Source organism: Miscanthus floridulus, chromosome 2, assembly GCF_019320115.1.
Source record: "Miscanthus floridulus cultivar M001 chromosome 2, ASM1932011v1, whole genome shotgun sequence".
Lineage (NCBI taxonomy): Eukaryota > Viridiplantae > Streptophyta > Magnoliopsida > Poales > Poaceae > Miscanthus > Miscanthus floridulus.
Window position 1 is genome coordinate 159,128,668 of NC_089581.1, and position 72,089 is coordinate 159,200,756.

A 72,089-nucleotide genomic window follows, 5' to 3' on the forward strand; every position below is an offset into this window, starting at 1 on the left:
AGGGTGAATGCAAGGTATCGAATGATGATGATAGTAGTGGTGATGAACATGCTAGTAATGATGATAGCGATAGTGATGATGATGAATATGAATCACCTTCTTATGATGATCTAGCTAGATTGCTAAAATAATACACTAAGATCATTATAAAGACTAGAGCTAAGAATGAAAAGCTAGAAGCTAAGAATGATTCACTTTTAGCAAAATGTGATATGGCGGAAAAGGCTAGTATTGAGCTTAGAGAAGCAAATCATGCTATATCATCCAAACTCAAAGAGCTCAAATCTTCTAAAAAAGAGCTTAAAGATAAACATGATAAACTTGAGGGGATGCACAAAGAGATCATCACTAGCCACAACAAGCTAAAAGAAGAATACACTACTCTTAAGATTAATCATGATAATCTTGTCATTGCTCAAGAATTTCTATCCAATGAGCCACATGATGCTACTAACAATGTTGTTAAGATTGATATAGCTACATCATGTGATGATTTGATCATTGAGAGCATTAAGCAAAGTTCTAGTAGCAAGGGCAAACAAGTGGTTGAGGCCGATAATTATGATGAGTTTGTCAAGCTCAAGAATGACAATGAAAAGCTCAAGAAAGATCTTGAAGAAATCAAAAGCCACAACACTATTGTGCTAGAAACTCTTAATCATGATGGTGATTTGATGCTTGAGAATGAGAAGCTAAAAGAAAAGAACAAGAAGCTCAAGGAAGAGAAAAACAATGATGCTCTCAAGAAAGAGAATAAGAAGCTCAAGTTAGAGAAAGAGCATCTCAAGATTGGTTTGAGCAAGTTCACAAGAGGCAAGCATCTTCAAAGTGAGCTACTAATGAATACCATTATGAAGATGGATAGAAGTGGCATTGGGTACTTGGCAAACCAAGAGAAGAAGGCTTAAGCTCAACAATAACACAAATCAAAGCTGAAGCCAAAGAGATGCTTTGAGCGTGGACAAGAAGGTCACTTTGCCCATGAGTGCCAAACTCCACCACCACAACCCTTTCCCAAGCATGCTAGACCTTTTACCTTCAATGCTCATTACATGCTTAGAAAGGATTCTAGTGGGAAGATAAAAGTCATGTTCTTAGGACCTCCCAACAAGAATAGGCCTAAGAAAATTTAGGTAGCAAAGTCACTTGTTGAGAAGGTGAAGGGCCGTCAACAAGTTTGGGTTCCTAAAGCTTGATCTCTTGTGTGTAGGTGAACTATAAGACCGGTGAAAGTCATTGGGTTATTGATAGTGGTTGCACACAACACATGGCCAGTGATCCTCGTATGTTCACCTCACTAGATGAAGAAGTAGATGGACAAGAAAGAATCACATTTGGAGATAATTCAAAGGGCAAGGTTAAAGGATTGGGCAAAGTGGCAATATCAAATTATCATTCTATCTTAAATGTGCTATATGTTGCTTCATTTTGCTATCTGTTGGACAATTGTGTGATCTTGGCTTTCAATGCTTGTTCAACGAGAAGGAAGTTGTTGTATCTAAGAATGATGATGATCAAGTGATATTCAAAGGATTTAGATACAACAACCTATATCTAGTGGACTTCACCTCCGAAGATGCTAATTTGAAGACTTGCCTATTCACCAAAACAACACTTGGGTGGCTATGGCATAGAAGACTTGCTCATGTTGGGATGAGCTCACTCAAGAAGCTAATGAAGAATGATTTGGTGAGAGGGTTGAAGGATGTGAAGTTTGAGAAGGACAAGCTTTATAGTACATGTCAAGCCGACAAGCAAGTTGCAAATACTCATCCAACAAAAGCTTTCATGTCAACCACAAGAGTGCTAGAACTCCTTCATATGGACTTATTTGGACCAATAACGTACAAGAGTTTGGAAGGAAATCTTTATTGTCTTGTGATTGTTGATGACTATTGAAGATACACATGGGTATTCTTCCTTCATGACAAATCCAAAGTTGCATCTTGCTTCAAGAAGTTTACCAAGAGAGCACAAAATGAATTTAAAGTGAAGCTCAAGAAGATTAGAAGTGACAATGGCAAAGAATTTAACAACACAAATATTGAAGCCTATTGTGATGAAGTTGGGATCAAGCATGAGGTCTCTGCAATATATACTCCTCAACAAAATGGTGTAGTTGAGAGAAAGAACCATACATTGATCACTCTTGCAAGAACAATGCTAGATGAGTACAACACCCCTCGAAGCTCTATGGGTGGAAGCTATCAATACCGCATGCTATGCATCCAACCGCCTATTCCTTCAAAAGTTCCTTGGCAAGACACCTTATGAGTTGCTTAATGGGAAGAAGCCGGACGTCTCCTTCTTTAGGGTGTTTGGTTGCAAATGCTACATCTACAAGAAGCGGCAACACCTAGGGAAGTTTCAAAGACGTTGTGATATTGGTTTTCTTATTGGTTACTCATCAAAATCCAAAACATATAGAGTATTTAATCATGCCACCGTCTTGGTTGAAGAAACATATGATGTGGAATTTGATGAATCTAACTGCTCCCAAGGAGCACATGAGAATCTTGATGATGTAGGTGATGAACCATTGAGGGAGGCTATGAAGAACATTCCGGTTGGAGACATCAAGCCTAAAGATGATGAAGATGATGTACAAGTGATTGATCCACCTTCTCCATCAAATATGCCACAAGATGTTGATAAAGATGGGAGAGTAGAAAATGAAGACACATATGTCTCTCATGATCAAATAGTGGTACAAGTACAAGATGTTGATGCTCCACAACCTCCTCCTCAAGTGGTTAATAGAAGAAATATACCTCTACAATAAGATCATCCATAAGATCTCATCATAGGAAGTCCATCAAAGGGTATAATGACTCGTTCACAAAAACTTGCTTTATTTATTGCTCATCACTCTTTTGTCTCTTCCTTTGAGCATACTAAGGTAGAAGAAGCTCTTCAAGATCCGGATTGGATAAATGCCATGCATGAAGAGTTGAACAACTTCACCCATAATGAAGTTTGGACTCTTGAAGAGTGGCCAAAAGGTGCAAGAGTCATTGGAACAAAGTGGGTGTTCCGCAACAAGCAAGATGATCAAGGCATTATTGTGAGAAATAAGGCAAGACTAGTTGCAAAGGGGTTCTCTCAAGTTGAAGGTTTGGATTTTGGAGAGACCTTTGCACCGGTTGCAAGACTAGAAGCCATTCGTATCCTCCTTGCATATGCATCACATCATGACATGAAACTATATCAAATGGATGTGAAAAGTGCATTCTTAAAAGGCTTTATTAATGAACTATTCTATGTTGATCAACCTCCCGAGTTTGAAGACCCTAGATATCCTAAACATGTTTATAGGTTGTCCAAGGCGTTATATGGGCTTAAGCAAGCCCCAAGAGCTTGGTATGAGCGCCTTCGGGACTTCCTTATTGAGAAAGGCTTTACCATTGGGAAGGTCGACACCACACTATTCACCAAGAAACTTGATGGGCATATCTTCATTTGTCAAGTGTATGTTGATGATATCATCTTTGGATCATCAAATGAAGATTCTTGCAAAGAGTTTGGTGAATTGATGTCGAAGGAGTTTGAGATGTCAATGATTGGAGAGCTTACATTCTTTCTTGGTTTTTAAGTCAAGCAAATGAGAGAAGGGATTTTCATCTCTCAAGAGAAATATACAAATTATCTTCTCAAGAGATTCAAGATGAATGAATGTAAGCCAATCAAGACACCAATGCCAACTAATGGACATCTCGACCTAGATGAGGGAGGTAACACGGTTGATTAAACTCTCTACCACTCTATGGTTGGTAGCTTGTTATATTTAACTGCATCTAGGCCCGACATCATGTTTAGTGTGTGTATGTGTGCTAGATTTCAAGTTAATCCTAAGGAAACTCATTTGATTGCCGTTAAAAGAATCCTTAGGTATCTTAAGCACACACCAAGCATTGGCCTTTGGTATCCCAAAGGAGCTATATTTGAATTAGTTGGCTATTCTGATTTGGATTATGCTGGTAGCAAAGTTGATAGAAAAAGCACATCTAGAGGGTGCCATTTGCTTGATAGATCACTTGTGTCTTGGTCATCCAAGAAACAAAATAGTGTGGTTTTGTCCACCGCTGAAGCGTAATACATTGCCGTGGTGCTTGTTGTGCACAAATTCTTTACATGAAACAAACTTTGCTAGACTATGGTGTAGTTCTAAAAAAAGTACCTCTTTTGTGCGACAATGAAAGTGCGGTAAAACTTGCAAATAATCTAGTTCAACACTCTCGCACCAAGCACATAGATATCCGTCATCACTTTCTTAGAGATCATGTTGCAAAGAATGATATTTCATTAGAAGGTGTAAGGACCTAGGATCAATTGGCGGATATCTTCACTAAACCGCTAAATGAGGTGACTTTTTGTCGATTGTGGAATGAGCTCAATGTTCTTGATTTTAGTAACTTCTCTAGAAAATGAGCTTGTATTGTCCCTTACATTGCATTGTAATATACAACATGTTTACTTTATGGCAGTGCACATAGGGCTTGTCTAACATGGTTAAGATAACCATCGAAAAGCGTGTGAAGAAGCTTAACATTGGATCAAACTTGACAAGCAACTAGATTTAATTTCAAGTATTGCATTGCATATGCATGAATGTTGCTTTGTCGTTTATCTTCAATTGCCCTCTTATTGCCTATTTCCTTAAAAAGAATTACACCCTAAGGGAAAATATTTTGAAAATTTTGAGGGTTTGAGAGAGGTCACTCACATCAGTCATAATTAGTGTTTATTTGGATCTTATTGGAGTCGGGGCTTGATTGAGAACAGACAACACGAAGGACTTTAAAGATTTGCTAAAAAAGAGTGACCGGACGCTGCACCAAACTCTGAAGTTCAGCGTCCGATTAGTTCACAGGAGGTGAACTGCTGCTGAGAAGGAGTGACTGGACGCTGAAACAGTGCTTTCCTAGTGTTCGGTCAGATGGTGATCCAGCGTCCGGTCGATCGAAGACGATGAAGACAGCTTGCACCGGACTCTGGCTGTGTCTAGTCGGGGTTCACCGGACACATCCGGTCACGATTCTAGGGGTTTTGGACCTCTCTAGAATCGACCAGACGCTGGGTGGTAGTGTCCGGTCGCTGCCATCAGAGCGTCCGGTCAGTAGAAAATGTGCGGGAATCTAACTCTTTTCTCCGTTTCCTTTTCTAATCTGCTAGGGGCCACCTCAAATCGCCGCGCATGTTTGACCTAATCCTATTCTGACGTCTCTAGCGCCACCTTCCATGCCCGCGCTATCGCCTCCAAAGTCGCCATCCGTAGTGCCCGCGCTCTCAAGCCTTAGCCCGCAGCAAGCTCTGCTGTGCCATCCTCTGCCGCTCGCCGCGTGCCACCACGCTTGCCGCCCTGCTCGTGCCGCCGCGCCTCTACGCCACCGTGCCTCTACTCTGCGCTGCCTGCCCATAGTTGCACCGCCGCTGCCCGCGCCTCTACACCGCGCCCTGCCAGCACCACCACCGTGCTATCTTCTCCTACGCCGCCGCTTGTGCCTCCTCTGCCTGACCTCGCCGTCGTTCCCTAGGTCACCAAGACCATGCCTCTGCTCCCTACACTTAAGCTACATTGCTCACTATCAGCACCGCCAGCTTCATCCAGTGTCGTGTTGCGATCTTGGAACCCTAATTGCTGACCCGGTGGTTCCCTGATCCGTTCCTATTCTCGTCATTTCACCGGTTCATCAGGTAGCAAGCCCTCATTTCCAATTTCATTCCTAATTGCTTCTTCCTATGATTTCGTATCTTTAGATATATTGTATTTATTTGTATATCCTATCTATTCTATCATGCAGCGAGTCGGTGCCGTTGTGGTCCTATTTGCAGTTGTCAGTTAACTTGGGGCCAAGCTTGCGAGTATGGATCGAGGCCAAGCCTCGGAAGTGACAGTTGACAGTTGATCTTTGTCAGCGGCATTTGTTCTTTTTAGCTCCATCAGATGGCTCATGTCAAGAACGCCGAAGGTGGTCCAAGTGATGAGGATCCGAGGCATCCACCTCGCTTGCCTACTGATCCAAAAGGCAAGGCAACGAAGAAGCTTGCAACAAAGAAGCGGAAGTATCTAGATGCAGATACAGCTAGAGCAGCCACAGTTGCAGCAGCAGCAGCAGAGCGTGCAGAGGCAGGAGGTGCTAGGAGTGGAGTCTAGATCGTAGATTAGCTCTCTCCATCTACGAGGGCTGCACTAGAGCAGGTTGAGCACCATCATGGTGGTCTAGCTGGGACTGTCATGGTTGAAAGATGATGTATGGCAATTGATGAGAGTCAGCCTTAGGAGGAGTCATAGCAGGAACCACAGCCAGTAGAGCAAACTCAGGAGGGAGAGCAGGCCAAGGAGACAGAGTAGGCACCTTAGCCACAGCTTCGCTGCTCTAGTCGTACCCATGCTCCAGTCACACCGAGGTCAGAGACACAGTGGAGGGGTTCTCATCCGCCTCCTAGACCACAGGATCTGCCGCTAGTGGCTCATCTAGATTTGAGGGCCGCCATGGCCAAGCAGGTTCAGCAGCTCAGATTTGTGGACTTTGAGAAATGGTTTCCACTGAGGTGGGATGAGCGTACTTTAGAGGGCTTCTACACACCACAACAGGAAGACTTCTATAATATATATCTTAACAGTGGGCACTATTTAGGTCACAGAGGGTGTGCAACATTGAGTCCATAGTAGCAGCAGTTGGAGAGCATATTCGCCCCTACCTAGCATATCTACCAGGGCTAACATATTTACTTAGATGGATAGGATTATATGTTCCATCTTGGGTCCGTCAGTTCTATGCTACACTCTGGATTGACCCGTAGCATAGATTCATTCACTTTGCTTTCAGAGGCAGAGATTACAGGCTGATGAGCACTAGGGTCAGGGAGATTCTCAGGCTTCAGGAGCAGCCTGTTAGGCTACATGAGATTTGCTATGGATAGACAGCGCCTCCTAGACGCCCTCATGGCGGTTTGGTACCTCCTATAGATCTAGTATGCCACTGCTTTAGAGAGCCTTTTGGTGAGGGGTCGAGCAAGACTCCAAGTGATCTCACTCCTACAGCTAGAGTGCTAGATGCTATTATGAGGAGGACCATGATTCCAAGGATGGGGTATCACGAGGGCTTAACTCGCATTCAGTTATGGCTTCTAAACTCTCTGATGTAGCAGTCTATGTTTGACATTTGGGATCTTCTTCTATCAGAGATGGAGGATACTATTGCTGAGGGGTTCAGAGGTCACCGTTAGTTGCCCTATGCTCATTAGATCACATTTCTTATTCATAGGGCAGTTACAGTGAGACCACCTAAGATGCTAGTAGAGTACAATGGTGCTACTATAGAGTTTCCTGCATACAACCTGACTTAGATGATCCGCCATAGTACACCGAGTGCACCTAGCCAGCCGCGCCGTCGTCTAGAGGTGCCAGAGGCTACAACCTAGTAGGATGATACTATTAGGGGCATAGCAGCTATAGAGGAGGAGGAGGAGCTTGATGCTCAGTAGGAGGGGATGGTCGAGAGCGACCCCAGCGACAGCTCAGATGAGGACTACCGCGATATCCCTCATATGCCTCCACGTCGACACGACCATGAGGCCGGTAGCTCTAGTTTAGCTCCACCTGCACTGTAGATAGACCCTGCTCTACTTGCCATACTTGAGTGGATGAGGCAGGATCAGGCTCGCCAGGCTCAGGAGACCGCTGCTACTTTTGCACAGTTTTAGACTCGGCAGGATGAGTTTCAGTGGCAGCAGCAGGCCATACAGTAGCAGCAGCAGGCCATGCATCAGCAGTAGCTACTTGGGTTTATGCAGCATGTTGTGACAGCTATTGGGGTTCCACCGCCATAGCCTTCACCCCAACTTGGTTAGACTACCACCACTTTTATGACTCTAGCTTTACAGCCTAGTGGGCTTCAGAGTCAGAGATAGCCACCAGCATAGTTTGCTTTACCTATAGAGTAGGTGTCCTAGTGGTTTGCCTTGTCGGTGTTAGCCCCGCAGTTCACACCTCTTCAGACGGGCTTCACACCGGTTCAGACTTCCTTGCTGCTAGTGCTAGATACCTCAGTCTCTAGGAGTCTTGGAGCGACTTTCAATGAGTTGATAGGGCAGCCTACTCCACCATATTTGCATGTCCCAGGACCTTCTATAGTTGCACCTATTACCGGGACTACAGAGATGCTCCCTTCATCAGTTGCATCATCAGAACAGGCAGCGCCAGTTATTGATCTGATCCAGACCGCTTCAGCATCGCTTCCACATACAGAGGGTCAGACTGCTTAGAGCTCTGGTTCAGATGATGATGGCACATAGTTCCAACACGCTCCTCGTACCTCAGCGGCCGACTTGTCCGCTGTAGCCCTGCCGACCGACCCTTAGGTTTTGGTGTTTGACGCCAAAGGGGGAGAGGGATCGAGTATGTTAGACTTAGGGGAAGCGACTTAGGGGGAGCTTAGTATTCTATCATATTTGGTTTTTATGTGTGATACACTATTATGCTTTCATGTGTTTACATTTTTGTGATAGTGATATCTACGTGATCGTGATATTTAACATGTGTGCTCTCTACTTTGAATCTTTTATATGTCATATCACTAGTGTTATATGCTCATTTGCTTTGCTTCCATGTTTTTACTCTGATGCAAATGAGCTTTATTACTTGTACTCATGCTTATTTCATATCTTTTGAGTACATTATGTTGGCTTGGGTCATATAAGCTTGCCTAGCTCTTTTGTTCTTATTGTCAAAAGCTTATATGAATCAAGCATGTTAAAAACATCATCTCTTTTATATACTCGAGGTGGTATTGTCATCAATCACCAAAAAGGGGGGGATTGAAAGCATCTAGGCCCCTAGTTGGGTTTCGGTGATTATTGACAACACATGATTACTGTGACTAATGTGTGTTTTGTAGAGGTAAATTAAGTTAGGTCACGGTAATGGAGATCGATTGGGCTACCATGGTGGTCATACCCCTATGATAGAAATCATTTTGGTTTTCAAATGATGGACAACAAGGTTAAGGATGGACTAATTCTAAGGGTCGATTGGAGTTGAAGAGACACTTAGAGTAGTTGAGGAGATTGTTTTTCCTTTGGTCATACTATTAAGGGGGGTATAGACGGGTAGCTTGACGTAGGTAAGTCTAGTGGGTTAGGTGTGATGCACACTTGCTAAACCTAGCACTAGGTAGCTCCTAAAAAGCCCTTAGATCCATTGGAGCAAACTTTATTCACGTATGATTGAGAGTTGGAAGTGAATGGAGGGTCAAATACTGATCGAACGCTGGCTTCAGCGTGATCGGACGCTAGCATAGAGTCTGGTCAGTTCATTTGGTCAAGGTGAAGTCATCTGGAAGTGACCAGACGCTGAGAGGTGAGTGACCAGACGCTGAGAGCCAGCGTCCGGTCGACTCCAGTAAGGTTCCAGAGAGGAAAAATCATGATCGGACGTGTCCGGTTAGTGCTGACCGGACGCTGTTCAATGTTTGGTCACCACTTGATCATTGGAGTTTGGGGTGAACTGATCAGAGTGTCCGGTCAACATACAGGAGCGTCCGGTCACCCCGCAGAGGCACATAACGGTTTGTTTTTCAGCCGGTGTTATAAATACTTCCTCCATTCATGTGTGGGGGTACTTTTGCTCATTCCAACAGCTGAGAAACACCTTTGTGAGTGCCAAGAAGAGCAAGGTCCTAATGAGGTGGTTGACATTTGAGAATCCCAAAGAGAGCCCTCATTAGTGAGATCAAGAGTAGAAAAGTGTGCATCCACCCTTCTCATTAGGTTGGTCATGGTCAAGTGAGAGTTCGTGCTTGTTACTTTTGGTGATCACCATCACCAAGATGGCTTGGTGGTGATTGGGAGCTTGGTGATCATCTGGCGGAGCTTGTGGATGACCCAACTCAAGTTGTGAGTGGTTGTGGGTGATTCACCGTGATGGAGTGTCAAAGAATCAACCCATAGAGAGCACTTGATCCTTGCGCGGATCAAGGGGGAGCTACACCCTTGCGCGGGTGCTCCAACGAGGACTAGTGGGGAGTGTCGACTCTCCGATACCTTGGCAAAACATCACCATGTTCCTCCTTCTCTCTTTACTTTGAGCATTTACTTTGATCAATTTAATTCTTGTCATTTACATTCATAGAATTGCCATACTAGAGTAGGATTGGAACTTAGGTTGCAAGACTCTTTGTGCGATAGATCAATAGAAACACTTTCTAGGCACAAGGGGTTAATTGGGCTAACCATAGGATTTAATTATTGCAAAGAAATTTAGAATTAGCCCAATTCACCCCCTCCCCTCTTGGGCATCTTGATCCTTTCAACCTGAATTGGCAATTTCAGCCGATTCGCCTAAGCATCCACATATATAGCGTGTCTTTCAGAAAGCCTATCAATGTATAGATGGTTTTATGGATTCTTTGGTTTTGGTTTATTATTATCATCATAATTGCCATCGATCCGGTTGAACCTCACTGTTGATGGTAATAGATTAGTTTCAGAGCGTTCGTAGATCCAGTTGTACTAAACAGTCGATTTGTTCGCATGCTATATCCTTTCTCATTAGATTCATTGGCTCAATGCTTTACACTGGCAATACTCACCTAGCTGATAATTTTACTTACATCTGCGTGCATTATACTTGTCAATATAAAATCAATTGCGACCCACGAGCTTCACGGTCCGTAAACAGCCGATTTCTTCGCGTATCGGCTGTTTAGTCGTTTTTTCTCGTCTGGCTGCTCCTGAAGCGGCACACTTAGAATTGTCTGGGCGAAGACCGGCATGTTCCACCTTAAATTATTGACAAACTTTCTCTCCTTATCAATTGTAGGTCAAATTGACTGGCATGCCTTGGGAGGAATTCGCAGGATCGGGTAGCCCTGCGTTGAAGCCAAGCGGATCTCCAGCCTTGCTCCATCAAGCAGATCCTTCTGGCTTGCTGTGTGCCCGGCGCATTGACACATTTTTTGCACCAACAGCCTTACTTGGCGATGTGGATACATAGACTTGTATGTTAGTCATTAAAGCTAGCTCGTTAGCTTGCAGAGCGTAATTGTATTTTAGAGTTGTAGTTGATGTTGATTATTTACATCTCTGCGTTGCATCCACGTATATCATAATAGGAACAATGATGGATCATGAAGTCAACTGAAGTAGCGGAAAAGATGGTGCCTTGATGATCATGTCACCATAATGGAATGCTAACTTTTGGTTATATCTTACCCAGGCAAGCCCCCGTAGAAGTCGAGTGATTACCTGTCACTCGCGAGAGATAGAAAAGACATTATTGTTGTTATTATATTACTGTCACATGGAATATATATGAATGATAATTGGAGACCGGGTGGAATGGTACTTTGGATCTAGACTTGGTTAGGTATTCGAGTGAGGCTCGGATTGCACTTGTTCTGCCTGTGTCGATTGAGGACCATCCGTTGCTGTGGATTGTAGTTAGGTCACAGGCTTATTATCCTGAGTACATACTTGCTTATGGGAGTAGGAAGGCTCGTTACGCTCTTGTCATGGGTTCCGGCTCTTTCCAGACCGACTGATTGTAGGCGGGGAAAGATGGAGGTCTAAGCACCATACTGAGACCGGGTCTCAAGTGTGGGGGCTTGGAGTCCAAGTTTGGACGGGGACCTAGACCCTGTGATAGGAGTGGAATTGGTTGGTCTTGTTTGTGCCTAGGGTACAAACGGGGCATGTGTTTTGGGGTACCCAACTAGGATATATTGGTTTGTGAATTGCCATTTCTGTGAGACAGTACGTGTAACACCCAAAAAAATTTGCAACATTTTAAAAATAGGTGAATTGGATTTATTTATGCATTACTATGTGCATGCAACATAGAAAAACAATAAATTTTATCAAATTAAAATCAAATATAAGGTCTACATACATGCTTGTGCATATATGCTGCTGCATATTTATTTTTGGTGCTGAGTGGATTGATTCAAAATTCAAAAGGAATTCAAAATCCAATTCAAAATTGCTTTGGAAATTTAGAAAAGAAAATGAAAAGGGAAAACTCTCTCCCTCTCCCCTTTCGGCCTGTTGGCCCAGCTCGCTCAGCCTCGCTCCCTTCCTCACAGGCCCAGCAAGCCGCTAGCCTGCTTCCTCCCCTTCCGTTCTTCCTCGTGGCCCGCCTCTTTTCTTCGCCCACGTGGCCCGCTTAGCAGGCGACCCAGCTGAAGCCGTAGTGGTTCGCCCTCTCTCTCCTTGGTCTCACTGACACCCCAGGCCCACACATCAGAGCCTTCCTCTTCCTCCGCTCATGTTCGAGTCGGACACCTGCAGGATTACTACGACCAATGAGGATACCTAAGTGGAAGTGGGAAGAAGTTGGTATGGATTTTATTGTGGGGTTACCACACACTCAGAGAGGTTATGATTCAATTTGGGTGATAGTGGATCGATTAACTAAAGTTGCTCACTTCTTATCGGTCAAGACTACCTATACTAGACCCCAATTGGCTGCATTATATATGGAAAGAATAGTATGTCTACATGGTGTTCCAAAGAAGATCATGTCTGACAGAGGTACTCAATTCATGTCACACTTTGGTAAACAGTACATACCTCATTGGGAACAAAGTTGAATTTCAGTACAGCGTATCACCCACAGACCGATGGGCAAACTAAAAGGATTAATCAGATATTAGAGGATATGTTGAGAGCTTATGCATTGCAGTATGGTACAAGTTGGGACAAGAGCTTGCCTTATGCAGAGTTTTCATATAACAACAGTTATCAGAAGAGTCTCAAGATGGCACCTTTCGAGGCTTTGTATGGACAAAAGTGTAGAACCCCGTTGTTTTAGAATCAAACGGGAGAAATCCAAGTGTTCGGATCAGATGTTTTAAGAGACACAAAAGAGCAAGTAAGGATAATTAGGGATAACTTGATAATAGCACAGTCTCGACAGAAGAGTTATGCTGACACTCGGAGGAGAGAATTGGGTTTCGAAGTCAGAGATTATGTTTACCTGAAGGTGTCACCTATGAGAGGTGTGAGAAGGTTTAACATGAAAGGAAAGTTAGTACCAAGGTATATTGGGCCTTTTAAGATTTTAGAGAGACATGGTGAAGTAGCTTATCAGTTGGAATTGCCTGAGAGTTTGTCAGGTGTATATGATGTGTTCCATATGTCTCAATTAAACAAGTGTCTGTGTGTACCTAAGGAGCAGATACCGTTAGAGGAACCTATAGTTAAGGAAGATCTTACATATGAGGAATCTTCGGTAAGGATTTTGGAGATGGCAGAAAGGGTTACGAGGAGCCAAGTTATAAAGATGTGCAAGGTTCAGTGGAGTCAGTATACAGAAGATGAGGCTACCTGGAAAAGAGAGGAGGATCTAAGAAAAACCTACCCATAGCTTTTTGAGTAAGCATCGTCTGAATCTTAAGGATGAGATTTATTTTAAGGGGGGTAGAATTGTAACACCCAAAAAAATTTGCAACATTTTAAAAATAGGTGAATTTGATTTATTTATGCATTAGTGTGTGCATGCAACATAGAAAAACAATAAAATTTATCAAATTAAAATCAAATATAAGGTCTACATACATGCTTGTGCATACATGCTGCTGCATATTTATTTTTGGTTCTGAGTGGATTGATTCAAAATTCAAAAGGAATTCAAAATCCAATTCAAAACTGCTTTGGAAATTTAGAAAAGAAAATGAAAAGGGAAAACTCTCTCCCTCTCCCCTTTCGGCCTGTTGGCCCAGCTCGCTCGGCCTCACTCCCTTCCACGTAGGCCTAGCAAGCCACTGGCCCGCTTCCTCCCCTTTCATTCTTCCCCACGGTCCGCCTCTTTTCTTTGCCCGCGTGGCCCGCTTAGCAGGCGACCCAGCTGAAGCCATAGTGGTTTGCCCTCTCTCTCTCCTTGGTTCCGCTAACACCCTAGTCCCGTACGTCAGGGCCTTCCTCTTCCTCTGCTCGTGTCTGAGTCGGACATCGCACCTAGCGATGAGTCCGCCTTCACCCCAACTCTGCCATGCCTGGCTTGACCCGCAGGTTGAGGCCCTCATAAATAGCGCCCCCTGCATCCGCCACCTCCATCTAGCCGCTCCGAAGCTACCCCGTGCCCTAAAGTCACCGCCGCTGGGTGATTCGTCGAGCCACCGCTTTCACGTCAACCAGAGCCATCCACCGGTCTTTGGAATCTGGTAAGAGTGCTCATGGTGCCCCATGCTTGCTTCCTCCTGCTTTCTATCATTCACGCGACCTCACCGAAGTAACCGAGTCACCAACTCAAGCGTGGCGCTGCCACCGTGCCATCGTGGCCCTCTCCAATCCCCTAGTATGGCTCGCCGTGCGCCCCTCTATGTCCCTAAGCTTTTCCCGTGTCCAACGGTGGCCGGAGTCACCGATTTGACGAACTCCGGTGAGGTCTAGCCGAGTCTGGTAATGGCGTCGCCATAGGCTACAGTGCCGGTGACATCTTCCCCTCCCTCTTTTAATCCCGACCGCCCAAATCAGATCCAATGGATCATATCACTTCATACCCCTTCGCATGTTACATTTGCTAAAGAACCCCTCAGGTTTTTTATTATCGCACCCCCAGTCCAAAGTGTATTCATAGAATACGTTTTCTTCTTTTGAAAACGTAGTTTCTTTTGGATTAGATTCAAAATATGTTATCATTTATTTATAGTTTTACCACTAGTTTTCTTTAGGCCATAACTTTCACGTTTTAGCTCTGATTTGACCCATTCAACTTATGTTAGGTTTGTAATTCTACAATCTACATGTTCATACTATTATTAGATATGTTTTCAACTTTTAAAATTCGAGGTTAGATTTAATCTATTATTTTATAAAAGGAAATCTTGTTTAATTCATAACTTCTTCGTTTTAGCTCCGATTTTTATGATCTTCGTGTTTGTGGGTTCGTAGTGAGACGTAGATTCGTTTTACAAACTTTTTGTCTTGATTCTATAGTATTGGTGTACTATTCTAATCGATAGCCTTTGTTTGCTATGCATGATTGCTTCTGGATGCTTGTATGTTGCTGTGATTATCTAGTATAGACGGCGAGCAATTTGTGGGTGAATAAGAGTACTACTTTGACGAGCAGGATTAGTAGGAGCACTTTGTTCATGGTAAGTATAGCATGGGATTATCCTTGTTTCCTATCAACTTTAATACATTTAATTCATGTTACATGTGTCACCTTGATAGGGATTCCCTAGAAATTAAACTTATACCTTGTCTCCTATGGGATATGCATTGGGTAGCTTTGTTAGTGCTCAACTAAACCATGATTTTGTAACTTGACTAATGGTATATGTAATAAACATTAAAACATGACTTTTTAGCAACTTGAAAACAGGGGGCTGGAGTGTTTAGCTACTTTCTAAATGCTTCAGATTCCTCTCTCTAAGGACTTATTTGTAAGTGATCACCTGAGACTTATAGTACAGCTGTGAGGGCTACATGGCTCTGGCTTTAGCTCAGTATGAGGACCTTTTCTAGCTTGTTAGTGGTTACCTTTATTGATATAAGAATGGCTTGCCGAATTGAGTATAGTGCGGCCTCTATCCCTATGTGTATAGGCTGCACGTCAATGTGCCATTGGGAAGGGGGGCTCCATATCTGTTTACCGAGTGAATCTAATGGCCCTAACTTGTTAGATGAACCTTTAAAAGGCTTCATAGTGAACCCTGCCTGCTCACCTTAAAAGTGTTTTGGGAGTTATAAACCTGGGCATATGGGTATCACGACTCATAGTGAAAGTGTACAACCTCTACAGAGTGTAAAACTGGTATATCAGCCGAGCTCAATGTCACGAGCGGCTTTGGAACATTTATGGAATAGATGATCACTAAGAATTATCCGTTTATGCTATTCATTATTCATGTTTACATTGATCATGTATTTTACTTTGGGATTGAAACAACTTGGTGCTACTCTTATGCTAAAATTGTAATAACTAAAAGCTGAATGCTGTTAAACCTATGTCAAGCCATTTTAGCCTCATGAACCCCATATTACACTTGTTGAGTACGACACGTACTTACGCTTGTTTATTTTTATTATTTGGATAAAAATCCTAGATGGGTAACAGATGGCTATGGTAATGACGACTTTTCTGAGGATTACTAGACTTGTGGTCAACCAGTTGACGTCCCTATGAAATGGAGCTTCCGCGAGAGATTTTTCTTTATACTTCCGCTACATTTATATGAAGACTCTATCTTATTATTTATGATGTAATAAACACTTGTGATGATGCTATTTATAATTTGTCGGCTTATGTGTGTGACTGATCTCTGAGCGCATATAAGATTATGCATCCCATTTTATCCTTAAAATCGGATGTGACAGTATGACTTGGCTATAGTCTAGCACCGTAGTAAGAACTAAAACTTAAAAGGTGATAAAATGCTTCTGAATGCTTACAACCTGCTTGAAAGTACCATATGTGCTTACATGGAATGGTTAGTTAATGAACTAATGATGATCGCTAATAAAATTTAATATAAGAACGCACATTTAGTAATGCTTTCGTAGATGCAATAACCCACAAGCCAAATAAGCCTTGCATATCCTTGAAGTCTTTTACTTTCTTTCTGTCGGGTAAGTCTTGCTGAGTACAATCAAGTACTCAGGGTTTTATTCCCTCTGTTGCAGGTGATCGGAGGATACATAGAGCTGACCCTTATGTGTGGAAACCTCCTGGTGGGCTCAGAGAGGATTCCTTTCATGCTACGACCGTAGTGTTTATTTATAACCCTCACTAATGGTTTTTATAAGAAAAGATGTAAAATCTGCTAGCATCTCTTGTATAAAAATGTCTACTATGTTAATGCTCCACCATGTTATTAAATTAATCTTTGTTTCCTCTGTAACTTTGATAACATTGTTATATTCCACTATTATAAACAATTCAGGTAATATTCTACTACTGTAATAAAGTGATGTAAGAAATGACTTAAGAATGTTGTAAGCTTTATTCTCTCATTATGATCCTGATGGAAAAATGTGGATTTTTTAGTTTTTCTTAGGGTGTGCTTGTCGGAACTGCGTAGTTTAGTGTCCTCTCTTGAGTACTTACTGTCTAATGAAAGATAAGTGCTCCTGAGAGGCATTAGATTAGGCGGTTCTGCCATAGTGTATATGCAATATAGTTAGTTAGTGAGGTTGAATTGTTGTGTAGTAGTTAGTTTATTGATGTACTTAGGATGGTAATGTGATAACCTATTTAGTTTAATTAGTTGGTGATCTAGAAATTAGGTGATAACCTAGTTAGACTATTTACTTAGTTATGATAACCTATTTAGTTTAATTAGTTGGTGATATAGTGATAAGGTGATAACCTAGTTGTTGGACATGTATAGAGCTAGTTACTATATTATTTGTGAAGCTAGCAGTTACCTAGTATGTAGTTGTTGGCATGTAATTTGGACTAAACGAAATGTGTTTGGATTTGTGTATGAAATAGATGGACAACCTAGTGAGCATATATCATGGAGGCATCGTGGAAAAAGATCGCTATGGATATGTTGAGTTTGTTGACATGCAAAGCGTGCCTGTGTTATTCAATGAGAAGCCTTTATTTTGTTAGTTGGTTGCAAGGGCTCGAGAGGAGCTACATAGCCATGATGATGATGGCATCGCAGTTGAGGGTGTACTTCACCTTGGTTTCTCTCCCAACATCCTAAAAAAGATGATCTCAATTGGGTGTGTGGATCAGTAGGAGAACTATGTGAGATCGGCTATGAAGAGCCAGTTCCAAAATTTGGACATGGTTGTGTGTCGGGTGTTAGTTGATCTCGTCCCTCATGGGTTTTCCCCACCAATATGTCAGCATGCACACTATGATCCTCCCGTCCCGGAATCAGATATGGATGTGGAGGTTGCACCTACGGTTCCCGATGCTCCGATGTTGTTTTCGCTCGGCGTGCACGCTCAAGTTTCTTCTACCTCTCCTCCCTGTACGTAGCATCATGTCTTCTTTCGTCCTCTTTCTTGTGCTCCTTTTCTACAGCCTCCTCTCCATCATCTCTTTATCCCCTGCCTCCCACTGCAATAATTTCTGCATCCATTTCTTGTCTTCAGGCTTGATCTCAGTGTCGATCCACTGCTCAAATCACAGAGCGGTAGAGGGGTCTGCAACAAATGCAATTGTTACAAAACAAAAAAATCATGCAAGATTTCATATGACACAAAATAATTATTACACGACATCAGTTCATCACCATCTTGTTAATGTGGCGCTGACGAAGTGTAGGCTCAAATGTAAAATTAGAACGCATCCAATACATCTGCCTATACGTGTTCTCTTCATCGGACTTGGCTACCTTGCAAGGATCGCCGCAAAAACACATGGGCACTAGAACACCACTAGGCAGAGGCAATGGGTCGAAGGCATTTTTGTTCATCCGACCATAACTATAATTTAACCAATGTTGTTATAAGAACCGAAAGCAGTTAACATTAAATCCTAAACCTAGGGTTTCCTATTTGATCCACAACAATGAACCCATAATATAACAACATGCGCTGAGGTTACCTTGGTTTGCTAGCTTTTGCACGCCTTACCATCCTACGGTTGTATAATACAAATATTAAAAATTGCATGAAACCCTAAATAATGACGATTCTTTGGTTGAAAAATCCGACTAATATATACCGAATCGATACGAAAAAACTAGGAGGGGAGCGAGGATACCTTGCTCTTGAAGATCTACGGATCAAATCAAAGTTTTGAAGGTCCAATATACCGATTCGTGAGGTAGGACGAAGTGGGAAGAAAAAAAACGAGAGGGAGGAGAAAGAAGAGGAAGAAACCTCGGCTAGAAGGTTAGGCGCTAGGTTAAAACACCACATCGGCGCCATAGATCTTGACGTCAAGCTCGACGCCAACCTCGGCGCCAATGACCCCGGCGGCGAGGTGGCTGTCATGTTACTGCCATGTCTGCGTCGATGCCGATGTGGCCAAGAATGCTCGGCACTAAATGCTCTGACGCCGTGACGTGTAATCTCGACGCCAGTTACTGCGGTGCCGAGCTGAGGGTGTAGATTTTGAAAGCATACTAGGCATATTTAGGCATATTTATGACAAACTTTGAAAAAAAGGGCCAGAAAAGGAAAAAAAATCGTTCGTCCACCTTCCGGCTCGGCGCCTCCTCTTCACTCTTGGTTCGCCTTCTCCTTGCGCAGTTCCGCTACCGTTGGTTAACTCCCCTGGAGTCTGGTGATGCCTACGTACCCCTAGTAACACGGCGAGACCTTTTCACGGCAACGGATCGGGATCCAGAGCGGCGGCATCAGCATGTGCCGCCCGTCCACCCGTGCGGTTTCTGTCGGTCAGGCACTCAGGTGGCTGTAAAGTGTACGTAGTGGGGCCAAGAAAATTCCCTAGCACCTGGACGAGGACGAGCGCCTCAACAGCTGTGAGACGGCAGCCTTTTAGTCTGTCACAGCTCACGGAAATCGCGATCGCGCCAATGATCGCAACCATTTGTCAGGTCCTTAACAACGTGGACTGAGCAGAAAACCAGAAAGTTCAATTTGTTAGTAACGTGTGATCTCCTGGCCCGTCGCGTCGCGTGATTCTTGCCGTCCAAAATGTTTTTACTGTCAGTGTCAGCCAGACATCCACCTTTCGCCGCCGCTGTAGTTTGCGCAAATTTGCCGGGTGAGCCGAGCTGTAGCGGCGGATCCAGAACGGGGCTGCGCCTCGAACTGAGCTGCTGATTTATGTTCAAATAGTCTCATTTTACTTCCTAAGCCTCCTTTTATCTAATTAAGAAAATAGTTTTTTAGGCTAAACACCATATATGTTAAAGAGGCTACGTGGACTCGCCCCGCGGACAACCCGGGCCCTGGATCCGCCCCTGCTGAGCTGTGAATCTGTGAGCCGAGAATCGAACAATTAATTGCAAGAGGACACACGACAACGACATGGACATGGTTGTTGAGCGAACGGATCGGGCACGCTTGATTGCTGGAGCTCAGTTGGTCGTAGTACTATCTTCTTGAGAGAGAACTTTGTTTTGAGCAGACCATTATTGGTCCGCTCGTTTCGCTGAAAAAATAAATTGAAATATTGTTCCGGCTAATTTGTTGTGAAAGAAAAATACTGGTCTGACTGAAAAGATAAGCCGAAAAGTACGGATTATAAAACAAGCGAACATGGCCTATTTGGTTTCAGAAATGCTATACAACACACGTGTTTTCGAAAAAAAAACAAATGAATTTTTTTTATCTCTCTTCCTCTCTCTTTCTCACCGGTGACCACCAGCGCCTGCGACGGCGACGGCGACCGGCGAGTTCGCCCCGGCGCCCGCGCCCGCGCCGGCCATGGCAGTGACGGTGGCGGCGGCGGTGGTGCCCGCGCCCGCGCCGACCATGGCAGCGACAGTTGCGGCGTCGGTGGATCTGTGATTTATCTTTTTATAAAAAAAATGTGATCCGTGATCTGTAGAGGCTCGAGGTAGAAGAAGGGCGAAGGCTGTTGGATCTTAATTCTATGGTGAAAAAAATTCATGTGTTGAAACTACATAAAACATATGATTGTGTAGTAGACAGACTCTTAGTTTTGGTTAGCAACTTAGCATCGTCCTGTTCAGATGGACTTGTCTGAGCAGATTATTAGCATATGGGCCGAGATTAGCGTTCCGGTAATCCGGTGTTGTTGTTTACACAGCAAGATATTGCTTCCACGGTCGATGCTAATTGTCGCTCTAAAATAAAGGACAGGCTCGAGATGTATAGGATTTTTGGCCGCATAGGCTCTTGCCACGTAGCCCTACATTTGCAATCAGGCAGCAAAATGCTTGGGAGAGAATATCTGGCGCTCGTACTGTAGATTGTCTGTAATCATAGCTGCAAGCGTGCATTCATCATTGCATACGTACCATTTATTTCCCCATAAATAGTAATCAGGAACCAGTAGGTCCGGTTCGTCTCCTTGATCCATAATGCATTAGGCTCTGTTTGGTTCCTTTAGTCCGTGGAGTAAAGTTTAGTCTCTGGTCTAAAGTTTAGTTTGGACTCTATTTGATTTCAGGGGCTAAAGTTCATTAATGTAGTTGTATAAAGACAATATTACCCCTGTTGAGATAAAGATATTATAGCTGCTGGCCACGGGTGGGATGGAGAGTAACGAGGGGCATGAGTGTCTCCAGAACACTTTAGTCCAGTTTAGTTACCCCCTCGTGGACTAGAGGACTAAACCCTTTAGTTCAAATTTTAGTCCATGTGTTTAGCATTTTATGGATTAAAAGTGGGCATTTTAGTCCACATTTTAGTTTAGTCCATGGAAACAAACATGTCCTTAATCTAGAATAATCAGTCCAAGAAAAAATAATCTAGAACTAGATTGTTGCTGTTTTATTCCTCAAAAATGGATTTCGGATTACCAGAGGCAAGTAGCCATAGTTTCCCGTGATGCATCAGCTTAATCTTGAACAGCTGTGCGAATTGTCTTTTTTTTTTCAAACAGTTGTGCGAGTTGCCTACTAAGTTGTTCTTTGCGACTTGTGAGTACTGTCGTTATCAGCCACTGCTGGGTTAGTTTAAACCAAAATATAGTTTGACTGGACAGATAAACTCAACTTGAAGTAGTTTATATATGCTCTTGCTCACGAAGAGCCGTACCCGTAACTACTCCCATATTCTATCGACTGAAACTGCCCAATAAAATATACTCCTACTACTCTGTACCAAAATAAATGCTTATTTCGTATTTTAAGAAGTCAACTAATTTTAAATTTAACTAGATTATTAAAAAATTATATTAACTTCTGTATTTTTAACTAGTTTATTATGTAAAAATATAATATGATATTTAGTATAATGAATATTATTATTATTTATATATTTGATCAAACTTAATATTATTTAACTTATTAGGATGTGAGATGTGCACCTCCGGTAAAGAATATAGTTCTAAAACAAGTAGTCGCTATAGAAAGGAGTGTAACTCTAAAATACTAACAATGGTTAAATCATCTTAAGTTTGACAAATCATAAATTTTGATACACTTCTATTGGGTCGTTCGGCTGGTGTGAATTTCAGCTGGAATTCATTGTTCACAGCTGAAAATTACTGTTCACTCTTTCACAGATTCTTCAAATTCCTCTAAGCGAACAGGGTCTATATAGATTTAGTTAAACTTTTATGTAAATTTGGCTAGCTAAACACATAATTGAATTCCATTACTTTTAGGGCAGTACTTTTATTGTAACTGTATAACAGCACCCATAACAGTGTGGGCTAGTTACTAACTCTAAAATAACTTCTTGATATTAGCTTTTAGAAAATAGTAGCTCTAGTCTCATACGATACTCTTATATAATCTTAAAATAGATACGTAGATTAGCTCTTAATTAAAAGATGGATTTTTTTATTAAATATAAAATAATATACTTAGAGCTGGAGAGGCGCCCAAGAGGCCAAGCGTTTAGCGCCTTTCGTGCTGGCTTGCTACAACTCGCGTCGTCAGACCTCCACGTCCAGGCTCACGTATTTTGTCCATGTGGCGTCACTTCAGTTCATACCATGAAAAATTGAAAAGACGGTCGGTTCGGTGCGGTGCGATGGTCAGTGCCTCACTGTTCAGTCGCGTTACCCACGTAGCTCCAGTTAGCAGCTAGCACCTGCATTCTGACTACTTTCGTTGCTGTCCACGTCGACAGTTGGACCAGGTCAATCGCACGTTCGCGTGAGCACGAAATAGGCGCGCAATAGGCCAGCAGCGGCGTGGAGTCGCACGTTCCCGTGAGCACGACCAGACGCGCATTAGGTAGTGTTTGGTCCTGGAGATGGGCTGGGATGGGGATAGGATGGATCCGTTTTTTTGGCTGTTTAGTTGGAAGTCTTTAGGAATTGAGATATATAGGATATCTATGGAATATTCGGTAAAATCGGGACCGAGCCTATCCTAGAAAAAAAACACGGGCGGGAACGTCCTCTTGCGACGGTGTGGGAAGGCGTTAGCATCTCCAGATGATGGCGAACGGGCGCGCGGCCTCCTCCGGCGCGAGCGACCTCTGGTCGGGCGCCCGCGGGCCACCTCCGGGCTCCGACGCGGCCCCAGCTCGTGGAGCTCCGGTGCGGCAAGGCACGGCACGGCCCAGCTTGCGGAGCTCCAGTGCGGCCCCAGCTCCGGCGCGGCGCGGCCCCAGCTCATGGAGCTCCGGCGCGTGGGCGAGTCCGACGAGCAGCAGTCATGGAGCGTATGAGCGTGGGGGAGTCCGACGAGCAGCAGCAGCCATAGCGCGTGCGAGCATGGGGGAAGCCATGGCCTAGGCGAGCGTGGAAGAGACCCATCAAGCGGCGGCCGTGGCCCTTGCGTGCGAGCGGCGGGAGGCTATCACGGGGAAGAATCACGCCTGAAAAGAAGATAAGGGAGAATAAGAAATAAAAAATTAAAAAGATTATGACAAGTGGGTCCCACTAAACAGTAGCTGATGGCATCAAATTCACCCTCATCTCATTCCTATTTATCCCTTCAACCAAACGCAAAATGGATTGATCCCGTCCTTATCAACCAATTAGAAAATAGAGTCATTATGTTCTTGTCCCGTCCTATAAATCAGAGACAGAATCGTCCTACTTTACTTTAACTCCCAACCAAACGCTACCCTAGAGTCTGCGCTTGTAGTTGTCGCGAGAAACCATGTGGAAGCAGGCAACCAGAAAACCAGAACCGGTGCCACGAGCAGGTACACGAGCTCTGCGACACCACCGTGCTAAAAATGTTAGAACGCAACTGCGGACCAACGGCCACGACCATCATCACCACAGCGCGTCCGCGGCATGTCTGTCTCCGCAGCAAAGGCGCCGTGACCGTGAGGGCCCATCACCAGCCTGCCAGCCCGTCCGACGTGGCCCACCGCGTCCGGTCCAACGACCCGGTCTCACGACTGACTGGCTGGTTGCTGATCCTAAAACCCACCCTCCCCCGCGCGCGCTCCTCGATCCTCATCCCGTGCTGGCCAAGGGACGAAACCGAAGACGGCAACGCCACAGACCACAGCAGTCAGCACGCCGGCCACACCAAAGCCAAGCAAGCAGCTTAGGAACCCACGCGCCCGGCGCCTCCCATCCCTTTTGCCTTGCTAGGCGTGCGGCGGTTCGTTAGTGGCGGGATTTTTCCTTGCATTTCCGCGCCGCCGTCTTCGCACCTCGGCCCCTCGGCGCCGTTCCAACGCCGCGGAGCAGCGGGAGCTAGCCCCCGATTTAAAGCTCAGTTCGTGGGGGTTGAGGCATCGGGCCCTGCCGATTGCCCAGACGCCCGCTCTCCGCCCAAAATTTGCCTGCGTCCTCGCCGCAAATCGCTTCCCGTGATCCCGAGGCGCGCGTGGTGCGACGAGGATGGGGGAGGGGGCGAAGGCGATGCTGGCGAAACCCATCCAGCTCGCGGACCAGGTGGCGCAGCAGGCGGGGTATCAGTGCCTCCGGACGGACTGCACGGAGCTGCGGTCCCGCGCCAAGAAGCTCGCCGAGCTCCTGCGGCAGGCGGCGCGGGCCGAGCTGTACGAGCGCCCCGCCGCGCGCGTCATGGCCGACACGGAGCGGGCGCTCCACAAGGCCGCGGGCATGGCCGCGCGCTGCTTCCAGAGCCACTCCCGCCTCCGCCGCTTCTTCACGCTCAACCCGGTGTCGGGGCTCCCGCGCACCCTCGCCCTGCTCGACACCGCACTCGGGGACATCGCCTGGCTCATCCGCATCTCGTCCCCGCAGGACGACGACGACGGCGACCTGCGGGGGCTCCCCAACATCGCGCAGAACGAGCCCGTGCTCAGCATGATCTGGAACAACATCGCGCGCCTCCACACCGGCGGCCTCGCCGCGCGGGCCGACGCGGCCGCCACCCTCGCCTCCCTCGCCAACGGCAACTCCCACTTCGCCAAGTACATCGTCGAGGAGGACGGCGTCGCGCCCCTCGTCAAGCTGCTCAAGGAAGGCACCGACGAAGGTCAGGAGGCCGCGGCCACGGCGCTCGGGCTTCTCTGCCGCGACGAGGACATCGTGGAGAAGCTTCTCCACTCCGGGGTGTGCTCCGTCTTCGCCGCTGCGCTCAAGGAGCCGCCGATGCGCGTGCAGGCCGCGGTTGCGGACGCCATCGCGTCGCTAGCGCGCCATAGCCAGAAGTGCCAGGACCTGTTCGCGCAGAGCAACGCCGTCCGGCATCTCGTGACCCACCTCGCCTCCGGAACCATCAAGGAGCATAGCAGGTATTCTGTCGGTGTGAACGGCTCCCGGAACACCGTTACTGCGGCAGCGGCGGCCATGACGTCGCTTGACAATCTTCACTCCGTTGTGCTTGCCAAATCGCGAAGCGTGCGCCAAGGCGAGCCTGGTTCCTCAACCAATGTGGCGCCGAACCCGTTGGAAACTTCTACTGGCCAACAGCGAGCAAGAGCGAACCAGATGCAATCGGTGGTGCAATCCGCGATGGCAGCTACCAACACGACGACGAATGGAGTCATGCCGCCAGGTGCAAGGCCCCAGCTGAGCTCAAACGGTTCAAGTGGCCGCGGATTGCGCGAGGTCGAGGACCCGGCCACCAAGGCACAAATGAAGGCCATGGCGGCCAAGGCTCTGTGGATGCTTGCGCGCGGCCATGTGGGAGTCTGCAAGAGCATCACAGAGTCTCGCGCGCTCCTCTGCTTCGCCAGGCTCCTCGAGAGCGGCGACGGAGGCGCGGGAATGGACCTGCAGTTCTACTGCGCGATGGCGATCATGGAGATCACCCGTGTCGCCGAACACAACCTGGCGCTGCGGCAGTCCGCGTTCAAGCCCAGCGCCACGGCAGCCAAGGCCGTCGTGGAGCAGCTCCTCCGCATCGTACGCAAGGGGGACGACGACGACCTGCTGCTCCCGTGCGTCACTGCCCTGGGCTGCTTGTCCCGCACATTCACCGCGAGCGAGACCCGCGTGATCGGCCCGCTGGTGCAGCTGCTCGACGACCGCGAGATTCCGGTCATGAAGGAGGCCGTGGTCGCGCTCACCAAGTTCGCCTGCACCGAGAACCACCTCCACGTAAACCACTGCAAGGCCATCGTGGACGCCGGCGGGGCGCGGCACCTCGTCCAGCTAGTGTACCTCGGAGACCAGCTGCAGATCGAGGCGCTCATATTGCTCTGCTACATTGCGCTCCATGTCCCGGAGAACGAGGAGCTCGCGCAGGCCGGGGTGCTCGCCGTTCTCCTGTGGGCGTCGAAGCAGGCACACATGGCGCAGGACCTGCGCGTTGAGGCACTGCTGCCGGAAGCCAAGGCTCGGTTGGACCTGTTCCAATCCAGGGCATCCAGGTGATGATTGCAGCAACCACCGGTGATGAATTAGTTCATCTTGCTTTGCAGAATCAGATTAGATTTGTGTTTCTGTGTTATTTTCTCAGTTATGCTATTGTTAGAGTGTTCGGCTGGTTGGAATAAGCTGGAACCTGACCAGCCGAACACCCTGAACATAAATATTGATTGGTACAGTGGTTTATTGTTAATTCCCAGTAAATTCTTGTCGATCATTTCTGTACGTGCAAATTGAAATGGTAACAAAAAAAAGGTGTTTATCATGCTTAGATCGACCCATCTGGTCCCACTTGGTCGCTGGTTTAAGTGTAGTTTCACTGCTTCAGCCATAATGGCAGGTTGACTTGACCCCAAATGCACCTTTTGCGAGTCATCTCTTTCCTGAACGAAGTACCTGCTACAGTGATCACAGAAAAAATAGCAGATCAGCTACAGCATAACAGGTTCGTTGTCTCTACCACGTTCATTATAGTCAAAATTTAAGTTAATTTCTGCTTCATCAGTTTGTGGTATTGACAGTTACGTGCTCTTCTTTTGGTTAGCAGGATATTTTGCAAAAAGTACTGTTCAAGTTTCTGTCAAAGCTATGTATTCATTTTTTTTTTACTTCTGGAGACACCTTTAAATAATAATTTTTTTTTTGCTATGGTTCTTTTAACAATTTGACTTCCGTACGTATCTTTGAACATACGTTTTGCAACCTTGTACTTGCCGTGAAATTTACTACAGTACTTGTCGGCTTCGGCGCGTGTTTAGTTTCAGGAAGTCGGAATTTGGGGCTACTGTAGCACTTTCGTTTTTATTTGGCAATTAGTGTTCAATCATGGACTAATTAGGCTCAAAACGTTCGTCTCGCAATTTCCCACCAAACTGTGCAATTAGTTTTTTTTTTCGTCCACATTTAATGCTCCATGCACGGGTCGCAAACATTCGATGTGATAGGTACTGTAGCACTTTTTGAGAATTTGGGGTGGAACTAAACAAGGGCTCAATACAATTGAGGTCAATCATAATTTTGCAATAGAAACCCCCACCCCAGCTAGTTTAACATTCATTCGATGTGTTTAGTTCTACCGATTTGGGTACACAAGTCAAAAGTTAGGCACATATCTTAAGAATGAACAGCCGGTGCTATCTTTGAATGGGCATGATTGTATTTTAATACAAGCTTGTCGGTCAATGAGGATCTAGCGGCTCGTGCAAAACAATTTAGGCCACGTTCGTTTGACCCAAAACCAAGGGTGTTCAAGGGGATTGAGAGGGATTTAATCCCCTGCAAATCAAAATCCCCTCCTACCCCCTTCAAATTCCTCCATCTCAAGATAAAAGAACATGGCCTTATTGGACTATTTTTATCATCGCCGTTCACAAAAAATGTCAGCGCGACAGTTCTGCAGCCTATTTGTTTGGCTGTGGCTTGTCGTAAACGATCGTAAATTTTGAACCAAAACAGTATTTTTCTCTCACACAAACCAGCCAGCAGTACTTCTTCACGAACCAGCAACGATACGAACCAGCCAATCGAACGGGTTGCTGAGCTACAAAGAGTGATCCCCATACCCAATACCGTGACTTTAACCACACGAATACTAAATCCGATGGCGAAATTACTGGTGAGTTTGTCGATCGCGATTTGTCAACGGTATGATCCTAGCCTGAGGGAAAAACACAAGGCGTGTGGCTTATTCTTAAATTCGCCACTTTCCTAGTACTTGTTAGAACGACATATTTCGCCACGCCAGAGCGGGCTGGATGGTTCGGCTTGGCCCGTGGGACGGCAAAGCCCACATGTCGTCATTTTTGCAGCCTGGTAAAAAAAAAACCCCACGCAATCGCCGCCCGCGCGGAATTGGACGCACGGGCGGCCGCGGTAGGCGTAACAATTTTATGGGCCGTGTCGGGAATGGATCTACTGAACTGTGGGAGCGCTCAAGAAATGTCGTACTTGGGCCAAGATGAAACATCGTGGATTGTTCTCTCGTAGATAGAGAGGGAGAGACAAAAAAAAAAAAAAAAAAAAAAAAAAAAAAAAAAAAAAAAAAAAAAAACTGGAGTGGAGAGTCTTTTGCATGTGGCACGAGCACGACTAACCCAACCCGCCATTATCCCTCCTATCTCCCGCGCCATTTGTTGCTAGTGGCACGACTCGATGCAGCGATGGTGGACCCAAAGAAGAAAGGGGTTTCTAGTTAGCGATGGACAAAATCCATGGTGAGTTCCCTCTCTTATATGATCTGTGCATCAATATGGTTTGAGAGATACGAGATGAGAAGGGAAGGGACCTGAGGAGAGCAGCAGGGAGACAGGAGGGTTCGATTTGTAACACCCATCTCTGTTTGTGCATTGCCAATTACCGGCTATGGATGGATTGACATGTATTGGATGTGGCGTCCACGGCCAGGTCTCTGCCTTGCATTATTGGGTTGCTTCTCTCTCGTGAGTCATCATCATCATCGACCGCGTTCAGTTTCAGTTGGTAGAGGTGGGTGGATGGATGTGAACTTACCCAGGAATGGCGAAGCTCATCCCTATCGCCTAGCTAGCACCGACCACTAGCTAATAAAAGCTCACCTTTTCCATTTTCTTGTTGCTCCATGCGTCGTTCAATCTTGCTCGCGACACGCCAGACGCCTAAAGTTTGGCCGTCAACTTTTCAACGACCGCGGTCACCTCATAAGAACCTCACATATTGTATCTTCTTGCTCCACTCTTTCATCGTCCCCTTACTCTCTGTGCTGCCCTCCGCCACGCCGCCTTGCTCCAGCTTGTAGTCAGCGGTCTGCTCATGATGCTCCCGGCGGCAGCGCGCTCGAGAGCAAGCACTTGGCCAGCCATATGAGGAAGTTCCCAAGAATGACGGTCAACAGTTTTTGTTTGCCCTTAGGGGCACGTGCCCCCACCCCATGTATCATTGAATGTGCATGGGATATGTGTACAGTATTGAGAGCTACGACTTTTGATATAAAATATATCTTTATTGGGGTCCGAGCCCGCCGAGACCCCCCACCGCAGTACCAGCCTCGGCACCGACCGAGTTTCGGCCTCGTGCATAGTCCGTCCACAGTGGCTACGTTCGCCGCCACGTCCACTTTGAGGCATTTCGGGGGCTCCCACGACGCACAGGATCTGATGGGACGACCACGCCGCCCCAGTACTCCAAGGAAGGACCACTCCGACGACCACGCCGCCACAGGAACAGGCCACAGGGCTCGGACATGCCGCCCCTGTCGGCACGACGCCGTATAGTAATACATGTACTGCCCTTGTCCTCCCTTCAACTATAAAAGGAGAGGACTTGGGCCACTTAGAGGGAGGATCAGAGAAAACACACACACATTCCCGCCGCTTGAGAGCAACGTCTCAGACGGCCCACACGACACCCCTGCCGAGACCTGGGACTAGTTCCCTCTCTCCCTTAGCTTGTAACCCCCTACTACGAGCACTCCGGTGCAAGGAATACAAGTTCGATCTCTCAGACTGGACGTAGGGCGCCGATTGCCCGGACCAGTATAAACCTTGTGTCTCTTTGCATCACCATCCAGAATCAGGAGCACGCAGAACAAATTCACTAGTCGGTCGAGGACCCCCCGGTCCGGAACACCGATAGTTGGCGCGCCAGGTAGGGGGCGCTGCGTGTCAGTTTCGTCATCCCAGCAGGTTTTGGATGGCAGACCCCGGACGACCATTGCGTCTCGGCACCGTAGTTTGGTTCGGGAGCCTAGAATTCATGTCTCTAGGGCATGAATACGACATGGTACTCCTCACTCCCTGAGCCCCACCGTCCAACGATGAAGTTACGCACCGGCAGCCTAGGCGCAGGCGGCGCCCGGGTGGCCGCTCTCGCCGCGCTCGCCAGGCACAACGCGAGCAAGGCCACCCCGACGCTACGCGAACCCGGGGCGGCATGCCACTCCCCGCCGATATCCTACGACCAGCTGTTGGTACGGGGTCCCTGGCCGGGGACCTGTCTGGCCTGAGCTTGGACAAAGGGAAAACGCCGGTGGCTTGCGATGGTGCCCAGTCGTCAAGCTCCGCTCCACCACTCCCTGAAGAACCAACCCCGGCGGAGCAGAATCTGGCGACAGCGCCATCCCCATACCCCTTTGGGTTGAGAAATGCCGCTGCTTCTTACGCCTACGCATACGCTGCCGCTCATGAGGATCCCTCAGAGCGCTGCCAGCGCTTCCGTCTTGACCTAAGCACCCATGCCGACTCCACGGATGAGGACGAGGCATGGCCCGGAGTGGATTTCTCCAGGCTCCGCGACCCTGGGGCTTTGCGCCAGTTCTTGGCCGCAAGCGACTACTGCTTCGGTTACTCCGACTCCGACGACAAAGGCACTTACGACCCCACTCGCGAGTGCTTCCACGTTGGGCTCGGGATGCCGAGGGTAGGCGAAGAGGATGAGGGGGCAGGTAGCCGCTCCCCACTTCATCCAGGGGCGGGCGCCGTCACACCCCCACGCAATGCCCTGCCGGCCGCACGAAATGAGAACGTCACTCTTGCACAACCTCAGCGCCCAGACCTAGAGCAGCTCCATGAGCTCCAGGCCAAGGTCGAGCAAGACCAACTCCTTCTGCAACAGCTTCGAGACTCTCTCGAATAGGAACAGCGAGGCCACGGTGAAGGCGGGGGAGCCCGACGAAGAGCCCGCGATGTGCATCACTGCATCCATGACGACGAAGGGAGCGAGCAACCCCCAGTCTCTAATCGCGCCAGCCAGAACGTCGCGGCTGCGGCAATGCTGGTCCGCGCAATGCCCAAGCCTTCTACCACGGAGGGGTGGCGGGTCCGCGGCGAGCTTCGCGATCTCCTAGAGACCGCTGCGGTTCAGTAGGCCGAGAGTTCTACCTCCCGACGGCGCGGGGGCGCCTCGAACCTTCTCACGGCACCGCCTCGGCAGGACAGGGAAGCCCCGGCTCGTCCCGAGCCCGACCGAGCACCAATAGCCCACAGGGTCCCCGTGCTTCTGGACCGCCTCGGCAACCGATGCGAGGTGCAGGGAGACCATGAGGTGGTCAGCCGGCGACGACGCCACGACAACGAAGGGCCCGCTCGGGGCTACCACCCACACCGAGGCGGACGCTATGACAACGGTGAGGACCGCAGTCCTTCCCCTGAGCCGCCAGGCCCTCGGGTCTTCAGCAGGGCCATCCGCACTGCTCCTTTCCCCGCCCGGTTCCGACAGCTGGCCAATCTCGCGAAGTACAGCGACGAGACCAACCCGGAACTCTGGCTCGCCGATTACCGCCTGGCATACCAGCTAGGTGGCACGGACGATGACCTGCTCATCATCCACAATCTCCCTTTGCTCTTGTCGGACTCGGCACGAGCCTAGCTCGAGCATCTCCCTCCCTTGCAGATCCATGACTGGAGCGACTTGGTTAGGATCTTCGTCAGGAACTTCCAGGGCACATACGTGCGCCCTGAGAATTTTTGGGACCTTAAGAGCTGTCGCCAGAAGCCGGACAAGTCTCTCTCGAGACTTCATCCGATGCTTCTCCAAATAGTGCACCGAGCTACCCAGCGTCGGCGACTCGGAGATCGTCCAGGCTTTCCTCTCTGGCACCACTTGTTGGACTTGGTCCGAGAGTTAGGTCGCAACGTCCCGCGCTCTGCTGCCGCGCTCCTCGACATCGCCACTAGCTTCGCCTCATGTGAAGAGGCTGTCGGAGCCATCTTCCCCGACACCGACACCAAGGGTAAGTAGAGGGAAGAGGCCCCCGAGGCCTCAGCCTCCCACCTCCCTAAGAAAAAGAAAAAGGGGCGCCTGAGGAAGCAGGAGGTCCTAGAGGCTGATCTGGTCGCGGCCACAGAGCGCAAGAATCCCCGAGGTTCCAAAGGCCCTAGGCCCTTCGACGACATGCTCAAGAAACCCTGCCCTTACCACCAGAGCCTGGTCAGGCACGCTCTCGAAGATTTGCACCATGCTACGGCGCTACTACGCTAGGCTCGGGCTCCCCGATGACGACACCAAGCAGAAGGGGGCTGGCGGTCGGGACGAAGACAAGGACGATGGGTTCCCCGAGGTACGCAACGCTTTCATGATCTTCGGTGGGCCCTCGGCATGCCTTACGGCACGTCAGCGCAAGAGGGAACATCGAGAGGTCTTCTCAGTCAAGGTGGCCACCCCCTAGTACCTCGACTGGTCGCGAGAGGCGATCACCTTCGATCGAGATGATCACCCCGACCGTATTCCGAATCCCGAGCAGTACCCACTAGGTCGTCGACCCAATCATCGGCAACACCCGCCTCTCCAAGGTGTTGATGGACGGAGGCAGCGGCCTCAACATCCTCTACTGCCAACACCCTGGAGCTCTGGAGATCGACCGGTCGAGGCTCCGAGGCGACGTCGCACCCTTCCACGGCATCGTGCCAGGGAAGCGCACACGACCCCTCGGGCGCATCGACCTTCATGTCTGCTTCGGCACCCCTTCCAACTACCGCAAGGAAGTCCTCACCTTCGAGGTAGTCGGGTTTGGGGGAGCCTACCACGCCATTCTGGGATGGCCGTGCTATGCCAAGTTCATGGCAGTGCCCAACTATACCTACCTCAAGCTCAAGATGCCAGGCCCTAATGGTGTCATCACGATTGAGTCCATGTACGAACATGCATACGACTACGACATCGAGTGCATCGAGTACGCCAAGGCTCTTGCGGAGGCCGAGACCCTCATCGCCCACCTCGACCAACTCAGTGGCGAGGTGCCTGACTCCAAGCGTCGCGCGGGGGCGTTCGAGCCCGCTAAAACCATCAAGCTCATCCCGGTCGACCCCTGCCTGCCCCGACGACCGAGCGCTGAGGATTGCGCCACCCTCGACATCAAATAGGAAGCCATGCTCGTCGACTTCTCCATGCGAACGCCGACGTATTCGCATGGAGTCCCTCGGACATGCCGGGCATACCAAGGGAAGTCGCCGAGCACGCCCTGGACATCCGGGCTGGATCTAGACCGGCGAGGCAACGCCTGCGCCGCTTCGACGAAGAAAAGCGCAGGGCCATCGGAGAGGAGGTACAGAAACTCTTGGCGGCCGGGTTCATCAAGGAGGTATCCCACCCAGAGTGGTTGGACCAACCCCGTTCTAGTCAAGAAGAAAAATGGAAAATGGAGGATGTGTGTAGACTACACCGGTCTGAACAAAGCCTTGTCCAAAGGGCCCCTTCCCATTACCTCGAATCGATCAAATCATTGATTCCACCGCAGGGTGTGAATCCTGTCCTTCCTCGATGCGTACTCTGGTACCATCAGATTAAAGATGAAAGAGTCCGACCAGCTCCGACTTCTTTTATCACACCATTTGGCATGTACTGCTACATGACGATGCCCTTTGGCCTCAGAAACGCAGGTGCCACGTACCAGCGGTGCATGACCCAGGTCTTTGGCGAACAACATCGGGCAGACCATCGAGGCCTACGTAGACGACATCGTGGTCAAAACCAGAAGGGCGGAGAATCTTGTGAATGACTTGAGGGTAACCTTCAAATGCCTTAGAGAGAAGGGCATCAAGCTCAACCCGAGAAGTGTGTGTTGGGGCTCAGGTTTTGGCTGATTTTGGATGATTCAATAGTATTATATTAGAGAGAATAAGCTGACACAGATTGAAACAAGCTGGAACAAGCTACAACCAGACCAGCCGAGCACCCATAAATATTGATTGGTACAGTGGTTTATTGTTAATTCCCAGTAAATTCTTGTCGATCATTTCTGTACGTGTAAATTGAAATGGTAACAAAAAAAAGGTGTTTATCATGCTTAGATCGACCCATCTGGTCCCACTTGGTCGCTGGTTTAAGGCCGCGTTTAGTTCCAAAAGCTTTTTCTAAAAAGTGCTACAGTAGCCATCACATCGAATCTTACGATACATGCATGGATCATTAAATGTAGATGAAAAAAAACCAATTGCACAGTTTGGTTGGAAATCGCGAGACGAACGTTTTGAGCATAATTAGTCTATGATTGAACACTAATTGCCAAATAAAAACGAAAGTGCTACAATAGCCAAATTCCTAAATTTTTCCCAACCAAACCCGCACTAAGTGTAGTTTCACTGCTTCAGCCATAATGGCAGGTTGACTTGACCCCAAATGCACCTTTTGCGAGTCATCTCTTTCCTGAACGAAGTACCTGCTACAGTGATCACAGAAAAAATAGCAGATCAGCTACAGCATAACAGGTTCGTTGTCTCTACCACGTTCATTATAGTCAAAATTTAAGTTAATTTCTGCTTCATCAGTTTGTGGTATTGACAGTTACGTGCTCTTCTTTTGGTTAGCAGGATATTTTGCAAAAAGTACTGTTCAAGTTTCTGTCAAAGCTATGTATTCATTTTTTTTTTACTTCTGGAGACACCTTTAAATAATAATTTTTTTTTTGCTATGGTTCTTTTAACAATTTGACTTCCGTACGTATCTTTGAACATACGTTTTGCAACCTTGTACTTGCCGTGAAATTTACTACAACTAGTACTTGTCGGCTTCGATCAAATCTCAATACAATTGAGGTCAATCATAATTTTGCAATAGAAACCCCCACCCCAGCTAGTTTAACATTCATTCGATGTGTTTAGTTCTACCGATTTGGGTACACAAGTCAAAAGTTAGGCACATATCTTAAGAATGAACAGCCGGTGCTATCTTTGAATGGGCATGATTGTATTTTAATACAAGCTTGTCGGTCAATGAGGATCTAGCGGCTCGTGCAAAACAATTTAGGCCACGTTCGTTTGACCCAAAACCAAGGGTGTTCAAGGGGATTGAGAGGGATTTAATCCCCTGCAAATCAAAATCCCCTCCTACCCCCTTCAAATCCCTCCATCTCAAGATAAAAGAACATGGCCTTATTGGACTATTTTTATCATCGCCGTTCACAAAAAATGTCAGCGCGATAGTTCTGCAGCCTATTTGTTTGGCTGTGGCTTGTCGTAAACGATCGTAAATTTTGAGCCAGAACAGTATTTTTCTCTCACACAAACCAGCCAGCAGTACTTCTTCACGAACCAGCAACGATACGAACCAGCCAATCGAACGGGTTGCTGAGCTACAAAGAGTGATCCCCATACCCAATACCGTGACTTTAACCACACGAATACTAAATCCGATGGCGAAATTACTGGTGAGTTTGTCGATCGCGATTTGTCAACGGTATGATCCTAGCTGGAGGGAAAAACACAAGGCGTGTGGCTTATTCTTAAATTCGCCACTTTCCTAGTACTTGTTAGAACGACATATTTCGCCACGCCAGAGCGGGCTGGATGGTTCGGCTTGGCCCGTGGGACGGCAAAGCCCACATGTCGTCATTTTTGCAGCCTGGTAAAAAAAACCCCACGCAATCGCCGCCCGCGCGGAATTGGACGCACGGGCGGCCGCGGCAGGCGTAACAATTTTATGGGCCGTGTCGGGAATGGATCTACTGAACTGGGAGCGCTCAAGAAATGTCGTATTGGATGTGGCAGGAGGGTTCGATTTGTAACACCCATCTCCGTTTGTGCATTGCCAATTACCGGCTATGGATGGATTGACACGTATTGGATGTGGCGTCCACGGCCAGGTCTCTGCCTTGCATTATTGGGTTGCTTCTCTCTCGTGAGTCGTCGTCATCGTCATCATCGACCGCGTTCAGTTTCAGTTGGTAGAGGTGGGTGGATGGATGTGAGCTTACCTAGGAATGGCGAAGCTCATCCCTATCGCCTAGCTAGCACCGACCACTAGCTAATAAAAGCTCACCTGTGTCAACTCTATGCTTATCACTCAGAACTCACTTCGTACTATTGGATGAAAAGCAAGGAAAGAAACTGTCCACCTGGCGCTTAAGTCGATCCTTATTTATCAACAAACGAAAGTCCTACTAACTCAATTTGGAAACTCACTCTACTATGGCACTGTCCTATTCTATCTACTACTGGTTGTAACTCATAGGACACTGTTCTCCTTCACTTCACTACTCTACTACAGGCTTTGTCCACCCAATCCTTGCTAGTTGCTCCATGCGTCGTTCAATCTCGCTCGCGACACGCCAGACGCCTAAAGTTTGGCCGTCACCTTTTCAACGACCGCGGTCACCTCATAAGAACCTCACATATATACTGTATCTTCTTCGCCCATGTTTTTGATGGCTTGCTCCACTCTTTCATCGTCGCATTACTCTCTGCGCTGCCCTCCGCCACGCCGCCTTGCTCCAGCTTGTAGTCAGCGGTCTGCTCATGATGCTCCCGGCGGCACTCGAGAGCAAGCACTTGCCAGCCATATGAGGAAGTTCCCAAGAATGACGGTCAACAGTTTTTGTTTGCCCTTAGGGGCATGTGCCCCCACCCCATGTATCATTGAATGTGCATGGGATATGTGTACCGTATTGAGAGCTACAACTTTAATATAAAATATATCTTTATTTGGTAACATAAAAAATGATATTATTTTTTAATGCAACAAGCGCTCACTACTACAGAAACGTTTTCTGCGGCGGGCGAATTTGCTTTTGCGCAGCGGGCAAACGCGTCTGCCAGCGTGAAAAGATCACGGTAAATCGTGGCCTTCCCGCGGCGGGCCGCTTTGCCCGCTGCTGTTAATCGATTTCCCGCGGCGGGCACGTTAGGATGCCCGCCGCGGTTAAACGTTTCAAAAAAAACAAAAAAACCTAGGAACCCGCCGGCGAGCCCATTCTCGAGCCCACCGATGAGCCCATTCACAACCCAATACTGGATCTGCCGCCGGGGAGGTCGTCCTCGCAGGATCTGCGCCATTGCGCGCGACCTTGCTCGATGCTGCGCTGCGGAGACCCCGGTGGAGCCCGCTGCCGCTGAATCCACCCGCGTCGGGGCCGAATCCGCCGTGCCGGAGCTCGCCACCGCCGGAGCTCGTCGCCACAGACCCGCTCCGAACGGAACCACCAATAACATCGCGATTTTGCCAGATCTGGAAACCGAAGCAAAACAACGCGTCAGATCAGCAACAACACCGCAGATCAGCACACGTGATGCTCGACCACCAACACAACAACAAGAATCTTGCAGTCAAGGACTAACCGGTGCCGGATCCAAGGCTTCATGCACGCGGGTTTGTTGTATCCCCCGTGCTCAGATCCACGCGCTCCCAGCTCGATTCAAGCCGTAAGACGCCGAATCCAGCAATCAGATCTGAGCCTGCGCAACATGAAGCAAACGGGATTTTCTGGTAAATCGAAACAAACGTAGCTCACCGAGGGCGCGCGAGGTAACGAGTCAGGGAGCACGGCGATCCTGGATATGGACGAGAGGAGAGGTTGCGTGCCGGAGCTCCGCCCGAGCCGCCGCGTCGCCTCCTCGAGGGCAAGAGAGCGGGGAGCTCCGCCGGGGCCTGCGCCACCGATGTGGATCTGTGCCGCTGCGTGGGTGGGGGCTGTCCCAGCCATGAGAGAGGGGAGGCGAGTGGAGAGAGGGGAGGCGCGGACGATTGAGTGAGGGAGCTGAGTGTTGTGAGGCTCAAACCCTAACTCCTCTCCTTTTATATAAACCCGGTAATGGGCTTCGAGCTGGGCCTGATGGGCCAGGCCTTTTTCCGTGGCGGGCTTTTAACATTGCCCGCTGCGGTAAATCGATTTTTCGCAGCGGGCACCTTAAGATGCCCGCCGCGGAAAATAGGTATTTTCTGCGACGGGCATCTTAAGGTGCCCGCTGCGGAAAATCGATTTACCATGGCGGGCAAAAGTGCCCGCCACGGTAAATAAAAAATGTCCGCCGCGGTAAATCGTGGGATTTACCGCGGCGGATACAAATAGGAGCCCGCCACGGAGTGCAAAAGTGCAATGCTGCGCAAAATCGTTTCTGTAGCAGTGGCTAGTACATAATTATTATCCTACTGAAATTTATATTATTTTTTGTGCATCTTAACGACCTCAAATGCAAAAACTCAAAACTATAAAGTTATAGATCTCATTGAGAGCTACAACTTTGATGTAAAAAGTATTTTCATTTGACACCATATAGAAAATATATTATTTTTCTAATACGTATGCTCCAAAAATTTTATATTACTTTTTTTAAGAGTCTTAACGTCCTCAAATAAAAAAAACTCAAAACTAGAAAGTTCATCTTCAAAGACGTCGTATCGACAAGTTATGATTTTTATAAGGTTTAGTCTTGTCACACTACTCCTACTGACGCGACAGAACAGTAATGTCCCACCACTGGGAGTGGCGTGACAAGGTTTTTCACATGGAAAATGTCGTCTAACGTGGCAGGTGTTGCCGAACCAATACATGAGGCACGATAATATTATATTTTCGTGCCAACGGCACTGGTGCGACCAAAGGGGTCAGATATGCAAATAAAAATTTAGGAGTGATTATTATTAGAATATTAAATAAAAAATTAAAATTTTTGAGTTGGGCGCCCGTCATGAAGGCGCTCAGCCTAATAGGGGGTCGGATGGGCTGCGACCGTTGAAGCAGGAGACCCGAACCGAGCATGTTCCCCGCTGCTAAGGTCGGCATTTTATGGCCCGTAATCATATCTTAGGCTGCGACGCTTGCCTCGGCGTCCTGTAGTTAGGATAGCCTTTCCTGGGCCAGGGGAACTGATATGGGCTTATTTGGATGCAAAGTATTTTCGAAGTATTGGAGAAATACTATTATTTTATAAAATACTTTGGTTTATAAAGTTACTGAGTGTTTGGATGCAACAAATTTTGTAGTCTTTAAAACCATGGTTTGTTAAAACTGTAGTCTTTTGGAGTTTTAGAAACTCTACCGATGACCTTTTTTTTCTTTCTAAACCACGATTTTGTCTCTTTGCCTTATAAAACCACAATGTTATGTTACTTCAGTTTTTGAAAACCACATCATCCTTGGATATTTTGAACATAATCCATCTTTCAAAACTGAACTAAATTGGACATTTTCATTTGGGGCTGCTGATTTGGTGGTCAGATATAATTTTTGCCTCAGCAAGGTAATGTCCTTTGTTTATTCAGACATGTTCCTAGCTGTAAGTTTAGACTGTTGTTCACTTTTTGCTCAACTACAGACCAGATAATTCACAGCAAGTATTTTGGATAAGTAGCAGCAGTTCAGCATGAGCTAGGAGTTAGACTAGTAGCTTGCTTTGGGGCAGTTGCTTTTTCATTCAGCCCTTGTTTAGTTTCACCAACTTTGCACCTTCAAATTTTGCACAGTGCAAGATTCTCCATCATATCACATCACATCAAATCTTTGAACACATGCATGGAGTATTAAATATAGATAAAAAATAACTAATTACACAGTTTGGTTGGACTTTGGGAGACGACCGTTTTGAGCCTAATTAGTCAACTGTCGGACAATTATTACCAAATACGAGCTCAATGCTACAGTACCACTACAGTGTTGTGCGCTTTTTGTATGTCCAAAGTTTGGGCAACTAAACACACCCTCAATGGCCTGTGTGGTCTAGGGCATATATACATCTATAAAAAGGTCCCATTGCTTGTTCTCAAATCAGTTGGGGTACCATTTATCACAGTTTCTCTTCTTACCAAATTTCAGGTTAACAAAGTCTCTCGAGTTCGCTCGTCTGCTTTCTATTGGAGAATGGGTGCCTCTTCTCATGGAAGATTACTATGTCTACCTCTTTCCTGTATGTACACCCTTTAGGCCTCATTTGGGAATCCCAAACCACGGGGACAACCCGGCTTTTTTCCTGGGCGTACTCCCCACGCGGAATTCAGGCACGGGAGATTCAGCCCCAACGTTTGGAAGCGCACGCGAGGGGCCGGCGCTGCCCCAACCCCGGACGTTTCCCTGGGCGCTGCTCCCCGACCTTGGATGTCCGGGCGTCGCTCCCCTGCCTCGCCGTGCGAGCAGGCGCTGCGCTCGCGACTCAGCATCTCGCGTCGCGTGGCCGAGCGAGCACCTCCGCTGCTATCACTCTTTTCTCTCAGCACATCCGCAGTAGGAAGGATCGGGACGGGGGAGGGAAACCAAAGAGCAACAGGGGACAGGGGAGGGAAATAGCAGAGATTGGTTGGTCCACCAAAATCTCTGCCGGGGGCAGTCCTACCCTGGGCATGCCTTCCCTTGCTCCCAAAGGAAGCCTTACAGTTACAGTATATAATTTATTTATGCTCAGTTTCATTAGCAATAATTTGATTTTAATTTGGGGCTGCTTATTTGGTTGGTCAGATATTATTTACACGTTTATGCTAACTTACTGTATTTTAAATCAGGGGTGTGGCCGTGACTACTCCCAAGAAGGCAAAGACGTTAAAATGGACTTGGCTAATGTCGCGTATGCTTAAAACATGCAAACATTTTCTCATTGGATTCACAAAGAAGTTATTTTTAATATAATTTATTATTGTAATAAATAGACACCTATTTGTCACTATAAATGTCCTTGTCATGTTTAGTTTATTTCCATTTTTTTTATTTTTTAGGATTTTGTTGAAGTAGGCGAGATAGATTATGAATTTGTGTCAGTACAAAGTGAATACGGCCTTTGTTGAGTTACCCCTAAAGTTTACTTTCTATCCCATCGAATATTTAACACATGCATAGAGTATTAAATATAAACTAAAAAATAACTAATTACATAGTTTACGACTAATTTGGGAAACGAATCTTTTAAGTCTAATTAGTTCATGATTTGACAATGTGGTGCTACACTAACACATGTGTTAATGATGGATTAATTATACTTAATAAATTCATTTCGTGAATTACTGATGTATTCTATAATTTATTTTTTTATTAGTATTCGAACACCCGATACAACACCCCTAAAACTTTACTTCTGGATTTAAAGGAAGCATACGTCAGTGAATTTGCTAGCGTCTCTTTTTGGTTGCCAGCGCCGAGCGAACACCTGCATGCGCGAGCTCATTGCCGCTGTATAAGCCTGTAACCCACGAAAAGCTTGCCGCGAGATATGGGCTGCCGCAACAGCTCTGATGACGCTTGCAGCTGTAGCGGACGTGGGGTGGGCTGTCCGCCGCCGCCCCATTTGATGCCGCCGCGACGGTGGACGGAGGCAATCAGGGAGGAACAGGTTTCCTTGCCTTCACAATCCAATCCGGTATGCTACCGCCGGTGCCATTGCCCGTGTAGACTCAGTTCCGTGGGTATCCTGAATCCTTGGCTTCAACCAGGACCGCGGCGGGTCGAGGAGCCCAGTTCCAATATGCCACCGGTAGATGCAAAAATGCTAGCGCATCTTGATTAAGGCAAAATGTTCAGAAACGGAGGTTGTTGCATGCGTGCAAAAACCCACAGTTCCTTGCTCAAAACCCGAACTTGTTCTGAATTTTTTTAGAGTTTCTCCACCTGAATATTCAGTATTCTGAGAACGTTTAATGATAGTGCCAATCTCTTTGAGTAGCCTGTAAAGCTGTAAAATAGAACTGTGCACTGTGTTGATCTTGTGTGGCATCCTTGTAAACCGTGGAAAGCCGCAGAATGGTACCGTACACTCTGGGCGTGATCGGTTGCCCCGCTCACGCCATCTGGTATCATTCGGTGTATTGTAGTCGTGTTTGGTTCCCCTGCTCATACCTTTCGCCCGTATCCTTTCGTTCATCTGTCCTTCTCTATCCCACACGTCTCCGTCTTCTCAATTTTCACTTCCCTCTTCGTGCAGGACGGCTTGATTCACGCATGGTGTAGGGACCCATGTGTCAGACACTCAAAACTTTGATACATGCATGCAACCAAATATTATCTCATCTCGTATTGAACCAACAACAAAGACAACCAAACACGACCACTTGCACGAGTTTAACCCGGCTTCTTTGGTCCTACACAGCCTAGCCATCCTGACTCGATGCTGGCTCTGTAACCGATCACGTCCCCTCGGAATGCCCATGGCGGCATGGCCTATATCTGCCAGCACTTGGCATTGGGTGTCAGGACACAGTTCACGGCGACCAAGAGATGGGGCAAAGAGATCCTTGTATCCCGAGTTCACTGGCCGAGTCCTGACTCGTGAGCGCACCAGCGCCGAAGTACTGCCAATGATACAGCACTGAGTGGTGGAATACTGCCACACTGCAAAGGTGACGAGCTCTATGCATGCACGAGAGAAAGTTCAGAGTTAGGGGCGGCTAGACTCGGCGTCTGCGGCTGTAGAAATATTCCCCTTTTTTGAGCTCCACGCCGGGACACAGCCCAGAACACAAGAGACTCCATGCTACTGATACAGTGATACTGATACAGTCACTGAAACCGGGAAAGCATGCGACAACAAGCTAGAGAAGAGAAGGAAGATGCTGCAGGTGCTAATTAAGCTAGACTAACTAATTGATTAGCTGAAACTAATTAAAGCAGAGTCACGCACTGTATCAGCTGGGCTCATCCATCGTCTCTTCAGTTCAGAGCCCATGGCTGTGATGCCGGTGGTGGCGCAGGAAGAAATGCGCCGGCGAAGGAGCCGGGGCCGGAGGGAGGTGCGTGCCGCCGGCGGTCCCGCTGAATGGCATCGTGATGTTGCCGAGGCCGCCGGGGAACGGCAAGGGGGCGACGCCCGGGGGCAGGGGCGGCGGCGGGCACTGGTAACACTTGGTGAAGAGGCCGAAGGTGTCGATCTGGCGGACGAAGTTGGTCATGCTTGCCCAGCCGCCGAAGCCGAAGCCGACCACCAGCACCCACGCCACCACGAACGCGTTGATCATGTACGTGCCCGTCCAACGCCCCACCAGTCGCGGCGGCGGCTCCACCGCGTTCTGCACCGCGCCACAACAGGTCAAAAGCTTAATTAGTATTCAGAGCTTCTTCTTCTTCTTTTCAGAAGAATTGGTTATTCAGAGCATGCCAACAAACTCGAACGTTGTTAAGAGCATCGAGAACTACTACTTGTCATCATTGGGTTTATCATTTGCATGGAACTCAGTGCTACAAGCCTACAAACCTTAAGTACTTGCTACTAGCGCGTGCTCTATGCTTCGTCTGTTCCTTCTTTCTATCGAGAGTACAAATGCATTCTGTCCTTTCCGGACGCTTTGTTTCGGTGGTCGTCGGAATTTCTGTGGCTCTCGGGGACGAGATGCCATGCGGTACAAATATTTCCTGCAGATAAAGCATCTTTATTCTGGTTCTAGGGTTCTTTCGGTTTGTCTCCAAGCTTTGCTCCAACCTTTCTCTTCTTTCTTGCTACTAGTACGTACAGGCCACACCACGAAAAAGACAGTTTGACACTGCCGCTGTTTTGTCCTATATGTTTCAGACTTTCAGCAATCAGTACGAACAGCCTTTCAGAGGCAGCGTTTAGCTCCCTAATAATTTCAGCTCAAATCATGACTACCAACAGTAGCAACATTTTGCATGCCTTGTAATAAGAGGGTGGGGTCCAGTTGAATGGCTACTCTCACCGATGAGTCCCGTGAATATTTAGGCTGCTGTGCATAGTGGCATCTACTCAGGACCTAGCTAGCTTGCATGGATTGCTACTTGCCAGCGTAAAGCTAAAGCTAGCGAACGAGCTACGAAATTCCTGCTCACGGTAAAGTAAAGCCATTGGGTAAACGTAAATAATGCATGCGATGCATGGTAATAAAACTTTTTTTTAAAAAAAAATCTTTACTAGTAGCAGTAATAAACGTGTGCATGGGAGTACTACGTACGTACCTCACGGGCGGTTGCGGATCGGAACGTGATCATGTGCGCCAGCGCCGGGATGATGTAGACGGTGAAGCTGACGAGGAGCGAGCCGACGGCGGAGTTGATGGGCCCGAAGAAGGGGAAGATGATGGCGAGGAACCAGATGGGCACGACGACGGGGAGGCGCGCGGCGGCGCGTTTGCAGAGGCTGCGGCAGTCGTGGAGGCCGATGAGCTTCTCCCACACGAAGTAGAGCGGCGTGCAGGCGAAGCCGAAGGTGATGAACTGGTGGACGAGCATGAGCACGACGGCGGCGTCGCGGAAGGGCGTGCGCGGGAGCAGCGCCAGCGCGTTGGAGTGCGTCAGCAGCTGGTCCCCGAACGCCCAGTACACGCTCGCCGCCGACGGCAGCGTCAGCGTCAGCACATACAGCGTCGCCATCAGGTAGATCGCCTTGAACTTCTGCGGCCGCCACATCGCGTGCATGATCTCCCTGCATGCCAAGCATAGCATTGCTGAGTTGAGTACGTATTGCTGTTGTTCGTTCAGTCACCTTTCAAACGCCGCGCATGCTCAGATCATCAGTTTTCTACAGGGCTAGCTAGACCTAGATTCGACACGGAGCCGTTTGCTTTTCAATTTTACGCTATCTCTTTCGTGCACGCAGAGACTTGGACATCCGTGCCATGTTTGTGCAAGTTCCGTCATCCGTGCTAGCTGTTGGCATCTGCAGAGGGGTATCGTATCGGCATCTATCACATCCGAGCTGGCTCAGGAGTCAGGAGGGCTCCGTGGTTGCAAGTGCAAAAGCAGGAGCCCTGCACTGCAGAGATAAAGCAGCAATGCACGCTCCTCTCCTAGGTGGAGTGGCTCCTTTGACTGTACAAGCAATGAATGAGTCAGTGACTCGGAGGAGATAGGCCTGCCGTGTGCCGTGCCGTGCCCTGTGGTTTGTAAAGACGGAAAGGACCTTGCACGGGTCTGATGGCGCCAAGGCGGAACAGTGCGGCGCGGACCTGTTCGTCTGGCGCTCGACGTAAACGATCGTAAATTTTCAGTCACAACAGTATTTTTCTGTCACACAAACCAGCCAACAATACTTCTTCACGAACCAGCAATGATACGAGCCAGCCAACCGAACAGGCTAAATGATGAGAGAAGCTCTTGTGCCTTTGCGATTAGATCGATGACATGGCATGTATTGTATGTGTAAGCTAGCACAACAACCGGATGATTGTAGTTCCACACTGGTGTTTGGTTGCTAGTTTTATCTTTCTCTGCTTCATCTTAGACAAGTTTGATTAAATTTAGACAAGGATCCTTTAGACTTTTACATACTTTTTTTTATTAAATTTTGAACCCGCATTTTCTCATGAAGAACATGTTACCACACATCTTATGAGAAAATATAGCTTCACAAAATTTTAACTATACTTGTGTGTGGCTCCAAAATTTGTAACCATACTTTTTTTACTCGCTACACTTGTCTAAAAATGATTGACGGTGGCAAACTATCAGCAGCAACCAAAGCAACATTAAAATGTTCTACGCGAGATTTTCCCTATGTACGGTCCATCCCCTCGATGCCTGCGTGTACTTCAAGAAGGACCGGACGGAATGGAGAAATGCTGTGCCATGCATTCTTCTCCAACAAGCGAGAGGTAAAATTGTCGAGCATGTAAACTTGTGCATGGCATGGCAACACGTCTGAGGCGTATGGCGTGGGCGTGGCCAGAGGAAGCAAAATGTATGGAATGGCCGGACCACTTCACACACTAGCTAGCTACTTTCGTTGGTCTCAGTGTCATGTGGTCCCCTGGTGTGTGTTCAAATCCCTACGTTATTTTTCTTTTGTTTCGGTAATAGAAACATCCACATTGCTAGCTTTGCCTTGGTCACACAGCAGGGGGGAGGGACCGGGGGGGCATCCATAAAAAAAAAAGAAAGGTGTTTGTCTCCTTACACAGTAACAGCGTGCCCTCCGAAGGTGTAGAGAATGTTTGTGGTCCCGGTGAAGTAGAGCACCATCGTGGTCGGCCCGGAGTGCTTCACGCCATCAACCTGCAAGCAGGAAGGAGTACATCATCTCTGCCGGTCACTCACAGGCCACAGCATGCATGCATGCTTGAACGCTACTCAATGGCATCGATGAGCATGCATGTGCAGATGTGCTTGCTTGATCATGCACTTGTGTACCTACCTGGCCGTGGATGAGGGAGGCGACGGCGAGGTACCACGCCGTGTAGGTGGTCATGACAAGGCCGAGGAAGGACCAGATCCGGTAGTTGTGGAACGACGGGATGAACACCGTCGTGGCGCAGCAGGCGCCGAAGATGTACGTCCACGTCCGCTTGTCCAGCTTGTCGTTGATGTAGTAGATGTTGCTGTTGGTATGGTACGCGCGCATGCACACCAATCGTATTCGTACGTACACGGTTAGCCATACCAGAAACAAACAACTCGATCGCACAGCGAACCATGTAAGCAAGCTGCGAAACAACACATACGGTACGTAATCTGCTTGTTTACCTTGCGCACGCGATGAGCTGGATGACAGAGCCGAAGAGCAGGAACGTGCAGTTGAAGGCCAGGCCGACGTTCCTCCAGTGCCTCCCGAGCAGCCCGTCCAGCACCTCGAACCACTGCGGTGCAGATGCCAGGTGTGGCGTGGTTCAGAACACATTGGCTGATCGAGTAGCAAATGCATGGACGCCGTGTTGCGTGCGTGTCAATTTCTTCCCAGTCTCACCTGGATGACATGGTTCCTGAAGTCCGCCTTCTCCCTCTCCTTCCTGGTCCGGTACTCCACGTAGAGGATGCTGATGAGGTACGCCGTCCAGCTGCCCATCAGGCCGTAGAAGAGCTGGAACACTATGCCGCTCAGCATCCCCAGTTGCGAGAACGAGTAGGGCAGGGTCAGGAGCACCTGAGCCACCTGAACACAAACAAGGTGCATGCAGCATGAGCTATTGAGCTCTAGGAGTACAAGCCTACCCTCTGCTACAGCTAGCTAGCGCGAACCACTGCACCTAGCTCATCACGAGACGAGAGACGGAAACGGCGGCAAAGTTCATTCATTCACCTGGTTGGAGGCGCAGCTGAACCAAGCGTCGTAGGCGGAGCCGCCGTGCCAGAGCAGGCCGGAGAGCCGCGACTTGACGGTGTTGGCGTCTTGGTCCTGCTCCATTTCCACGTACCGCCCGACGCCGACCGTCTCCGCTCCCTTCTCGTTGGCGACGACGCCCCCATTGGCCCCCGAGGCCATGATCTCTCGCTCTCTTCCTCTCGCTCCTAGATTCCTAGCTAGCAGTGGGGTGTCCTGTCTTCTAGCTACTTATTAGCAGGCTCCGTTTCGATGGATTCGCTTGCGGTGGGTGGTGAGTGTGCGTGTAGTCGACCACGCCCAGCCGATGAGACGCTGGCCGTGTTCAAGTCGAGAAGAAATGGAGGCCGGAGGGGGTGATATATACTGCAGGAGGGAGAGTGAGGTGCCGGTGCCGGACGGGTGAAGCAAGACTCTGCAGCACGTCCGACAGGGGACAGGTGAGGATAAAAGAAACCCGTCTTTCTCCTTATCTCTGTTTCTTTCCAGGAGTTCTTTTGGATGCAAGTAGACGGGGAACGCATATATAAACGAGTGCTCTGTGTTGAGGACAAAAATCAGTACGGAACGGAACGGAACGGAACGGGAAGAAGTACGTGCCTAACAATGTTAACACGTGTTATCAGTGGAATTTATTGCAAATAGGAAAAATGGACACTGTCCTGTTTAGCAGTGTACGTAGGAGTTTGTGGAACAAATTGAACGGGTCCTAGCTTTTTCGGGAGGCCATAAACGATCGTGGATTATTTAGTGCTGGCTGGTTTGGTGTGAGAGAAAAACATTATTCCCGGTTAAAAATTTACGATCGCTTACGAGCAAGCGAACAGGCTAGTTAGTGGATTTCTTGGAGCTTGATGTTTGACTATTTTTAGATCCAGAAAAACTTTGATTCGGAGCTAGAGGCATGTCCAGGGACTCATTTTGTTTATAATTTAAATATTTATTTCAACCATTTTAATTAGATCTATGAATTGCAAATCCGACATGGATCTCATAAATGGAGTTGTGCAAAGGCCGAATGTTATTATTGCCGGATGCCCGTACTTTGCACGTATTTTCGGAAGAAAAAAACAGGTCCTAAATCTAGAATCTAACAATTGAATCACACACATATATTAAATGATAAACACATAGATATAGGACCGTGGCCATCTATAAATTATTCACCACACATATGTATAAAGAGATTAATACATAGAAAATACTTATGTGGAGCCAATTCTCACTACCAGTCCACCAATCGAACCACCGGCTTTGATTTCCAAGTGTTTGTTTAGCAGAGCTCTTAGAGCAGCTTCCATGCTGAATCTAAGGGGGTTTGAAAATATAATACCCGATTTTGCAACACTTGCTCCTCACTACAGTGCATGGAGGATCCGTAGCTGATAAAGCAAAAAAGAGTTTCATCGGCTCTTAGTTTATTTTAGAAAGAGGTATAAGCATCGTAGGCCCTTGAACTTGTCTCGTGATACCACTTAGGTCCACAAACTCTCTAATCGTACTTCTGGCACCCTAATGTTGTTTAAGTATGCCACTTAGGTCTATAACTCATCGGATCAAGGTTTTTGCCGACGTGACGGGGATAGAGCGCACGTGAGTGGTCATGGCGCCTGTTGCATGCGGCGGCGGACGTGGACGTGGACGTGGACGTGGTCGCTCTGCTCTGTCACCTCTACTAGGCTGCCTCCTCGTCTTCTTGCCGCTCTGCCTCCACGCCGTCGTCTGCCGCGCGCAGGAGCCTGGGTCGAGTACGACGGCGCTGGAAGAGACGCCGAAAAGGTGCGGCCTTTTCTGAACTGCATCTTCATGTGCGACGTCGTCTGGCTTGTCCCACCGTTGTCGATTGTGTTGGTAGCAGCAGAGCAGCGGTACCGTCGCCGGCCGGCATGCCGTGTGCGACGCCGTTCTGCGAGTCTTGATACAGCTGGCGCCCCACATGCTCTCGTGCTTCCGGCTGCCGCGGCCGTTCGGCGGCGGCAGTGGCGGGGACGCGGACCAGCAGCAGGCCGCAGCGGTGTCTCCCCGTCGGGGCCTGTCGCTGCCGTTCGCGGCGAGCCTGTTCGCGGCGTCCCCATCGACGTCCGGGCGCGGGAAGAGCCCGTGGCCGCCGCCGGAGGCGGACGACATGGAGAAGAAGCGGTGGGTCCATGCTGCTGGACACGATGATGGGCCCCGGCGGTGAGGACAGCCTCAGCGGGCGCCGAGAGAAGTGGATGGCCGACCTGCCGCAGCTCTTCATCGGCAACAAGTTCGCGTGGGGCGCCAACAGCCGCATCTACCGTGGCATCTACAAGCAGCGCGCCGTGGCCGTGAAGATGGTGCGCATCCCGGAGCGCGACGAGGCCCGCCGCGCCGAGCTCGAGGAGCAGTTCATCGCGGCATGCAAGAAGCCGCTGGTTTACTGCATCATCACGGAGTACATGTCCCAGGGCACGCTGCGGATGTACCTGAACAAGAAGGACCCTTACTCGCTGTCGCCGGAGACGATCCTGACACTGGCGTTGGACATCTCGCGGGGCATGGAGTACCTGCACGCACAGGGCGTGATCCACCGGGACCTCAAGTCCCAGAACCTGCTGCTCAACGACGAGATGCGCGTCAAGGTGGCCGACTTCGGCACCTCCTGCCTGGAGACCAAGTGCCAGGCCACCAAGGGCAACAAGGGCACCTACCGCTGGATGGCGCCGGAGATGACCAAGGAGAAGCCCTACACCCGCAAGGTGGACGTGTACAGCTTCGGCATCGTGCTCTGGGAGCTCACCACCTGCCTGCTCCCGTTCCAGGGCATGACGCCCGTGCAGGCCGCGTACGCTGCCTCAGAGAAGGTTAGGTTGGGTTGCTTCCGTTTCAGTTGATGATATGTGAAAGAACTGAATCTCTTTGTCTTTTGTGATTGGTTGATTGCTGTTCCTGACTGGGTGTGTCCATCGATCATCAGAACCTGCGCCCGCTGCTGTCGAACTCGTGCCCGCCGGTGCTCAACAACCTGATCAAGAAGTGCTGGTCGGCGAACCCGGCGCGGCGGCCGGAGTTCAGCTACATTGTGTCGGTGCTGGAGAAGTACGACTACTGCGTGAAGGAGGGGATGCCGGTGACGGCGCACCAGGAGCTCAGGCTCTGGCGCTCCTTCGCCAAGATCTTCAGGACGGGTTGCATCACCAACAACTTGTCCATACCGGTCCACGTCCACGTCCGCCGCCGCATGCAGCAGGCGCCATGACCACTCACGCGCGGTTCACGTGCGTTCTGTCCCCACCACGTTGGCAAAAACCTTGATCCGATGAGTTATGGACCTAAGTGGCATACTTAAACAACATTAGAGTGCCAGAAGTACGATTAGAGAGTTTGTGGACCTCAGTGGCACCACGAGACAAGTTCAAGGGCCTACGATGCATATACCTCTTTTAGAAAAAAAAAAGATAAAATAGTTCCTCACTATAGTGTATGGAGAAGCTAGAGCTTCACTAGATTGGTCCTAATTAAAGGAAAAGAAAAAGAAGCTATACCTAAATTTTATGATGATGTAACGTCTAAGATAAACAAAAGAGAGGGCATGCCAAATAGAATTATGAGGTCAATTGGCAAAAAAAATAAATGAAAAGAACATATGTAATTGGATTCTATTATGATCAGAAATAGAAAATAACCTAAATCGTTGGATGACGATCTAATGTCTTAGATTAAACTAAAGAAGCCATGGCCCCACTAGACTCGACCGCTGCAGCACACCTCCACCGGCTCCATCGGAGTGTAGGCCTCGCCGCCACGCCCACTAGGTGTGTTCATCGGGCAGTCAGAGATCAGAAGTAGAAAACAACTTCAAGTTTAACCTTCGATCGACTCTTTGAATCGATTGTAGGCTCGAGGAGTATGCAAACTCGGTGAACTACAACTACATAAAAAGAACTCCGGCTTGATGACATGAAGTAGCTGGGACACTCAGAGCACTCGGGCACAGAAAGCACTCGCATTGAGACTTCAACTACAGCTTAAACCTTCGACCAATTCTCCGAATCGCATAGAGAATTAGACCCATTGATTGCGCTCGCGCCAACTCGAGGATCACGACAGAGCGACACGACTATGATGCACCATCTAACCAATTATTCAAATCGATCAAAGGACTTAGTCATCTTCTCAAAGGTAATGGGTACTACTTGATAAGTCAGGTCGAAATCTGTGATGCACCCCCAGCTAAGCAAACCAAGCCGAGTTTTCACATATTGAATATTCGGGCACTATTTCGAACTAACCAGTTATTAGCTCGCATAAAGAGAATTGCAAAATTATAACAACGGCACTGAAAGAGTTTGCTATTTTTTTATGGTAGATAAGAAATACAGGTCATCAGTCTGGATGGCGTTCAGAGAGTTTTTTTGCACCTTTGTCAGCAAGATGGCACTATGCAGCGAATTTTCTAACCTTTTGCCACTAGGAGGAGGGCATTTCCACTTCGAGACCCTTTCCGTTCCCACGCCGCCTCGCGCCGACGTTGCGCTCGCTGCTCCTGCACCGAGCCAGGAAAAGCGCTTTGGCCACAGCCCAGAGAGGATCGGATAGGAGGAGGAGCTGCCTCGGCGCCGGCCCGCCCCGCGCCCCCGCCCGTCGATCAGCAGCCGGAGCACCACCAGCGCCCAGCAACTCTCCACTCCACAAAACACGCGTGCCACCATCACCGTCGCCGCCTCCGAGCACGCAACGCAAACGGTTTCAGCGAATCACACTGGCTGGCAAGGGAGGCCCACGCTGCAGCGAGAGCGAGCTATCGAGGATGTGCGGTTTTGCACTTTCGCGTGGTTCCTGACGCGCCGCCTGGTCCGGGGACATTCTGCCATTTAGCCCGGTGCCTTGTCCCCCGCTTTGGCGACGCCTTTTGGTGCCTTTGTAGGCACCGGTTCTCGCGCGCGTCCCATGACCTAAACAAATTCATCCACGCCCTCGCTCCCCGTGGCTACTCCGGCTCGCCCATTCTGCAGCTCTCTCCGCCTATTCCGTTCATCACACAGAGACTGCAGAAAGAATACAGATCGAGTATACTAATCTCACTGGCCACAGTTCCAGGCCCTCAGCACAGCAGCCAGCCCATCTTCCTCGTCCTTGAGAACTGAACGCGCAATTCTTGAGAAGAAACCATGGGGGGCGAGCAACGAGCATAGATAATCCAGTGGGGATGGGCGTGTCCGCAGTCCCCATTGGCCAAACGAAGTCCCACGCATGATGCATCCCCGAAATGATGCCCGGGGAGCAAGAGCCCGTGTTAGTTGTAGTGTGAGCACTTGGTGACTTCGTCGGCGGCGGCGGCACCGGCGCCGGCGTTCCACCGATCGAGCGCGATTTCAAATGACCAACGGAATAAGATAAACTGGGCACTCGAGCTGGTTAGTTCTCCGAGTACGGCGCACCTTTGCTCCGGTACCTGAGTAGAAACCCTTCTCTCTAATCTCTATGCTGGCCGTTTCGATCTTCGTAAGCTCATGATCACGGGTTTACTAAAGCAAACAGGAGGGAAAAAAAAAGCTACAGCAGCATGCATCCAAACTCCAAAGCGCTGTACAATTTTGCTTGGGTTTGAGCTGTTGTTGTTGTGAGGTTCAGAATCTGCTCCATTCGATGCAGTGTTCGCAGGTCCAAACTTTGGCGAGGTGAAAAAGCAAAGGCTGCTCAAGGAGCTCATTCAATTTCATCTACCGTCTTTTCAGTATGGGTTGGGACTTGGGAGGTAGTACTACGGCTGCAAAATCTTTGCCAAAGCTGGGCTTCGATTTCCGGATATTCAAACTGAAGTTTGCGCACGATGTGTACCTACCTAGCACCCTCATTTCAATAGTACCTCCATCACCAATTCACCAGATGGGCATTGGGCACGCACTGAAGAACATTGCTCACAGTTAGCTGAACGCTTGCTTACCAGCAGTATTTGCCTATTTGGGTATTTTACGGAATCTTTCTTCTCTAATAAATGACCAATTTTGGGGACCTGCCAAAATGCTACTCGATTGGTAAAGATTCGGTGGGGGTAACGGGGTGACCAATGGGACAAGGCCATGCAAAGGTTGTGTAAGCCAGCAGGTTTACACAAGGAAACGGTGCCGCAGTAACAGAAGCCACGGCACCAGAAAAGTTGAACAACCGTCTGCACCTCCAGATGTCTGATTAAGCCCCAAATCTTGGAACAGAGCAGGATCTCGCCGACTGTAAATAACGCTCAAGAGATGTGATCTCTCAGGTGAGTGTACACATGCCAAGCTGCAAGCTCTGACGAACACTCAAAAGTCGAAAGCAAATCGCGCCGTTTATTCTCACTTCAGAAAGCCACTCTCTTTTTCGCCCCCGGCCCTTTTCCAAGGAGCATCGTCGTCTCTTCGTGTCCAAAAAGAAAAAAGAAAAAGAAAAGCAACGAAAGTATCGCCTCTTCTACGCAGAAAAGTTGTCACGAGTTGCAATCGATTGAGAGCCCATTTTTGTTCCCATGTACGAGCTGGCGCTGCGCCAACCATGAATAGATTCCCTCTCCGGTGGAGCTTATAATTCGTTATGAGTACAGATAGAGCACACATGGCGCCTCTATGCTGAAACAAATATACCATGGAAATACCTGTATCATCTGAACACAACCACGTCCAAGCAGCCCATGAGACTTGCGGACCTGCCTGCTGGTATCATGTCCCTGATTCAGTGGGGTTCTCCCTGGCAATTAGCAAAGCCTGTATCATTAGAAGGCCTGAAGAAACCACGTTGTCTGAGCTGAGAAATTTCCTGGAATGAATGGCATGACAAAGCTGCAGCCCTGCCGTATTAGCATTGTTTATTTAATCAGTGCACCTGCACATCTTTTCTCGGGGGCTATGGCTCTGAATAAACCCGTTCCTCGGGATTACGTAAAGGAAATTCATGTGTCGCTAAACAATGCCTGGCGTCTCCTGCCTGCCTGCCTGATGAGTGAGTGTATTGGATGGCACAATAAAGCTGCAGTGGCCATTGATCACACGCAGGTAGCTTAGCACCAAAGGCATCAATGTGCATGACTGCATGCAATGCAGCTAGCAGCCGTAGCAGCTCGTACTTTAATCGGGCGGGCTTCTGCCGCGATGGGCTGGTCGGGAGTTTTTGCCCCCTTTGTTTCTGCCTAAACGAACTTATAATAAGATTCCATTGTTCACTCAAGCTGCCCTAATTGGAAGCATGAAGCTCTGCAGCACACTGCAGAGTGCAGACCGCAGACCTGCAGGCTATGCAGTGCTGAATCTACATGTATGTAGCCATGATTACGGATTCTTGTGAGAATGTGAGTAGGAGTACTCCACTACTTTGAGTCTGTTATTCCAATCAGCAGAGGTAGGCGTGGCATGGAGTACTTATTAGGCATGCTGAAGCTTTCCCATCTGTGTGATCGTGTCCCGCGAGATCGTGCATGCTTATTGCAGCCCACAGACCTAGTAAGTATGGCCAAATTATACCTTCCACCTGGCTAATTCTTTCTGGGTGTTGACTGAGATTCCCGTCTCTTTCTTCCATTGATCTCCATGGGAGCACCCCATGATTTACAGCATCTTGAGACGAGACCTCGTGTTAGATCTGTGCGCGGCATGATGCATTTGGCCCCGAGTCTTCGCACCGCCGTCCGCCGCAAAGCGCCTTTTGATCGGTGCATCACACAGCACATGCTCCACCGCCTGGCCGAGCGAGGGAGCGCGCCTGCTCAAGGCAATGAATAGCCCGGAGAGCACGACGAGCCCCTGATGGCGGCCGCTCTCTTTTGCGACCCGGACCGACGGACCGTAGCGAATTAGCGATGGCCGCCGGGTGGCAGCAGGCAGGAGGACTAGAGCGATACGGGGCGCGCATTGGGCTCAATCATGGCCCCAAGCCCTCGCGAGGGCCAGGATCGGCGGGGCAGGCTTGTAGCCGCGCACAAAGGCCGCGCGGACGGAACTGGCAAAGCGCGCAAGCTTTGGCCCGGCCCCGGTGCCACTGTATGCCTGTCTGGGTCTGGCCGCGCCACGCCACCACCGGCCACGGGCCAGGCGCGGACGGAACTGGCAAAGCGCGCAAGCTTTGGCCCGGCCCCGGTGCCACTGTATGCCTGTCTGGGTCTGGCCGCGCCACGCCACCACCGGCCACGGGCCAGGCGCCGCAACACCATGATTTGCAGCGTTCGTCATCGCCCCCTCAACACCCATCATTCTGTCCGCCTGATCGACGCCCACATCCTTGCTCTGCCGTCCGGCACGCGTGGAGGTGAAACGCCCCGAAACAACAACAACCGCAAGGAGCCTGCTAATCTGCTATGCTTGCAGCGATCGGTCGCCGCCCCGTTCCCGTTGTCGCCTTACCCGTGGGCGTGGCCGGGGGGACGTACTGATCGAGGCCAACGCTGGGGTCTTTGTTTCACAGTGTTTGGCGTGTTGCCGCCTTGCCGGCCGTGGATGATGTCACGGCGGCAGCTTACAGACATGCATGGCAGCGCGTGGTCACCCGCAGAGCCGCAGTCGCGCACCGCTGTTACACACTTTCACATCTCTGTCACTGATGATTACTGAACATCGCAAGTTTGATGTTTCACACCGAGCGAGGACGCGGCACTGTCCGGGCCCTATATCTGGAGCACGCTCAATTCAAAGGCTCAGCCCGCTCATCACCGCGACGACGCCGGACGCGGTGAGGTCGAGGGCTCAAAGCGGGCTCGCTTTACCGTAGCCGCGTGGCCGTCGCAATTGCAAAGCGCCCCGGCCCCCGTCTGAATTTCGCAAAGCGTCCGTGCTAAAAGGCGCCGAAAAGACGGGCGGCGGTTTTAGATTTGCTTTTCACCAGCAGCGCCTGCGACTCAGCGACTTCGCCCTAGTTACATCGCCATGGGGGCGCCCACGAAAGGAGCTCGCCGCAGACTCTGCACGGTGCGATGCACCAGCGTGATCGGAGCCGTTGGATGCAGGGGTCCGGCAGGTGTAGTCGTCCGGTAAAGCTAGTCCCCCGGTCCGTTGCGATCGAGCATGACAGCGAGAGGTGGGGGACTGGGGGCCGTGGTGATGCAATGGCTAATGATGGGTTTCAGCAGTGAGGAGGGGGGGATCTTAGCGGAACAAAGGCCAGCATCCAATCATGGCGTTCCATGGAATCGGACGGCAGCATCAGCAGTCCATGTGACATGCTCGCCCCCATGCTACTATTTGGTTTCAGTTAAGCATGTCTGTCCTTGTGTCGAGCTGTTCTTTTTCCGCCATGTATCTGCGCGCTCAAGTTTCAACAGAAGGTTGAAGCCGAATCAAGTTGTTGGTCACAGCCCGGCCACAGGCTCGCAGTTAGCGGCTGGTGCCTTCATTCATCCCTCGTTTGGTTGTTCTTAACAAGGAAATTAAGAGCTGACTCTAAAAATAAAAAATAAGAGCCGCCCTTTTTCCCTTGTATAACTGCCTCACCTAGTCGCTGACTCTCTGTTATCTTTTTACTGTCCTGTTCCTAGCTCTAATATTCAGAGATGACATACGGGTTTATTGGTAGAGTTTAGATGCAAATACATTTTTGTTTACTCCTTGGCTGTATAGTGCTTCCTTCGTTCCGGAATATAAAATCGTTTTGGCTTTAATAAAGGGTCTGTCTACTCATATGTCAAGTGATTTATGGCCATCCGAGTGAGACAACACAAAAAATCACTCGAATATACAAACCAACCAGAATCGAGTGATTTCAAGACATCAATCACCCGAATTGAATACACCACAAGATACAGATCTAAGGGGCCAGAATTAAAACAAATTACTAGAAAATAAATAAAACAAAAAAAACGAAAAAATAGATTAAAAAAATTGAATAAAACAGATCTGTTCTATGGTAGGAAAATTAGAAGACTGACAAATATAACAAAAAACAACAAAAAATGCAAATTTTAAAAATAATAGATCTGTTCTATGGTAGGAAAATTAGAAGACTGACAAATATAATAGAAAAACAAAAATTGCAAATTTTAAAAATAACAAATCAGTTCTATGGAAGGAAAATTAGAAGATTGACAGATATAACAGAAAAAAACAAAAATTGCAAATTTTGAAAAGAACAGATCAGTTCTATGGTAGGCAAATTCGAAGATTGACAGATAAAACAGAAAAAAAACACAAATTGCAAATTAAAAAAAAACAGTTCTATGGAAGGCGAATTAGAAGATTACCAAGAACAACAGAAAGAAATAAAAATTGCAAAATGCATATTAACAAAAACTGAGCCAACTTGAACCTAATTACACCAACAAAGACATAAGTTTACACCACTCATACAAGAAATTTATAGTGCAAAAATCATTGTAAAAATTGTATTGAGAAACTGTAAATAAAGTATAAAGGAAATGTATATGTAAGGAATCACTAAAAAATGACATGCGCCAAAGAGCAAATAAAACTAAAACTCATCACAATTAACAAGACATGTACGAGCAAAAAACCAATTGAGAAGTGACTGGAATAGCAACCTGCTAGCAAAAAACACTCAACCTGTACAATGGATAAGCATACATATTGAAAGAAACACAACAGAAATTATAAGAAGACATATATATTACAAACCAACAATATAGAAACCACAAGTTTAGATACACATGACATAGTGTTCATTACTTAACTAATTTAGCCACATAAACAGTTTCAACTACTACTTGCGATCACCTTGCCCACAATAAGTTCAGAGAACCAAATACTTCACACAAAGCTGAATTAAACAGCAGGGCCAAACCTTGCTCACATAAGCAGACTGATAAATGTCATCACCTGCAGACCTCGTCTCAATGTTAAGCACACGGAAAAAACTCTTAAGTTCACCTCCCACTTTGAAAGAACGGCCAGCCATCAACTGAGCCTCCTGAGCGTCAACAACCAACACATAGACAGTCCCATTCACACCATCGAAAGCGTACTTGAACTTCAGCAGAGAAGATGCACCACGATTCTGCCGAACAACACGAGCTACCAGCTTCACCTTGTCTTCATTTTCCAGACCCTTAGCAGCAAGAAGTCTGGTTTGAGCTCCAGGAACTAAATCCATATGCTCAACAACAAACAATGAAACAATTTCATTTTCCACAGTTGCAGCAGAACGGTTTGGCTAAAAAAACAAAGAATTAAGAAATGACTGTAAAAATCTTACACCCTACACTACAATGTAATAATTAGTATACAAGAATGTAAAAAAGGAATCATAAGTCTAATAATGAAAACAATAAAAAAGAGAGAAGCAAATGGATGATATACATAATTGCAGACTGAGGAATCTAGAAAAACGATACTACAGAAACCTAACAAAGTAAACAACAAAAGGAAGAACATGCAACAAAACAAGAAAATAGCTATAGATAACATTATTGAATTATTTAACAATCAATAGCTATGGATAACAAAAAAACAGCTATAGTAGCTATAGATAACAAGAAAATAACATTCAGAAAGTTAAGTTTCCAAACAAACATCCAGAACTAATAAAAAAATTGTAAGAAACATACCCTAATCCAAATTTCCATATCAAGAAAATCTCTTCTTGAATTCTTCCTCTCAAGAATACTCTTGACTTCAATGAAGGTAACAGATTCCTCAGCAACATGATAACAAAAACAACGTTTCTCAGCAGCTAGACCATCATGGTGAACAAAGCAATAAACAGTCTCATCAGCCTCATCGTAGCAAAACTTGAAATTCTTGACAAAAGCTTTGGAACCAATTTGCTTAGCAGCACGGGCAACCATGATAGCTTTATCTTCACATTTCCACTTCATAAGATTTCTAGCAGCCATCGAATGATCCTACTCGCCAACTTGACGCTCAAGAAACTCCATCACATAATAAGAGACACGCCTGTTCTCATAAGTGAAGGGAGAACGCTTGTTCTAATAAAATAAAAACAAAATATGGGATAGATAGATTAGATCAATGTGCAATTAAAAACAAAATAGAATGAAATGAAACTATAAAACACAGATAGAAAACATACTTCCATAGCAGCCATGCCTTTGAACACCTGACAAACAAACAAAAATACAATTATAATAGATATATAATAACATAAAACCACCAATTCAAAAAAAAGTGCAGTAAACAGAAGCAATAGTATAAAACTGACTACAATTGCCTACTTCAACACCAATCATGTCAACCACAAATACTCCTAAATAATGTCAACCACACATACCTTAAACAGTTGAACAACAATAGGAAAGGCTATGTGGTAGAACCGCCTAATCTAATGCCTCCCAGGAGTGCTCATCTTCCATTAGACACTAAACACTCCGGGGAGAACACTAAATTACTCGGTTTCATCGAGCATACCCCGAGGGAGAACCCGAAAATCCATATTTTTCCATCAGTATCACAAATGAGAGAATAAAGCTTACATCATTCTTAACCATTTCTTACATCACTTTTAATACAACATCAGAGTATAATATTTATTATTATCACAACGGAATGTAATCATATTATCAGAGTTATGAACAATTTAATTAACGGCGGAATATAAACATGTGACCAGAATTACAGCGAAAATAATTATCTAATCATGGCATGCTGAATCATTGATATATAAACTATTATTTAGAAAACATTTAGTGAGAGTTATAAATAAAGACTATGATCACAGCGTAAAGTAAATCATCTTTGAGCCCACCAGGAGGAATCCACATACAAAGGTCAGCTCTAGCCTCCACCTGTCACCTGCAACAGGGGGAATAAAACCCTGAGTACTCAGTTGTACTCCGCAAGACTTACCCGACAGGAGGAAAGAAAAGACTCCAAGGATATGCAAGGCTATCTGGCTTGTGGGTTCATTACATCTGCAGGAAGCATTACTAAGCGTGCGTCCTTATATTTGATTTTTATTAATAGCCACATTGGTTCATTAACTAACCATTCTATGTAAGCACCTGTGCTACTTTCAAGCAGGTGGTAAGCAATCTGATTTCCTTTTTCCATCTTCCATCTTTCATCTTCAATTCTTACTACAGTGCTAGACACGAAACAAGTCGTACCGGATCGCCCGGCGATTCGCTAATCAATACCCCCACCTGGGTACCCCGAAAACACACGCCCCGCTTGTACCCAAGGCACAAGCAGAACAAACCCATCACCCTCCTGTCCTGGGTTCCTAGGTCCGCGTCCAAACTGGGACTCCAAGCCCCGCCCCTGAGTCCTGGACTCAGTGCGGTGCAAGGACCTCCTCCACCAAAAAGAAACCCTGACAGTCGGTCTGGAAAGAGCTGGAACCCATGATAAGAGAGCAACAAGTCTTCCAAGCGCCCATACCCATGTATGTGCTCGGGATAATAAGTCTGTGACTTGTCTCGATGGCTTATGCAACGGCCGATCCTTAACCGACACAGACAGGGAAAGCAGTGTAACCAAGTCATGCCCCGCGTCCACGGCGACACAACCTCTTACACCCACCAATATCCAAACCATATCCCTGTCCGATCACCATTTTCCTTTCCACCATTTTTATATATTCCAAGTGATAATAATCCAATAATATATTTCCTATCTCTCGCGAGTGACAGGTAATCACTCGACTTCTACTGGAGTCCTATAGCATAGCAATCTACACGATCTTGTCATACTAGTAAGACTCATAGGATAAAGATATGTATATGCAAGTGAGTTTCAATCAACTCCTTAAAACTTAATGGACAAATATAATTTAAACTGTAGAAAAGTAGGGGTTATGCACCGGGGCTTGCCTGGGTAAGATATATATTAAAAAGTTAGTATCTACATCCTCAAATCATCCACCATCATCTGAATAGAAAGCCCATTGCATCATCTCCTGGAGAGAATACCATTACACCATCTTTGGATTCCCAATCATCCTTCGATCCATCATCGTACCTATATGATATGCAATGCGATGCAATGCAAAGACATAATTAATCGACTGCAATCATGACTCATAAAATACGATTTGCGCCACTCAAGCTAACGAGATGATTCTGACGACGACCGCACTTGGGCTACATATCCATGTTGACAAAAAAGAAGTTGTTTCCCAACAATTATTTTAGTTATATAAACCAAGGTGTTTCTTTATTCCATTCTATCAATTTAATCTTTATTCGTAATAGGACATCATTAACTACACTAGTAAACTAATTATTCTGGAGCTATAAAAATTATAGTGAGTACCTAATATTGCTAGGAGCCTACTGTAAAAATTTTAGATTCAACACTATTACCAATTTATCACAACAATTTCTACAAGTTTATATTTTTACCATATTAAGTACCTTAAATTAATTATATATCTTCCAAGAATATTATCACATTATGTGAACAAAATATACTAACAGGTAGATCTTGATTTTAGGAACTTAACAAAATTGGTTTCATAATTTTTGGACACCTACAAAATTTTATATTCATTTTACGAGTTTATTTTCAAAACTAATTTAACAAGTGCTCAGAAAACTAAAGGCCAGCGGCCTGGCTCGGCCCGCAGACATGCACGCGGCCCGCTTGCCAGACGCGGCCCAGCGGTGTTGTGGTAAATTTGCAAGAAGGCCCCCATGCTTTCCTTAAATTAATCCGTGGTACTAACGTACTATTTACGTGAGTCTAGTATTTTGCAATAGGGACCCTGTATAAACTTTCTCCTTAGATTCATACCCTTTTCTACCTTCTCCCAAGCAGAGCACGACACAGAGGCTCCGACCGGTGGTAGCGGCAACGGCGCGGTGGACCACCCGCCGGTGAGCCGCACGGGGAGGTGTGCGGACACGACCGTGCCCGGCCTAGCCACGGTGTGGACGAACCGGCTGGCGAGGCGCGGCTCCTCGGCGACATGGACGTGGCCAACGACGGGCGCAAAGGTGAGGTGGTGCGGAGCTCGACGCGAGGCGAGCACGAGCCTAGGGCGCACGGCGTGGCCGGGGAGCGGGAAATAGGCCAAGGCAACACAGACACCAGCAACAGGGGCGAGCAAGAGCTGGGGCAGCGATTCTGGCATGGGGAGGAAGAGAAGGGGATGTCGGTGACAGCGGGCACGGGCGATGGCGACGTGCCACAGCGGCGCTAAGAAAGAGAGAGCGAGGCGTTGCAATAGAGGCTCTGGCAAGGCAGAGCTGCGCGTAGTAGTGGCACTGGGGGCACAGCGGGGCACGACGAGGTGGTGGCGCGGAGCACACAGGGCTCGAGCGTGCTATGGGACTACAGCCAGGAGCAGCGCGGGAAGGTGCATGGCCACAACCGGCTTGCCTGGCCACGGCGTGGAGGCGACGGCGGCGGCCATGGCGCTCCGGGGTGGCTACGGTGACGCGACGCGGGCAACGTGGTCCGGGGCAAGGAAGGAAGGGACGGCGCTGTGGGGCAGAGCAGCGACTCTAGCATGGCGGGGAAGGAAGAGGAGGGGCGCCAGCACTAGAGGTGGAGCACCGCCGGTGCTACGTGGAGGAACAGGAGCAGCAGGCCTAGTGCAGGACCAGGGCACGACGCACCTGGGCACGGCGAGGACCAAAACAGAGGAGATGCCTGGAAGGGGCTGCGAACAGAGGCAGGAAACACAACGCAGTGGAGCAGGGAAATGGGCAAGGGGTGGGAAAAGAGAGACGATGCTCCAGTAGTCCGGCCAACCTTCCTTAAATCACTCAGAGAGAAAAGGACGCAAGGAAGAGTACACGACAGCAACAGCAGCTTGGCACAGCGTGGACGGTGTCGGTGCACGTAAAGGCAGGGAGTGGACAAGGCGTGGTAGGAGCAGGGCCACATGCAATCCTGAGGGAATACCGCATGTCACCCTCGAAGCAAATCCTCGCGCGAAGCGACAAAACCCACCCACCCCTATCGTGATGAATCAGCGTTGCGGTGAGGACCGGTGGCTACTGCGCCTCCCATCCATCCATCCGTCCAACGCATTCATGTCGATTAGGCGAGTAGCTCTAGCGGTGGGCCGGTGGTGCGTGCTTGCTTCCTGTACCATGTACTACTGTGTGGCTCATCTCTTTGTGGGGGTTCATCATCCCTTTAGGTGCAGTGTAGGGAGTTGATCTTTGATCCCTTCCTGGTGCATGCACGCATGCTTGCGAGTTGCGACACGAGGTTTCTTTCGGGGACGAGGACCGCATGTGCCAACGGCGACGCGGGGCCCACCCATGCACTCCACCACTCCGTTGTCCATGTGACCTATCCCTGCCTAAAACAAACGCCCAACCTTCCGTGCCTTTTAGTGCGCTGTCCCCAAGCGAAGCAGTACACGACAGCAGCAGGGATGACAAAAGCTCCATGCGCTACGACACGACACAGAAGCAGACAGGGAAAAGAAAGGGCAAGCAATCGACTCGACAACGTGGCGTGACGCAATAATTTGGGTGATTCAAGCGGTCAGGATGACAGCTGTCATGGGTACATTACCAATTTATCTAGGGACTAAAATGAGTCTATACGTAAACGTAAACATGTTACTAGACCAAAGCTTTTCAACTGAACGTGCCTATCAAAATAAACACGTGAGTAAGTATATATATATATCGTTCTATTTATTAATGGATTTGATTTTATTTATAAAAGTTGTTTTTCATGCTTAATCTAATATAACAAACCGTTCACTAGAATCATCATTCGACATCCCTAAATATTTTTACGCACTGAGTAATTTAACTTGGATGTTTATTCGAGTCCATAAAACTGGGTCACACAGGATTCGCTCATCGCTTCAAGTACGTTTTAAATCGAAAATCCAAGAAACTCATTTTGAAAATTTTACTTAGGCCTAAATCACGGTGCTAAACAAGATCGTAACACCAGGGGTGTTACAACCAACCCCCCTTAAAAAGAATCTCGTCCTAAGATTCGAAGCTAGAACAAGAAAAGGGGAAACACGATTACATTCTATAGATCAGCGATTACACGAAAAATTACATGACTTCGAATACTAAACCACATGGGGATCTAGGGATACATGGTTAAGAGCAACCTGGTACAACTGAGACTTGATCCAGAAGTCGAGAGAGACGAGGATGATGGAGAAACAACAAGATAATGATTATCCAAAACATGGCGTAGCACCAACAGATCTAGAAACAGGAAACTGAGAAGTCAAACATCGGGAACCCTAAGACCAACTAACCAAAGTGAACTTGAACTTCTTCAAAGACCAGATCCTTTCTTCTTCTCAGATTACACCATCACCTCATACTGACGAACCTAGCTCCTCAGATGACGACTAGATTTCTTAGCTCTACTCCGAATGTGAGGGAAATGGGGATGGAGAAGAAGAGCAATGACCAAGGGTATTTTATAGCGGCGAATGGAGGTGGGGCGCAACACACTAGATGTGGAGGCAACATGGATAGGGTACATAGATGGGTCATGCTATGGAGATAAGGTTGGACATGGTGTGCTTCCTGCACGAGCAGGCAGAAGATAAGGGAGAGGAGAAGAGAGGAGAGGAGAGGACAGGGGGTCCGCTCGACAAGGTAGGCGTGCGGGCGACCATGTTTTCAAGAGAAAAGAGAAAGGGGAAGGGTGTCTGGTATGGGGATGAGACATGAGAGTCGAGAGCCGACCGGATGCTGGGAAAAGGAGAAATGCATAGTGCACAAATACGGCGAGTGCGGCACGATGCCGCGGCCACGCGAGAACGGGGAGCTAAGGACACGATACAGACAACGTTCACAAGGCACATAGCAAAATGACCCAGCATGCATAGCACGGTCAAATAAACACAGGGCTTGGGACATGACATCCACTTAGGCTTTTACAATTACTCCTGACTATTCAAGGCTAACTTCCCTTACTACTCTTCTTTTTCTTTTCGTTACTCGACCACATCTATCTTTCATGTAAACTGAGACCATGTCATACTTTCTTCCTCCAAAACCACCTTCTCTTGCTTACCTTGGGAGAACACTATGTCATCAACCTGTTGTGGATTTCCCGTTTGAACACCTAAATATTTCCAAGGAAATTATTTGTAGCAAAAGTGGTATGGCGGTGTAACTTGGTAAAGGTACTTGGTCAACAACCTTGATACCAGTGCGTGTTGAATAGTGTCACCATGTGGTAGCTGTTCCACAGGGAGCCCTCGATTTTGTCATGGCACCATAAGCTATTAACCAGGCAACTACTACTAATTTACACGCCATGAAGGTGGTGGGGTCATGGACCACAGAATAAGGGGAGTATTGCAAGGGAAAATTGAAACAACAAAGGTTCCCTTTACAACAAGGGATAAGGAATTCAAATCCAATGACAGATTTGATTTAAAGAGATTCAAGTGTTTTGCTGGGACATCCATAATTAGTTGATACAGTGTCCTATGTTCTCCAATGACAACTGGTTTGCTGATATCTGAATGGCAACTTCTCTTGTAATCCACCTAACATCGTCCTTGAAAACTTTAAGCACATCTAACAAAACTTAAGGTAGATGAACGTAATAAACACAACGAAATAAACAAAATGCACATTCCAACGATCTTATATGGGTATAACCTACAAGCATTTAGGCTCCCATTCACAACACAACATTCACCTACGATCGGACGATCTCAACAACTACGGACGAAATCAACGACAAGTGTATAATACCAGAGGACAGCAACGAAAAACACTACTACTATGGGTACAACATCCCAAGGCAACTAATCTACATCTTCTCATGGCAATGGCTGAGTGAGAGGAATCAAGGGCTCGACTTCTGACACTTCCGAGGGTGGAGGTGCAGGCGGTGCTGCAACACCAGTTCTTCTTCTTTTCTGGCAGGTGGATAGGGATCCCTTCCAAGATGGGAGCATCCTACCTTTCAGTAGCCAACGTCCTCCACTTGGCCCTGGTGACAAGATAGGCCTCCCACAGCTAATGGACATGTCGATCTTCAGCCTCCTTCATAGCTTCCGACATGGCAGACTCCTGGCTCTCAGTAGCTGCAGCACTAGCATGTGCTTCAGCGAGCTGCGTCTCGAGCATCCGGGTGAAGATCTCGGCTTACTCCGCTCGCCAGAGGCAGATCCTCAGTTCTAAGGCTTATCGGTCGTACTGCTCATCCAGAGAAAGTAGGTACGTGGTCAAGTGCACCATGGTGGGACTGTCCTCTTGCGCATCCTACCCTTGTAAAGCCTCCATGCGAGCCCTCCACGCCCACCGATTCTTGTCAAAAGGTGGAAAGAACCTCATGGGGGTATAGGCAATGGGCTCCTCATAGATCTGGCATAGGTACCGTAAGGCTTTGTGGGCCACAACCTAGTAGGTGTTGATGAAGCGAAACCCAGTTGCGGTCACACTCCAGGCTTCAGTGAGGTCGGGGAACTCTTCACTCTTCCCAATGTAGACGGTAATCTCACACCACTCGGTTCCATGCTCCTCATACTCATGGCCCTCATACTCGGGATGATCCTTGACTCCGAGCTTTTGCATGGTGGCATGTAGGATTCTGGGAAAACCCTTCACGTTCAGGCAGTAACTACTAAACTAGGCTCCTGCCATCTCTGGTGGTGGTGGTGAGGAAGGCTGAGCGAAAAGCTTGCTAAAAGGAAAAGCTAAGCGAGCTAAAGTGCACTGAGTGGTGATACCAATGGCTAAGCCAGGCTCTACTTATAAAGGCGGAGCATTCAGTGGTCTTAGCGTGGTCCACTAGGGTTCCTGCGCGGGTTCACTACGACGAATCAACCAAATTGCGCGCGTTTGAGGAGAGCGATGTCCGAGGCTATTACTGACTAGTACGACTACAGGGCAAGTGTCCAACAAGAGCACAGAAAGGGGTACGAGGAGATGTGGGTCACGATAGGCGTGAACCACGAGCTAACGTAGATCATGAAGCCGCAGTGCAGACCTAACTCTAGAATAGGAACGAGTCAGTTGTGAACAACACGACACGCGTGACACCTATGAATGGCGTATCTGCAAGCAATACTAGTACTACAATGCATAAGTAGGATATGCATGAATGCATATCCTATACGTCCTTCTGCTATTGCCAACATATAGGGCAACCATTCTCAGATTTTTGGCACATCGTTCTCTCCCTATAGCTAGTCGATACTATCAGACTATGCTCGAGTCAGTGTACCTGTAGAAAAATTGATTAAGTCTACCTAAGTCAGCAGAGTGCCATCTATCCTGGATACGTAACCATTGTAATAGGGCTACTTATATAACTTCGCATACAAACGTCCTATTCTTTTGGAAAGAATTTGTTGTCAATTTTTATTTTCGAAAAGGTTTCGGAAGCTTTATTTCCTCATTTGTGCTCTGATACCACCTGTGGCAGAACCGCCTAATCTAATGCCTCCCAGGAGTGCTCGTCTTCCATTAGACACTAAGCACTCCGGGGAGAACACTAAATTACTCGGTTCCATCGAGCACACCCCGAGGGAGAACCCAAAAATCTATATTTTTCCATCAGGATCACAAATGAGAGAATAAAGCTTACATCATTCTTAACCATTTCTTACATCACTTTTAATACAACATCAGAGTATAATATTTATTATTATAACAATAAAATGTAATCATATTATCAGAGTTATGAATAATTTAATTAACGGCGTAATATAAACATGTGATCAGAATTACAATGGAAATAATTATCTAATCATGGCATGATGAATCATTGATATATAAACTGTGACAATAGATTATAAAACTGTTATTTAGAAAACATTTAGTGAGAGTTATAAATAAAGACTATGATCACAGCATAAAGTAAATCTTCTCTGAGCCCAACTGGAGGAATCCACATACAAAGGTCAGCTCTAGCGTCCACCTGTCACCTACAACAGGGGGAATAAAACCCTGAGTACTCAATTGTACTCAGCAAGACTTACCCGACAGGAGGAAAGAAAAGACTACAAGGATATGCAAGGCTATCTGGCTTGTGGGTTCATTACATCTGTAAGAAGCATTACTAAGCGTGCGTCCTTATATTCGATTTTTATTAATAGCCGCATTGGTTCATTAACTAACCATTTTATGTAAGCACCTGTGCTACTTTCAAGCAGGTGGTAAGCAATCTAATTTCCTTTTTCCATCTTCCATCTTTCATCTTCAATTCTTACTACGATGCTAGACACGAAACAAGCCATACTGGATCGCCCGACGATTCGTGAATCAATGCCCCCAGCTGGGTACCCTGAAAACTGTGGCCAGGAGCAGCGCGGGAAGGTGCATGGCCACAACCGGCTTGCCTGGCCATGGCACGGAGGCGACGACGATGGCCATGGCGCTCCGGGGTGGCTGCGGTGACGCGACGCGGGCAACGCGGTCCGGAGCAGGGAAGGAAGGGACAGTGCTGCGGGGCAGAGCAGCGAGTCCAGCGCGGTGGGGAAGGAAGAGGAGGGGCGCCAGCGCTGGAGGTGGAGCACCGCCGGTGCTACGCGGAGGAACGGGAGCAGCAGGCCCAGCGTGGGACCAGGGCACGGCGCACCTGGCCACGGTGAGGACCAAAACGGAGGAGACGACTGGAAGGGGCTGCGAACAGAGGCAGGGAACACAACGCAGTGGAGCAGGGAAATGGGCAAGGGGTGGGAAAAGAGGGACGATGCTCTAGTAGTACAGCCAACCTTCCTTAAAGCACTCACAAAGAAAAGGATGCAAGGAAGAGTACATGACAGCAGCAGCAGTAGCTTGGCACAACATGGACGGTGCCGGTGCACGTACAGGCAGGGAGTGGACAAGGCGTGGCAGGAGCAGGGCCACGTGCAATCCTGAGGGAATACCGCACGTCATCCCCGAAGCAAATCCTCGTGCGAAGCGACAAAACCCACCCACCCCTATCGTGATGAATCAGCGCTGCGGTGAGGACCGGCGGCTACTGCACCTCCCATCCGTCCATCCGCCCGATGCATTCATGTCGATTAGGCGAGTAGCTCTAGCGGTGGGCCGGTGGTGCATGCTTGCTTCCTGTACCGTGTACTACTGTGTGGCTCATCTCTTTGTGGGGGTTCATCATCCCTTCAGGTGTAGTGCAGGGAGTTGATCTTTGATCCCTTCCTGGTGCATGCACGCATGCTTGCGAGTTGCGACACGAGGTTCCTTTCGGGGACAAGGACCGCATGTGCCAATGGTGATGCGGGGCCCGCCCACGCACTCCACCACTCCGTCGTCCATGTGTCCTATCCCTGCCTAAAACAAATGCCCAACCTTCCATCCCTTTGAGCGCGCTGTCCCCAAGCGAAGCAGTACACGACAGCAGCAGGGACGACAAACGCTCCACGCGCTATGACATGGCACGGAAGCAGACAGGGAAAAGAAAGGGCAAGCAATCGACTCGACAGCGTGGCGTGATGCAATAATTTGGGTGATTCAAGCGGTCAGGACGACAGCTATCATGGGTACGTTACAAATTTATCTAGGGACTAAAACGAGTCTATGCGTAAATGTAAACATGTCACTAGACCAAAGCTTTTCAACTGAGCGTGCCTATCAAAATAAACACGTGAGTATATATATACCATTCTATTTTTTAATGGATTTTATTTTATTTATAAAAGTTGTTTTTCATGCTTAATCTAATATAACAAACCGTTCGCTAGAATTGTCATTTGACATCCCTAAATATTTTTACGCACTGAGTAATTTAACTTGGACTTTTATTCGAGTCCATAAAACTAGGTCCCACAAGATTCGCTCATCGCATCAAGTACGTTTTAAATAAAAAATCTAAGAAACTCATTTCAAAATTTTTACTTAGGCCTAAATCACGGTGCTAAACAAGATCGTAACACCAGGGGTGTTACATGCTACCAATACTGAATCTTGACAATTGATTATTGAAATAAAAAGTTAGAGAATCACAAAATCAGCAACAACAACATGGATATAAGCTAGCAGTAATGGACAAAAAGGAAGAACAAGAAAAAAATTAAGATATCACAATGAGACAAAGGATTTAAAAGGAGAAATGAAAACATGGAAATAGATGAGTAGCACAATTAATAATACAAAAAGCTGACAATACAAATCACACCATAGTTATCTTTCAGTATTCAACATGCATGATACGAATGCAAACCCAGCTTTGAAATAAATATTACATTCATAACTACTCCTAGTCCTCCTCCACCCTCCATGTCGTCATCATCTTCCACGGTGGGAAGCTGGTGGCGACATAGAGGACAGGCGCTGTTACGACTGAGCCACTCGAAGATGCAGTGCTGGTGGAAGACATGGGAGCAAGGCATGGCCCGAAGCGTCGACATGTCTAGCTCTGCGCTAGCTGCGTCGTCCTCCTTGTATCGGTCAGCCAACGCCTAGAGGTAGATGGCACAGTCATCATCATTGGTGAGGACCACCTCTTTGAGACCATTAATGGCCTTGCTAGAGGCGGCGATGCAAGCAGGATTGGCTAAGTGGGGTAGGGTGTAACACCCCTGGTGTTACGAGCTTGCTTAGCACCGAGATTGAGGCTCGAGAGAGATTAGCCAAATAAGTTTTCGGGGTTTAAAAATTTAAAACGCACATGAAATGATAAGCGAATCCTATGTGACTCACTTTTGTGGACTCAACTAAATATCCAAGTTAACTTACTTAGTGCGTAAAAGTGCTAATGAAAATCCTAACAAGAACAATGGGATAAAGTCGTTTTAATTGTTTGGCACAAAAACAATTTATATAAACAAAAAAACAATATAACTTGTGTGTAGTACTTAAGTAAAGTTGAAAATACAACTTTAATTTTTTGAAAACGAATGTTGTTAACCAGTGTTCTTGGGAGCTCAAAAAGTGAATTGGAAATTAAAATCAACCCTTTTCGTTAAGTCGGTAAACACTTGAACCATGTTTAAAGTGCTATTTTTGGTGAATTATATTGAGCAAAATAATTAAATAGTGCTTAAATGTTTTGTTCCTATGAGTTAGTATGAAGTATGGACTATTGCGTCACATACATCTTGGATGGAGTTAACAAGGTCTAGACCTTTTAAATTTTTGGCAAAAGGGCTAGTGGTTGTTAGTCCAAAACTGAAATTTTTAATTTTTCTAAGTATGGACAATGCCAATTTGGCAATTAATTTGTAAAAAATTTAGTTAAAGACTAGAGCTATGTTTTGGCACTGCTGATTGCCCCGAAATGTGATCTTTGTAATGGAGTAGGGGTTAGAGGGGTTTGAGCTCGTTTGGGCCATGCAAAATTCTCGCAAAGCTGCAAGGTCACGGTTGTTGGCGGTTGTGACCCATGGCCGTGGTCACCACGTCGGTTAATCACGCCATAACCGCTGGTCGTGCTCTGTCCGCAGGCTATGCCCTGCCGCAAGCGCGCCGCCGTCTGGCCTGTTGCTACGCACGGCTGCCGGCTGCGGCGAGGTTGGGCTGCTGCACTACCGCGCTGCTGTTGCGCGCCACGGTCGCATCCTTGGCAGTGCCGAGCATGCCACCAAGGCCCCTTGTGCGTGCCACTGCTGCGTGCCGAGCCGATGCCGTGAGGCGTCGTGCCACTGTGCCTTGGTTGCAGCTGCCCCATCATGCACAACGCGCTCTCAGCCGCGTACCTCACCTACGCACTGCACTGCTCTTGCCGTGTCACCTGGCCTTACCGAGCTGGTTCCGCCACGAAGCTACAGGGAGGGTGTAGCCTCGCGCACGTGGAGCAGTCACCGTGTCACTGCCCTCCCCGCGTGTCGTTTCATTGCAGCTTTGTGGGAGGGACCGTACGTCATCGCAGAGGTGCTCCGACCAAGCACCTACAAGCTCAAGATCATTGACGGCGAAGTCTTCGTCAACGCCTGGAAAATCGAACAACTATGTCGCTTTTACCCTTAAATTTATGCATGCTTTCTCTTATTAGTTTCGCTACCAACTCTCCGATCTTTAGTGACACCCGACCCCAGCAACGGCAGGGGGTCGGGCCTCACTCGGGGCTGATAAGAGCATATTTATCCAGTAGACATTCTCTATGCCCAACTCTTTCTCACATCAAGACCTAGAGGAAAGATATAACATGCGAACAAATCGACTGTTTAGTATAAACGAATCTACAAACACTCTGAATCTAATCTGTTACCATCAATAGTGAGGTTCGATCGGATCGATACAGCTATGATAATGATAATAAACTAAAGCCAAAGAATCCATAAAACCATCTATATATTGATAGGTTCATAAAAAACATGCTATATGTGTGAAGGCACAAGCGAATCGGCTAAAATAGCCGATAAATGCATAGTAAACAAATAGAGTACATATCTCAATGACGAACAAAACCACTAATCGATAATCTCTAATCTAAAGTCTT

General features: G+C 47.8%; 2 protein-coding genes and 1 pseudogene across 2 annotated transcripts; 2 read left to right on the plus strand and 1 right to left on the minus strand.

Annotated features, from left to right (window-relative positions):
- The first annotated feature begins 23,924 nt into the window (after window positions 1-23,924).
- Window positions 23,925-26,470, plus strand: LOC136540317 (uncharacterized). Its single transcript, XM_066532317.1, has one exon. The coding sequence runs from the start codon at window positions 24,326-24,328 to the stop codon at window positions 26,270-26,272; it is 1,947 nt and encodes a 648-aa protein (XP_066388414.1). The 5' UTR covers window positions 23,925-24,325; the 3' UTR covers window positions 26,273-26,470.
- Window positions 26,471-42,327: 15,857 nt separating this feature from the next.
- Window positions 42,328-47,237, minus strand: LOC136540318 (auxin transporter-like protein 3). The gene is made up of 7 exons (XM_066532318.1): window positions 46,888-47,237; window positions 46,555-46,740; window positions 46,335-46,447; window positions 46,006-46,189; window positions 45,769-45,866; window positions 43,833-44,298; window positions 42,328-42,931 (listed from the first exon to the last, which is right to left on the minus strand). Exons 1-7 carry the CDS (start codon window positions 47,068-47,070, stop codon window positions 42,581-42,583), a joined length of 1,581 nt encoding a protein of 526 aa, XP_066388415.1. The 5' UTR covers window positions 47,071-47,237; the 3' UTR covers window positions 42,328-42,580.
- Window positions 47,238-48,844: 1,607 nt separating this feature from the next.
- Window positions 48,845-50,128, plus strand: LOC136537339 (serine/threonine/tyrosine-protein kinase HT1-like; annotated as a pseudogene).
- The last annotated feature ends 21,961 nt before the right edge of the window (window positions 50,129-72,089 follow it).

Bases quoted from the DNA above. Each gene is read 5' to 3' on its own strand.
- LOC136540317 (XM_066532317.1), top strand. From the start codon at position 24,326: ATGGGGGAGGGGGCGAAGGCGATGCTGGCGAAACCCATCCAGCTCGCG.
- LOC136540318 (XM_066532318.1), bottom strand. From the start codon at position 47,070: ATGGCCTCGGGGGCCAATGGGGGCGTCGTCGCCAACGAGAAGGGAGCG. The intron at 46,741-46,887 runs GTGAATGAATGA...GTTTGTGTTCAG, and splicing joins TCAGCTGCGCCTCCAACCAG to GTGGCTCAGGTGCTCCTGAC. The intron at 45,867-46,005 runs GTAGGTACACAA...TCCTGCTTGCAG, and splicing joins CCTCCCTCATCCACGGCCAG to GTTGATGGCGTGAAGCACTC.